We start from the raw sequence: 72089 nt of genomic DNA, 5'->3' as shown, positions 1-72089 counted from the left end.
ACATCTCCCATACACAATCATCCAAGAGAAATACTTCTGTAATTCTTCCATTCCACATAGAAAAATCTGGACATCATTAATCGATCAATCAGGCGAGAACCGCAATACCAATGAAGTATCTGTAAGTCAAAACATAGTGTGCCTTCTAAAATGCGAACGCTTCTCACGCAATACCAAGTAGTAATCGCATTCATATAATCGTCTGAAACCATTCATGTTGTCTAAGAATTCATTACCTTTCTTTCAAAACTGAACTGTGACCTTGCAAACCTCAATCCCACATAACATATTGCATCTATCATGCAATCATATGAAAACACGAGAATATCATAATCAACTCTAAGTCACCAGTAGAATACACACTCGATCAGTTAGAAACCTTTTATTTGATCCTATCTAGGAGAAAATCACAATACGCAACATGCTCTTCACGCCGGTAGAAAATATCCATCTCAAACCATGGTAGGAACTATCGAGAACTCTTCGAAACCCATTTGCACATAACCAAGCCATCAGAACTGAATCTCTATGGATCAACCAAGCCACGTAGGTCGCCAAACCCAACAGTATCGCCACAAAACACTTGTAGAGACTCACCACATCATAAGTACCCAAAGAACCGATCATATCCATCACTGTGCTGATCCAACCTACTCCTAAGCTATCTTATTTCTTTGAGTTCCTTTCGAATTACCCTCAATTTGACACTTCTCCTTGCCAGAACACCATGATCTTTACCCAAAGCCCGCCGCAAGAGATTCTAGCACAAAACCACACCGCTCTAAAGCCCATAAGCCAATGTATTCCTTCTTAAGCACCCAAAAAGTACCAAGACCAAGACACCCACTATGAAATGACATTTTGTGAACCTAAAGCCGTTAACTTCACCTTCTTAACATTGAAATGTATAATCCATAATGATGTATAAATACTGCGAGTCTCGATACCATCTAATGTAAATCTTAGATTCTAGCCATATACCAATCCTGAAAATTCCCAATTGCCACATATAAATATTGAATCCATTAGAACCCTTTCGAGAGTCATCTATTCTGCTCAAATATCAATTGCATCGCCCAAACAGGTCAGACGACCTATGCTTAATTAGAACAACAACACCCCCAAAGAAGTAATCATGCCTTAACGCAACCAAGCAAAATCCCTACTCCGTGTGCACTACATCTGTCACGAATAACAACTCAAATCATTCCATGATTTTCATGTACCCATAAAGTGTAATACAACCTGCATACATAAATTCTCTTACTTGAGTCATCCCCGAACTCAACCTCTGCAACTAATAACTGATTCACAAGTATACCTCATACAGAAACCAACACAACACATAACCGTGCAATCAACTCGTCGATAGCAGACTCCCCCACTTGGCTTAAAGCCATATATCCAAAACACTCGCTAACTCACAATGTTCATACTGTATTACAACCATAATACCGTAGTGATATTCAACTAAATCCTTCATAAACTCACGTAACACAAACCACATAATACCTCAAATCATCTTCTAAGCTCGCATTCGTTATCGTGACGGCCAAGCAACTAATACAACTGATCCAAACTCAAATCGCACAAATATAACCCACTGGTAGAAAAGAAACCCTCCACACAACATCATAAGGATCACATATCCGTAGATCACCCTGCAGGTGATAACCCACCTGCTTAGCCTCAAATTGACATCTCTCTATACCCTTTCGTAGCCACAACTACTATGTAATCACTTAATCTTCCTGAGTTTGAACTCATGAACAAGACATGAGAATCTAATTCATTCCATAATTAAGACACATGAAAGATCCTTCAATACACACATAACTCGAGTCTATATGTCAAATCAAGACAGAAATCATGCACCCAATAGTCCTTTTTACATCTCAAGCAAGCTCTTCTTGTCACATTCAAACCATCTGAACACTTCCCGCAGTCACTTCCTACTCATCATATAGCCATCCAACCACACATCGATCCACACATTCCACTCATAGGGACACTACCGGACTTATAAGTTCAAAAGCGTGTGCTCACACAACCAAAATCCATGTGCTCAAACTATAGTCAAAACCCAACCTCAAGTCCTCCAGACTGACCCATCATCAGCACACAGAAATCACATATCGCACCTCATCTATGGAATCACAGGTCGTCGATGCACAACTGATACCGAGCGCTCACATGAGCATATGAATGTGTGAAAGGAGTTCAAAGAGTTACGCTTCAAGTCGAATCAATATCGTTAAGGAAAGAAATATCGAAAGTATATCCTAAATGCCTTGTAGCCTCTCGAAGATAGGTATGGACGTCATCATACCGTTCTACAAGACTCTACTAGACATTTGCTCATGATGCGTATAACCTATGAACCTAGAGCTCTGATACCAAATTGTCACGACCCAAAATCCAACTAGACGTGATGGCACCTAATCCAACCCGCTAGGTAAGCCAATTAAAAATTATCCAATTTAATGAGATTGATTAAGAGAAGAAATGATAATACAATTTTTTTTATACAAGAATTTCCTAAGGACTGATAGTACAAATCATGAGCTTTCTGAGATTTAGATTTTTACAAGACTGAATTGAAATAACTACAACATCTATTTGAAATGTAAATGAACAGAATACGAATCTAATGCTACCAAGGATAAGTGATAGCCATAACTGGAACGCAGGTACATCTTCAGATCCAGCTTCTGTCGTACGCAGCAACATCAGCATCCAACATCTACACGCAAGGTGCATAAGTGTAGTATGAGTACAAATGACCCATGTACTTAATAAGTAACCAACCTAACCTAAGCTTGAAAGTAGTGATGAGTTGGGACAATGATCACCGTCTAACTCCAATAAATATCAACATTTTATAACAACATAATAAAAATGGTACAAGAAGTAATTCAGAGGTACAATGCTCAACTCATTCACAGTTACGACAAAATAGGCATGTTTTTCAAAGATGTCAGTGAAACTCGGTTCTTTTCTGTTACGCCCCGCAATATTACGCCGATATCACGTTCTGCAGCATTATATTATGATGATGTCGTGCCTTGCAGTATTACATTACGGTAATGTCACGCTCGCAGTATTAAGTTACGACGATGTTCCACCCTGAAGTATTGTACGTGGGATTTGTCGTAAGGTAATTGATATCAGTCCAAGTAAAAGATTATTTGGAGGTTATAAGAATTATGTTATTCCACAAGTGATTAGTAAATTTGTAAAGATGAGAGGGGAAGCAAGTCGAAGAAAATGAATTTCGTTGAAAGTGGCTAATTTGGAATAAAATACGGATCGAGCGATAACACCCGATAACTATGAACTAGTACCATGCATGGTACCGTATGACCACGATAGTATAATATATAAAGTAGGTATGAAGTATTTTAAAAATAAATAGAATTTTAAGTAATTTGTGGTAAAATTTAAATTATACGGCAATTGATTAATTACCGGATAACAAAACATTACCCGATTAACTAATAAGTGGATAAAACTTAACTAATTATACTCAAAAAAATATGTGAAAACACATGAAGTGACTAAGCATTAAAATAACCTAGGTGGCAACTTAGGAAATGATAATGCATGTACAAGTCTTAGAATTTATAATGATCACGTCTTTAGCTTCCATTCATATTTTGACTTAAAATTAAGTCTTAAGAACATCCAACCAAGAACAGAACATGGATCTTGCTTTCCAAAAATTCAATACGTTGGATATGAATGATATCTTTCCAATTCATTCCCATTTGAAGACTTTGCTTTTTGCATTTAAAATCTTAAGAGCAGAACATTGCTCATGCTATTTGAATTTCAAAATTCAAAATGTTGGTCCCTCTTTCTGTCATCAATCTATGAGATTTGGGTTTTCACTCCTTTGTAAAATAATCACAACATCAATCTATCTTTGGCTTAGAGCCGAAAACGTTGCGGTAGAAGCAAGTAATTTTGTTCAGGTGTCAAATAATTCAAGGAATAGGTATTCTAAGGCTATCCCTTCTTTCTTTTGGCATGATCCATACGATACGAACGAAATGTGCAAATGCACAAATTTCATGAATGACTCTATTCATAAAAGTATTAGATATATCTATGTTCTTGAATTTTCGTGTGTCATAATATTTTATCATCTGTTCATGGGTCTCAGAAAAAATACGAAAGTTGAAAAGAGTTTACTTTATGATATTACTCAAAGGCAAAATGGTCTTATAAAGCTCCGAAAGATTTTATTAACATACTTTTCATGCATTGCATTCATGTGCATTGACCCATGGCCAGATGGTTTTATATACACGTATATATGTATGTATATATATGTATATGGGATATGGGAAAGGTTATGGCATTATATACGCACCACCACTTAATCAGTTGGTATATGATGATGATGATGTTGCCCATAGTGGCTGAAATATGACTCATACAGCATTATATATGCATATATATGTATGTGTGTGTGTGTGTGTGTATATATATATATATATATATATATGTGTGTGTGTGTGTGTGTGTAAATGGGATATGGGAATGATTATGGTGTTATATACGCACCACCACCTGATCAACTGGTATACGATGATGATTTTACCCACAGTGGCTGGTTGATATGATGGGATGCCCTCAGAGGCTGATGATGTTATGAAACATATACCTATGCACGACATGACATTCATACGCATATGCATGACGCTAAAAGTAATTTATGATTTACAAAGTTATTCAGACTTACAGCTATGTCTTCCATGTCTCTTATGTATTTATTTATGTGCCTTACATACTCGGTACATTATTCGTACTGACACCCCTTTTGCCTGGGGACACTGCGTTTTATGCCTGCAGGTCCCGATAGACAGGTTGAGAGCCCTCTAAATAGGCTATTAGCTCAGCGGAAGATGTTGGTGTGCTCCATTTGCTTCGGAGTTACTCGTTTGGTTAGTATGATTTAGACGTGTATTGTTTGGTATGGGGGGACTCTGTCCCAACCTTTATGACATTTATGTATTCTTAGAGGCTTGTAGACATATGTCGTGTACATAAATGATTGTACAGCCTTGTCAGCCTATGTTTTGAGTTTATCTCTACTTATCGTCGCCTTACAGTGCCCGTGAGGGTTTTCACTAGTAAGACTCTCTCATTTTTCTTTTCTTTTTCTTTCTTTTTTGCTTTCTTGTGTGAGCAACTTGACAGTGATCTATGTCGCGTGACAACCGTTGCTCATTGCATGCTTCTCTTGGCATTCTTGAAGGCGCATCGGGAGGTCTTTATTTGGAAGCTTTTTGGATATGGTTGGAAAGAAGGGTCGGTATGCCGACTCAAAGTTGACTCAAAATGAGGGGTTGTAGACTTACAACTCTTGGAATCAACTCTTTCGAAAGTGAAATAAAACCTCTGCCCCGGCTTCAGTTATTGGGGATATTTGGAATTTTTTTTCTTTTTTTTTTCTTTTTCTTTTTCTTTGAATTCTTATTTGGTTGGATCGAACCGTGAGGCTGCCTATGTATCCTTTTTTTAAGGAATCAGGTCGAACGTAGTTCAAACATCTGACCTAACTAATTTTTCATTTTTCTTTCTGTTTTTTTTTTATTTTCTTTTTTTCTATCTTTTTTTCTTTTTGTTTTCAAAACAAGTTGTCCTAGCTTCTATTTTTTAGGGCATGGACCTTTGACAATTCTTTTCTTCTTCGTTTTTTCACTTGAACTTTCTAAGAATTGCCCCAGTTTGCACTCTTGGGACATATACTCTCTCTCTCTTTCTTTTTCTTTTTCTTTTCTTTTTTTTTGTATATATTTTTTTGACTCTTGACTCTAAACTTGATTCCAAAAGAGGGTAGTCAAAGAAAATAGCACAAGCTCAAAAGGGGTAGCGAAGGATATAAAGTGTTTGGATAGCAGAAAGAGGGCCTCTCAGCCTCGAGAACGCCAAACATAGTATCTTTCGCGATCACAGCATAGACGAACATGTTTGTCCTCTTGGTGTGTCGTGGTCATAAGACACTTTCCGTCCCGTAATGTCAAAATTTCTAACAAACTTCAATTGATTAAACATCCTCAAGCCCGATCTTCACAATGATTTGAAGGTGAATTTTACTCGACCTTAGTTCCAAAGTATTCCAACTCTTTATTCATCGTCAAAAGTATTTTTTTAGTTATTGAATTCCAGATTAAATCAGTTCCTAAGATCTGGCCAAAATTTCCGCATACATGTCATGTCATTAGAACTAACAAGAAATGAACTAGGAACAAAATGACACAAAAGGACAAACTGTATTTTATTGAGTAAAGGATGAAAGGGTTTTACAACTAAACAAGCAACCTAAAATACGAGTTACAACCCTAAAATAATTCGAATAATGAAAATAGCAACAGAACAGACAGACAAGACTCACACAAACAGAATGGAGGGATAGAAGGGTTTGACTCAATAAAATAAATAAAATCTGGATCACAACCCTGACTCAATAAAACAAATAAAATCTGGATCACAACCCTGAAATAACTCAAATAATAGAAAAAACATCAAAACAAGGTACCAAGATTCCTTCCTAGTAAGGAGGGAATGACTTTCCAATTGCTAGGCTTGGCATTTAGCCACAAATGTGCTCATCAGAATCAGCAGAGCCTTCTCCAATTTCAAAATCATTAACTTTTGTTAGCAAATTCCCGAGAGGATTCTCATACTCCCTGTCACCACGCATCATCCCCACAAAGTGTGCATCATCATGTGCAGGTAAAGGATTCTGCGCGATATTTTGGATGTCACTGCCTTGGATCACAATCAGGTTTTCCTGGATCATCCTTTCTATTTCTCTTTTCAAATCCTGACAGCTTTCAACATTGTGCCCCTGGGCATTGGAATGGTGTTCACACCTTTTATAAGGGTCAAATCTTCTCGCACGTAGGTCCACATGATTTGGAGAAATATGTGCAATCATGTCATAATGCTTTAACATATCAAATAAGCTTGCATAGGACTCTCCTATTGGTGTAAAATTATCTTTCAACCTTTGTTCCCCTTTATACCTCTGGCTTGGATGTGGGTTATAGGGCACCTAAAAATTTTGTGGAGGCTGTTGGAGATTTCGTGATGCTCGTGCTCACCTTCTGGGGTGTTTTGGTGGCTGGACAACATACTGAGGTGGAGCGACAGAGTATTGAGGGTTCTGAGGTAGATAATACTGCTCAGGGGAGTCATGGAAAACTTGAGGAGGCTGCTCATACCTTCGAGATGTTCTTCTGGGACCTCTTCTCGACCCTAATATCATCATGATTTCTTCAACCTTCTCATTTGTGTTGCTAAAATTATCAGACTCAACCCGAACAGCCTGAGTTGCGGCTTTAAAAACTGCTTGACTTATAATTTTGCCTGTCTTAAGACCATTCTCTACCATTTCTCCCATTTGGATTGCTTCCGAGAAGGATTTGCCAACTGCGGACATCATGTTTTGAAAGTAATCTGGTTCTTGCACTTGAAGGAAGACAGTGATTAACTCGTGGTCATCCATGGGTGGCTTAACTCGAGCTGCTTGCTATCTCCATTTAATGGCATATTCCCTGAAACTTTCACTTAGTTTCTTCTTCAGGTTTGAAAGGGAAATGCGGTCTGGGGCAATGTCGATGTTGTATTGGAACTGATTGACAAAGGCCTGTGCCATGTCATTCCAGACGTACCAGCGAGATGTGTCTTGATCCAAAAACCATTCGGAGGCTATTCCCGTAAGGCTTTCCCCAAAATAAGCCATCAACAATTCTTCATTTCTTCCCACACCTCTCAGTTGATTGCAATACCTTTTCAGGTGGGCTATGGGATCTCCATGCCCATCATACTTTTCAAATTTGGGAGTCTTGAAACCAGGCGGCAAGTGGACATCGGGGAACATACATAGATCTTTGAAGGCAACACTCTTTTGACCGGCCAACCCTTGTATGTTTTTAAACCGTTGTTCTAAGCTTTTCACTCTTTGGGTCATTTCTTCCTGTACCATCTTTCGGGCAGGCTTCTCAATGTTTGCAGGAAGATCAAATGAGTACGAGTGGTACTCAGGAGAGTGGTACTACTCTTGCTGTGTAGCAAATTGTGACTCATGACGAGGTTGTCCTTGACCACTGGCCCATGCTTGACACATTTTGGTCATTTGCTGTTTCAGTATTCTATTTTTCTCAAACACCGTAGACTCTTGTTGAACCCTCTGGCCCTGAGTCTCTTGAGCACTTGTAACAGCTTCGATGTCAGTTATCATTTTTCCTTGGATCTTGTGTTTATAGCTTACCACAAACCGACCACTTCAACTTTCTTCACAATTCAAAACAAAACAGGTTAGAATGGACTCAGTCGGTCCTTACTATTATCAGTATTTTTTTATTTCTTCATTTTTCAATTCTTTTTAATGGTGATCGAACCTGATGGGGGTTGCCTACGTATCATGTGGGAACATGAATCAGATCTTGCGTAATTCGGGAAGATCATGAATAAAGTAAATAAACTAACTCTTTTTTTTATTTTGAAATTCGTTTTTCTTTTTCGAAAGAAATACTTACAAAGAAGAAAGAAAATATTTTTGGATTTCAAAATTTCTTTTTTTAAGGATTTTTGAAAAGAAAGACTTCTAAAGAAAAAGAAAAAAAAATATTTTCTTGAATTTTAACTTCTTTTCTTTTCTTTTTTTCTGAAAATTTCGAAAGAAAAACTTCTAAAGAAGAAAGGAAATATTTTTTGGAATTTTATTTTGAATTTATGAAAGAAATACTACAAAAGAAAAGAGAACTTTTTTTTTGAATTTGCAAACAAATATTTTTGGATTTTGAGAGAGATTAGAAGAAAATATTTTTGTATTTATTTTTTTTAAAAAAAAAAAATTGGGGTCTAAAAGAAAGACTTTCTAAAGAAAGAAGTAAATAAAAATATTTTTTGGATTTTTTTTTAAAAAATGGTGTCTTAAAAAAAAGACTTTTCTAGAGAGGAAGTAAAGGAAAATATTTTTGAATATTTTGAAAATTATGGGCCGGAACCGATGAGGTTTGCCTACGTATCTCACATCCGGTGAGAATCAGACTCGCGTAGTTCGCCCAGTTTTGACAGAACAGGAAAACATGACACTTGAAAATTTTGGCTCATTTTGAAATGACTTTTTTTTTCAGAATTTTGGCAGATTTTCAGAATTTTCTAAATATCTACCTCTCACTTTTTGTTTCTTTGTTCTTCTTTCTCCTTTTTTTTTTTGATTTTCTTTTTTCTCTTTTTTTTCATTTTCTTTCCCTATTCTAGAAGCCAATCAACATGCAAGCTGAAACAGATAGATACGTAAGTAGCACGTAAGATGCATCAAGATGGTCTTTTATTTTTGGGTACACCTGTCCTAGACGGACCCAACCCCTGTGTTGAGTCCCCAAAGTCAGATGCACATGATGCAAACAAATGTTCCTACTAGGGATCCGGCATGAGGCTATTTTATTCTAGGTTTAAAAACCTGGGTGTATTGTTCTAGACCTGGCTTACCCGAGCGGACAGCTCGAGCTAGGGGGGCAGCGTACTGGGAATACAGAAGCTTCACCGGCTTTGCAACTTGTCTGAACCTCGTTCTAAAATTGGGATATGACTCTAATAGAACAGAAGTCACACGAAGTGCACACTTCCCAGATGATTTAGAAGACTGAGAGAGAAGAGGGTTTCATAACAATTTATATACAGTTCAAACAATATTAAAGCAGTAAAAGCGGCATTTAGCACATTAGGCTCAAACATATAAAAAATCAGATAATAAATAAAAGCCAAGTATAACAGTTATTCTAAGCTCGAATTCTTGAACCCTGAACCAGAGATTCTGGGTTCGTTCCCCAGCAGAGTCGCCAGAGCTGTCACACCTCCTTACACCTCCTTTTTACACCCGAGAGGGGATATAAGGGAGTTTTTCCAATTAAAGTGACAATAACCGAAACAGGATTATTTATTCAAATTCAGAGTCGCCACTTGGGATAATTTATGGTGTCCCAAGTCATCGGTTTAAAATCCCGAATCGAGGAACTTGAATTTATTTATGGTCCGCGAACACAAAAATCCGGGAAAAGAATTTTGTTAACCCGGGAGAAGGTGTTAGGCCTTCCCGGGTTCCGTAGTTCTAGCACGGTCGTTTAACTCTTAATATTTGCTTGTTATCTGATTTATTACACATTTAAAACCTATTGCGCATTTTTAACTCTTTTAGCCGCTTTTAATATTTCGGGAAAATTCAAGGTTATTTAAAACACGCCCTGAACCACACCACATGAAATGCACTCGCGGTCCACGACACATTTTATTTAACGTTGTTGAGATTTAGATTTGGGTCACATGAAATGCACACCCGAGAATTTTAGAAATTAAGTGTCACAACCACGTAACGGGAACCGTACCCGTAGCTATGACAATTTAATTACACGCCCAAAGCAAACTAGGATGTTCATTTAGAAATTCCATTCTTTTCACCATGAATAAAAAGCTGCTGAATGAAGTCAATTTGGATCAGCAAAAGCAATTATCACTACTAAGTTTTGTTGCCTATTCCCACGGATTTGTATCAACATAATCCGGAAGATCTTAGCCTACACATACATAAATATGTATATAGAATTATAGATATGCTCGCGTGCATTTGTATGCATAAAACTCGACCTCTTCTATACAAAGAAATTTCATTCTTCACAAAGCATATATATATATATATATACACGCACATATATATAACCAATCCAACGAAAGTTAAACCAAAAATATAAATATATTTAATTCTCCTATTGTCAGATTACTAACACTAAAGTCTTGAAACCTATATCTCTTAAAAACCGCATCGCAAATGAAGTCTCAATTTAGCTATTTAAAATTTATCCAACAGAAACATAACTAAATAACACAAGCAATGGTCAAGAAGCAAAATCACCTCAATTAAAAGACAAGGGAAAAGAGATGAGGTATGAACTAGGCCTTTTATTGATGAATTCAAAACTGCAGCTCGAAAAAAAAAAACGGAAAATGACTAATCGGAACAGTATACCGGGACTCGAACGAACCAAAATCTTCGCTGGCGAGAGCCTCGACGGACCTCTCGAACCGCAAACAGACTATTCGAACTTCAAGCAAATTTACTTCAATATATTGACAAACAAAGACCTCCAAGCAAACTAAATAATATAGCAGCGAATGTCGAGCCTCCACGACGAACCAGATCTGCAAACAAAAAACCTTGAATCGTACACCTCATTTAAACTCGAATGGGACTGGTTTGAGATCGGGTTTGACGTTGGTTTTGGGTTGGGATTTTAGGTGTTTTGATGGTTGAAGCAGTGAAGGTTAGGTTGGTTGCTGGTTGTTGTATCTTGGTTGAGGAAGATGATGAAGCTTGGCAGCTATGGAGGATGGTTGGCGAAGGGGTGTTTGACGTTGTGGTGCTAGGGTTTTGGGGTCTCTAATGGCTGAAGGAGGAAGATGATATCTGATGGGGGGGTCGTGAGTAGCGACTGGTTTTTTGAAGAGATCCGGGGTCCCTGATGGCTTTCTTTCAACGAAGAAGAAAGAGCTCATGGAGTGTAACAGCGCAGCTTTTCTTCTTTTTGTCTTTTTTTTTTCTTTTTTTTTTTATTAGGCTTACCCCTATTATATAGGTCTAGGTCTAAAGGTGTATTTTTGTATATTTTGCAAATTAGCCCCTAGGTCTTTTGTGTATTAGGTCCCTAGGTTTTTTAAGAAAGGGGTTGAGGGTATTGGGCTCAGGGAATGAGCTTGGGAATTATGGGCTAGGTCCGAAAAATTATGCCTAAAAATGGGTCGTTTGAGCCCGAATTTTATTCTTTCCTCACGAACGAGACTAAATACGATCTTATTTATTAATTAATCCTACGTAAGCAAAGTACCTATTAAAATAAGACTGACCGTAAAAAAAATTATTTTTGGTATTTTCAAGATTTAAAATGACTACAAAACATTAATGAACTTATTTTTTTTGTGATTTTTGTTTTCTTGTAATAAAATAAAGTAAAAGAGTAAAAATGAGTTGAAATAGCTATATAGGCCTAAATTAAATATTTACGTGCTAAATATAAAAAATCTTGGGGAGGGTCAAAAATCACATGTCTACACAAGCCAAATACAATACCGAGCAAGCCAAACGATACTCCAAAAATGCCATCCCGCATATACCGGCCTCCAAACGGCTCGAAACTAGCCAAAAGCAACTCAAATACATTAAATAAACCTAAGGAAGCAATTCCAAATGATAAAGGTCGAATCTTTAATCAAAAGCCCAAAGTCAACCAAAAGGTCAAACTCGGGCTCGCGTCTAGGAACCCAATGAAACTCACAAAATTAGATAACCCATTTAATTACGAGTCCAACCATACTAGTTTCACTCAAATCCAACTTCAAATTAATATTCAATGCTCAAAAATCCACTCTATGAAACTTTAGACAAAAACCTCCAATTTCTCTCTTGAAACCCTCAATCAAATGCCAAAAACGAAGATAGATTCATGATGTAAAACCAAAAATGAGTAGAGAACACTTACCCCAATCCACATGGTGAAAATCACTTCAAAAATCATTTCAATCCGAGCTCCATAGCTCCAAATATGCAAAAATGGTCGAACCTCCAAAATAGAGTACTTTATAATCACTGGGCGAATTAGTGGATCGCCATCGCGGTCTCGAAGAAGAAAGATGAACTGTCCCAGAAATTCCTCTATGTGATCGCCACAAAAGCCACGCGAACACGGTACACAAGGCTCACAAACTACGCGATCGCTGAAACAAGACCGCGAACGCGAAGAGGAACCAGCCTATACCCAGCTTAGCCCAAATCACTATGCGAACACGTGTACACGTGCGCGAACGCATTGCTCAAACTGCAGTAACCTTCGCGAACGCGTCTGAGGACTCGCGAACGCGATGAACAACTTTTCCCTAGTGATCAGCAACTCTATGTGATCATGATTAACTCTACGCTATCGCGAACAAGGAAACCAGATGCTTAGCAGAACCAACAATGCCAAAATTAAGGAAAACGATCCGAATTCGATCCAAAACACACCCGAGCCCCTCGGGACCACGTCCGAACATCCCAAAAAGTCCCATATCATAATGCACATTTACTCGATGCCTCAAATCACACATATCAATATCAAAACGAAGAATCGCACCTCGAATCAAACGTAATGAACTTTAAATCTTTCAACTTTCAAAACTTGTGCCGAAACATATCAAATCAACCCGGATTGAGCCCAAATTTTGCACACAAGTCTCTAATGACATAATGAAGCTATTCCAATTCCCGGAACCATAATCCGAATCCGATATCCTCAAATTCAACTTTCGGTCAAACTTATGAACTTTCCAAACTTTCAAAGTTCCAACTTTCGCCAATTTGTGCCTAAACCTTTAGAAACATCCAAATGCAAACCCGGATATACGCCCGAGTCCAAAATCACCATCCGGACTTAACGGGATCATCAAAACTCCAATCCGAGGCCAAATACTAAAAAGTCAAACTTGGTCAACTCTTCTAACTTTAAGCTTCAATCATGAAATTCATTCTTCCAAATCGATTCCGAATAACCTGAAAAACCAAAACCAACAATACACACAAGTCGTAATACATCATACGGAGCTACTCATGCCCTCAAACCACGAGCGAAGTTCAAATGCTCGAAACGATCGATCGGATCGTTACAAAATGTCTCAAGTTGTATGACAATTCTCTATAGAAGTTTGTTATTTCTTTTAGAATTTAACTTAGACATGATAAAATATAAAATTCTCAACACTATGGGTGTATTTGGTATGAAGGAAAATATTTTTCGGAAAATATTTTCAATTTTCTTAGGTTTGGTTGGCTTAAATATTTTGAAAAATATTTTTCTTGTGAACTCATTTTCCTCCAATTGGATGAAAATATTTTTCGTATCAAGAGAAGGGAAAACATTTTCCAAAACTCCTTCTCAACTTTCCCTACCCTCACCAACCCACTCCATCCCCTCTCTCCAAAAAAGGTTCTTTTTTTTTCCAAATTTCAGTTTTTGCATTATCACCCACCCTACTACCCCTCCACCCCACCCCCTCTCCCGCAAAAAAAATATTTTTTTAATTGCAATTTTAAATTTCTATTTTTTTCATTTTTACGCCCTTCCCCCTCCCCCCGCACACAAAAAAAATTACTTTTTCCTTTTTGTAATTTCAAATTCTGGTTTTTTTTTTCATTTTTCTTTCCCCGCCACCCCGGAAAAAATATTTGTAATATATTTTTCAGTTTTAGTTTTTTTTATTTATCGGTTTAAAGGTTCAAAATTTTACAAGTTCCAAAGTTATGAGTTCGGAGGTTTATATGTTTGGAAGTTTACGGGTTAGAAATTACGCGGTTTCGAAAGTTTAGCGGTTCGGAAGTTTATGAAATATGTGGGTTTGGAAGGTTGTTGGTTTGAAAGTTTATAGCTTCATATTTATTATATCTAAATTATTTATGAATATTCTTGAGAAGTCATTTTCCTTAATTTGCGTACCAAACACCGAAAAATAAATAAGATTACTACTTATTTTTCAAAAAAATATTTTCTTGGAAAACATTTTCCGTTATACCAAACACACCCTATATGTCAAAATATTCTCCATCGGGTCGCAAATTAGTGACTAGTCAGCTTCAATATACGATAACGTGCTACTTCATTTATTATTTTTATCAAGTATCAATTGGTTTGATCACAAATATCTATTTATAATTATCATATAATATGAAGTTATTGGTATATATTTAGAGCTTAAAAACTGGCGTTAGAAAGGTGGGTTGTCAAATAAGATAGGATCCACTTCTAGCATTCCTATTCTAGCATTTGGCTTATTAGATTGTACCCAAAAAAAAAAAAAAAAAAAAATTGAGCTTCTTAGATGATTCAAATCGTGATAAAACAAACGTACAAAAACTAAAAGGAAGAGGACTAACAGTGTGTTTGGTGCGAAAAAATATTTTCTATGATAAAATTTTCCTAGAAAATATCACTTATTTTCTCTTGTTTAATTGGTGAACAAAAAAAAAATCGAAAAATATTTTTTAGTAATTGGTTAAAGAGTAAAAAATATTTTGTAGGAAAATAATTTTTATGATACTCTCCTCATCTCACTTCCCCCAAATTCCCATGTTTACTGTGCCCTCTCCCACCACACACACATACCCCAAATACCCAAGATTTTCAGGACTCTATTTTCTTCAAAAATTTAATTATTCTATTTAAAATTCATCTAAACCCAAATAAATTAATGTGCTTCTTTGCTTCTTCACGCAAGATAACGTAACGTTGAAATTTGTGCTCCATGCATAACTAAAAAGAAAATACTCTTTTTTGGTTGAAAATGAAAGTATTCTTTCTACAACATGAAAAGAAAGTACTTATTTTGTTGAAATGAAAGAAAATACTTTTTCTACATCATGAAAGAAAATACTCATTTTGTTAAAAAGAAAGAAAATACTTTTTCTACATCATTTTATTGAAATAAAAAATATTTTTTACATCATGAAAAGAAAATATTTTTTGTTAAAATGAAAGAAAATAACTTTTTTACATCATGAAAAGAAAATATTTATTTTGTTGAAATGAAAAAGAAAGTACTCTATCTACAACATGAAAAGAAAGTACTCTTAATGATATTTCTATTTAGGGTGGGGCTGGAGAGTGAGGGGTAGTGGGTGGGATGGTGGATGTAGGGGTGGGTGGGGTATAAAGGTGAGGTTGGTAGGGATGGGAATAAGGTTGGCAAGGTTGAAAAAAAAGTTTTAGAAATATTTTCATTTTCTCTGGATAAGGAAAATATTTTTTTTTTCAGTCGGAAGAAAATGAGTTCATAAAAAAAATCCAAAATATTTAATGCAACCAAGCGTGAAAAAATTAAAAAATATTTTTCGAAAAATATTTTTCTCGCACCAAACACACCCTGGATGTTGAATTTGTTAGGAATAAATTGAATTACATATGAATATCTATTTAGTTTTATAACTTATCGAAGAAATTGTAGCTTATAAATAATGTACAAAGAGTTTTGTTTGCAAGCAGCTGACGAGTAGCTTTGCAAGTAACTTTGCAAGCAGCGTCAACTTGACTTGGCAGTAGCTTACAAACAACTATGTTCTTCGATAAATACAACATTAAACATTCTATACATTAACTTAAAGTGAAATAGTATATTGTTTTCTCTGCTTCAGTTGTTTTGTTATTTATTTTATAAGGAATTTATTTGTTTCTTTTATCGAGATTAAACCTAAAGAAAAAAGAAAAGAAAAGAAAAGGTGAAGACAGAATCCTGGTGCAGGAGGATGTCGATCGGGTACATTACCGAAGTGGAGTGGAATATTACAGTTATCGCACTTTTTACTTTTTCTCACTAAAGATCAGAAAGTGACACGTAGTATTCCAAAAACTCCCATGCAACATAACACGTATTCATCTTTTATCCAGCAACATCCCCTAACGTGGGCATTCAAATTCAACTTCCTCAAAACTCTGTCCTCCTCAACCCCGCAATTCCCTCTTAATTTCCACCGCACTATATATATCTTTACTCTCATCCATTAGCATAGGGAACGAAAATGATGAATATTTTCGCTATTTTTCTTGTATTAACCACACTTCTAACAGCAGGGGTCTTTTCCCCAATCCTAGAAAAGAAAGAAGAAGTTATAGTCAAAGAAGGTCATAGAGTTGTAGTTGTTGAATATGAGCCAAACGATGGAAATACCAAGGTCTCGATTTCCCCACAAGAAACGGACCAAAAAGCAACAGTAGGGGTTGTTTCAGGTCTCAAAGATAGAATATCAGATACAGCAGGGACAGTTAAAGACAAAATCAAAGAAGCTGCATCCTTTGTAGAAGGAGGAGGAAAAGAAAATGGTGGGATTCATAAACCAACTGCTAGAGAACTTGTTTGTGATGCTTTTGGAAAGTGCAAACATAGGATAGCAAGTGCACTTGGTGGGACCAAAGACACTCTTTCTGGAAAGATGCATGAAATTGAAGAAGATGCTAAAGAGACTGTTGAAAGTGCTTACGAGAAAGTGAAAGATACGGTTGTTGGAAAAGCGCATGAGGCTTCAGAAAAGGCAAGTGAAGTGAAAGAAAAAGCCAAAGATTCTGTTAAGGAGATAGTGGAAGAAGTAAAAGAAGGTGCTAAAGAGACTGCTGAGAAAGTGAGAGGAAAAGCTAAAGACGTGGCCGATATAACAGAGACACTAAAGGGTGATGTGAAGAGAAATGCTTCAGAAGATCTTTATTACATAGAAGAAAAAGCGAAAGCAGCAAAAGATGCAGTGAAAGAAGATGCAAAGAGGCTTAAAGTGGAAGGCAAAAGGGATTATCAAGTAATTCGGAGGTTCTTTCTTGATGCGTCGGCATACATCTTCTCAACCAAGAATTTTAGATCTTTAATGGGAATGATTCATTTCCTTGGCTTTGCATTATCTTATGGGGTGTGTATTTGGGTGACATTTATCTCGAGTAATATTTTGGCAGGAGCAATGCCAAAGCAGCAATTTGCAATGGTACAGAGCAAGATTTACCCTCTTTACTTCAAGACTATGGCTTATGGCGTCGCCACAGCGTTTTTCGGCCATTTCATGAGCCAGAGGCATCGATATTATTATGCGAACAGGGCTGAAACAATCCAGGGTTTCCTTTTTTTTGCAACAATATGCATGACTTTGATCAACTTGTTCGTCTTGGAGCCTCGAGCCTCTAAGGTATGCGGTTATTTTCTCTGTTTTTTTTGCCTATGTGAATTGAACTCACCTAGCCTAATTAGCTTCCTCAATCCAGACAAAGAATAGTAAGTTCTATGCACCTAAAGTATGAAAGATACTCCAACGCTAAAAATCAAAAGGTCACTTGTTATGGCCCGCAACAAGGGAAAAAGTTAATTTAAATTTAAAAATTTATACTTTGATAATCCACTTGATCTCGTGAAGAATGACACATTTCTATAATTAAAATATTTTAACTTTAAATTTTTCATATAATGACAAAGTTTTTACCCCTTACGCACGAAAACGGAGAGTGTACTAGATAGGTTTAGGTTCTTTTGTGATGCGGTATTACAATTTTGCAGGTGATGAGGGAGAGAATAAAGCTGGAAAAAGAGGAAGGAAAAGGAGAGGATATATTTAGCGTAGAACCAAGCACGTCAGGTGTGGACGCTCTGATAGATCCAACAGGAATAAAAACAGGCAAACAAGCAACCAGTAGTGAAGGACCGGCAGAAACACGCCGAGAGTTGTCTGAGGAAGCAGTAAAAATGAAACCTCAAGTTGAGAGATTGAGTCAGAAACTAAAGAAGCTGAATTTCGTCTCATCTTTTTTCAATGTACTCACACTAATGGCTCTTAGTTATCACCTTGTTTACCTAAGCCAATTAGTGCATGCCAACAGTTATTAAACACAGCAAACCTCGGACAGAAGCTCTCAGCAACTAGCCAAACTACTAGTGTCCTTTTTAATATGGTGAATTTCTGATTTTTTAATTGCATGTATTAAAAGGATAGTTCTTGTGATATGATTTTTTTTTCCGTCCTTTTTTATGAGTTATTCTTGTACTTCATTAATGTAGAATCTGAATTCGGACCGTCTGTTATGAACATATTATATTATGGATATTTATTTAGTGTTTTGTTGTAAATAAGCTTCCTGAAAGAAGTTTAGGCATACGAGACTCCGCCGTAAATATGTTTATTTATTTAGTACTCTATTGGAAATAAGCCTGCTGAATTATTTTCGGTAGAAGATTATCTATATCGGGTATAATAAGCTTGTCCTTTCGATATTCGGTTATGGATAAACATTATTCCGGTAGAAAATTATTCATATCGGGTACAATGAGTTTATTCTTTTAGTATTTCGTTATGGATAAGCATTACTCTTAGTAGAAGATTATGTAGTTTACACAGCATGCAAACAGCTTATACAATAGCTTCCTTTCTTCTATAAATAGAGGAAATTTCAGTTCAGTATGAACATAAGTTTGAATTCGACTCTTACTGCTGCTTTATCTCAAGAAGATAAAGAAGTCTTAGCTTATCTCATTTCTTGTTCTCCCGGCTTCGGCAATTTTTCCGGCGCGACTTTTCCACCAATCGGCGAAACACCCACAAATTAAAAACACCCAACTCAAATATTGAAACATCTTTCGGTGGTGGTGCAAAAGTTGCCGCCGTGAGAGGTGGTGTTGGCGGCGGTGCTGACCATCCAGCTTCTTTTAACTGCGACTGTTTTAGCTGTTACATGAGTTATTGGGTGAAATGAGATTTTTCACCTAACCGTCAACTTATTCATGAGATTCTTGATGCTTATGAAAAAGGTTCTGTTATAAAGTTTGTGAGTTTTATTGGAGAAAAGATTTGGAGTGTTTGGACCTGAAAAAATATTTTTATGAAAAAGTGTTCGACGTTCTTCCAACGTGGTTAGATCTTATTCATTCCGAGCATCAAAAGACAGAGGGTGGCAAAATTTATGTAAAGTAATTTGAGCATTTTGCTTATACTTAGTTTAATACCTTTATCATCGCTTGCTTAGTTATATGCTACGTATATAGTACCTATTTTGGTATTTATTTTTATTCGTATTATCTTAATAAAGAGTTACAAAGTGGATAACATTGTTAGATCCACTTAAACTCCAGTAGAGTTTGCAAGAAATATACAACCACCAGAAGTGTGTATATTTTGTATATCTTAGTGTAACTAAATTTTGCTAACCACCAGAAGTGGTATATGCATATGACCACCAGACGTGATAATTTAGGCTTTCTATGGTTGTAATTGAAAACAGGCCAGAGAAATATTCTCTATATTATATGCATGCCTCGATTTGCTCCTGAAGTAGTAAATATTTAAAAAGAGATTGAAGCTAGGGGCGAATATGCAGCTTTAATTAAGTGGCATGTGAACCCAGGGTCCGTCCGTCAAACTAGATTTTTTATGTATGTATTTTCTAGAATTAGTCTAATATTATGTATTGGCACCCATGCTCTATAAAGATTGAATGGCACACTTGGTTATTAATTTACCCCAAAAAAAGGATCAATTCTCACTTAATATTTTTTTAGTAGTGCACTCATGCTCTAAAATTTCTAGATTCGCCTCTGGTTGAAGCATCACAATTTGATGTGATTGATGCGCGTTCAGATAATTAAGTTCCCTTCCCTGAAGGATGAGAATTTTTGATAAATATTAATCCATTCCCTGAAGTAAATGTGATAATATTAATAAAATATGAACACGCTCTTGATGTAAATATATTACAATTCACCTCCAGAAGAGGTAATATGATTGAGAGAATATATATACTCAATATTTTGTATTTTAAATTTGTTGCTGAAGTAGTAAAACAATTGAAATTTTCTCCTGAAGTAGGAAAATATTATGAAATTGTGTTTTTCTGTGCTTAAATAAAATAATAAACTGTTCAAAGTTATTTTTGAAGCACATTTTTGTTTCCTGGAGTGAATTAAGAAATGTCACAACTCAGCTCCTGCAGAGATAGAATAACAGAGGGTACAAATATTATTTTTGTGGCATAAAGATCATTACCGTACGTACTTGTTGTGCGTAAAACATCTTGGATAATTTTATTAAGTATCATTCTAAGGCAAAAGCATTCTTGTAGAATGCTTTCTACTACAACCACATTAATATGTTATGGTTAGTTATCGAGTTCCACGAAGGAAATAACAACTCATGTATCTTTCCCCGAAGGATGTAATGACTATGTGGTTGCAGATTTGATATAAATATTCGGATGTTAATGGTGTTTCTCCCTGAGAAAGATATTTGTCACAAAGTTGGTGGTAGAAATACTGAAATTCTTAATCTTTTACATTTATAAATTTAGCATTGTCTTTCTATTATTTATTTTTTTATAATTATCTCTCATGATACCAGAAGTGTCTGAGCAATATTTGGTAGTACAAAATTTATCAAAAGCTCCTGAAGAGCTAACTGTTTGTCTAGAAGACACATGATACCGGTAGTGTCCGATAAATATTAGATTGTGGATAATAAATGAAGGCTCTCGAAGAGCTTATATACAAATATGTCATTTATATTATATGATTGTCGTCAAAACATATGTTGTAGTAAACCTGAAGTTTACTAATAAAAATGGCTATCATATTGAGACTACAAATGATTGGAAGATTGATAATTTCATGTTTCCACAATCATAAGGGGTAAAATAATATGTATGTGAGAAGTTACCCGTCTTATTCTTTAATTTGTACTATATCATGTATCAAAGTAAACCAGAAGTTTACTAAAGCAAAAGTTTATATCATAGTAAACCAGAAGTTTACTAAGAGATAACACATGTCATGATAAACTTGAAGTTTTCATTTGTCATTTTTAAATGAGCTATTTGAGAATTCAGATAAGCATATAGTGAAGAACTAGAAGATTCTTCAGAAATTCTCATGTGTTGCTTGTTCTCATAATGAATTGATTATATCAGCTAAAGTTGGGACTAAGACCCCTATTCTGAAATATATAAAAGGTGAATATGGGCTCGTTCACCTATCATGTGAACCACTTATAGATACATATATGAGATGGTTACATGTGTAATTATTGTCAACCTGCAGTTTGGCATTTGGAATTGCTTTTATCGATTAAGAGCATAATTTTCAGATTATGAAATCAAGACAGTTCATCTTGATAATACTGGTTTATATCCAAGCTGGTTTAGCATTGAATACCTTCTATTAATGGCTAAACCATTGCTTATGAGAACAAAGCTTCATGTGTTGTTCTAAGATTTTCTAAATTGCATATAGCAGCACTTGTATGCTTCAGACCAACAATATATGATAAGTCATTCCCTCATAATTGGTTTAGGATCAGAAACCAAATATTTTTACTATCTAATAACTTTGTGTGGTATACGATTAATTTCTTTACCACAATGCACAAAGATAGGTTTCCCAAAGAAGATTTCGAGATATATGTTAGTTTTTCTAACATTTGGGGAATGGAATAAACAGCTGAAAAATATGCTATATGAATCGAATTATCATTAATATGATCCTCACTTAAAAGATAAGTCAAGTCAAATGCCAGAAGCATTTGCTGATCCAAAATTAAATATCATATTTCAGCTACAAATGCTCCTATTAAAATTAAAATCACTGAACGATAAAGTTACTACACGCATGAAGCGTAGTAAATCAATCGGTTCGAAAGAAAACAATCCTTGAAAAATAATAGGAGAAAATGATCAAAATGATCATAATGAGGAGGAAATGAGCTCTAGAAGAGCCCACGACATAACTGTCGCACCTCCTTTTTCCGCTCCCGTGAGGGGCGTAGCGAGTTTTCTCCAATTAAAGGACAGTCGAAACGGGATTTGTTTATTTGTTTCAGAGTCGCCACTTGGGAATTTTAAGGCGTCCCAAGTCACCAATTTTAATCCCGAATCGAGGAAAAGAATGAGTCTGTATTATAGTCTGCGAACCAGAAATCCGGATAAGGAATTCTGTTAACCCGGGAGAAGGTGTTAGGCATTCCCGAATTCCGTGGTTCTAGCACGGTCGCTCAACTGTTGTGTTTGGCTTGATTATTTTGATTTGTTAAATACATTTTTATTGCATGATTTTATTGTTACCGCTTCTATTTAGATTTAAAGACCCTTCTTTGAATCGAATCACGCGTACGTATATTCGTGTTATAAATTATATTTTTTAAAACATGCGGAGTTGTGTCACGCGCACGTGTACACAATGATATTGATAATATAATTATTATTATTTTCGATTTTTTTTTTATTATTATAAAAATAGACTTAAGTTCGAAATTGTGCTTAAATAAAATTAAGAACGTCTGTCGCTCTTGTATGATTAAATAGTGAACTGCACATCTCGGGTTATATGAAATTAATATTGATGATCTCCGAAGAACCCTTTTTTATTAAAAATTTGCTCGAAGTTGCGCGAACGCATAATCCGAATCGCCTTTAGAAGTATAATCAAGTCACGCGAACGCATCCTTAATTATGCAAATATTCTTGACAGTAATATAAATTCTCTACAAATGTTTATTGCATCCATCTATTTTTAAATGTAAGAGTCATGAGAAATCACTATTTGAGATGCCTCTAAATTCCTTGAAAAGAATTCACAATTCATTAAGTGTTGACCGCAAATTATATTTTTACGTGTGAATTATATTCCTCAAAAATCATGAGTTTAAAGAGTAAAATAAAAATAAAATAAAAATAAACAACGTGTGATTAATACTACCATTTTTATGGTAAATACAATATTTATCTACCCAAAAAGCGAATTGCGTATAAAACTTAGGAAAACAATTGATTTAATAAATGAAGTAATATTTTTTGAAGAATTTTCATTGTTATATTTGGAGCAAACGCTATTTACACATTTTTTGACTTAAAATGTTACAATCTATAAATCTCATCCTTCTTTTACACCACTTGTTTTTAGTCCGAGGTTATAATTGTTTGGTTAATTTTGCTTACGAAGATTGGGTTTGAGATAAATAAACCAATTCTTATATTCTGCCTATGCGAATATTTGCAAACACTAACTCTATATTTTGTAAAAAATCATTGACATTATTTCATATATTAAAAGAAATGAGTTGATCGCGTTCCTAAAATAACTAAGCCATTTGTTATTAAGAAAGAGAACTAATCTACCAATTGATTTAATACTATATTAACCAACTAAAACAAAACTGAAACTTAAACTAATAAAATTTAAATGAGTAGAAGACATCCTTATAATTCCAAACTTCATTTACTTGCCATGTTGAAGCTCTTCACAACATGAGTTTTAAAGATATGTACCTGATATTTGGAAGCAAAAGAAAATGAAGATGAAAATCAGCAACAGTAATAACAGTGTAACAGCAACAACTGCCCAGCAACAGTAACAACCCAGTAACAGACCGGTGGAGTAGTAATCCCAAAAAACAAAAGCTTTAAGCTTTGAATGAAACAACAACCATTGATACTAATTTCAAACAAAGAAAAAAAAACAGAAGATTTTTTAGTTTTTATTTTTATTTTGAAAGCTTAAATATTTTTCGGAATTTTTCTTTCTCTTAAATGTTCAGCCTTTTTTTTCTCTCTATCTGTATCTGTGTATTTTTCTCTATCTCTATTCTCTCTTTATTGTCTATGTCTTGTGTTCAAGACTTCTTCTTATAACACATCCCATAAACCTTTCAATTAATTAAAATCCATACTTTTTCTCTACCCAACCCATTATCTTTTCACTCATCCCCATTACATTAAATAAACATATCACACCACCCCATTATATTTTGTCCCCCATGCTTCATTTAAAATAATGCAAGATTCCCCCTTTAAATTAAATCTTGTCCCCCCTTTATATTAAACAACTATATCACAACCCACCCCATTTCATTTTGTCCCCCATGCTTCAAATAAACAATTACAAAATGTACAATTCCTAAACTACCCCCTCCGACCTTACTGAAATTACCAAACTACCCCTGAACGTACTACAAATTTACCAAACTACCCATCAGCTATAACACATCAATTAATCAAACTTAACCAAAATATAGACAATATGATCAATTTCTAACAATGTTCAAACAACAATATGAACACGGATGAACATCATAACAACAATATCACATGAACACAATTTTAACAACATTTCAACAACAAATCACATGAACACAAATTGAACAACAAAGAACAACTAAAATTTGATTGAACAATATTTTAGCAACAAACAATCCTATTTTCGGATTCAACAACTACAACAAACAAGTATATTTAGATTTCTAACTTCAATCATATTGAACTTAAAATCAATTCTAACAACATTACAACCAACAATTCCTATATTAAACTTTATGAGACAAATTCAAGAAATAATCACAAATGGTAAACAAGAAATCAAACTATACAAAATTCGGATTCAAGATCATCCAAACAAAGTATGAACATGAATGAATCTATTTTAACACAACAAACATGACGGATTAAACGATTAAATCAATATATTCCTTTAACACAACTAAATTCTTTTTAGACAAATAACAAGATCGACGAATAAACAATTATGAACTTAAGCTTGAACTTAACAATATTAACAATTTCTAACAATACATAAACACATGAAACAAATTGAAGAAATAGTTAATTAAATTTCAATTTGAATCTAACAAACATCAAACTAACAAATATTCACTTAAACAATAATACAAACATGACATGAATATGAAAACAACTAATTAAACTTCTATTTTGAAATCTGAAAATTAATTTAACAAACAACACATGAACATGAACTAAAAATTAATTCAAACGATAAACAAAACAAATATTTGCCGATTTTAGATTCGAAAATATCAAAACAAAATACGGACAAAATAAATCTCAAAAATCTACTAACCGGACTGACATGAAATATGTATGGACTAACTCGACGAACCTCGACCAAGGCTCGAACAAACGGCGACGAACACGTCGAAACAGTAGCAGAAGTGAGGCGATGCAACGGCAGCCCTTTTATTTTCCGTTTGGACGTAGCAGCAGCCGCATACCTGAGCTGGAAACAAGTGGTCGCAGGAAGGAGTGGTTGTTCGAATGGGGGAGATGAAGCAAAAGGCAGAAACGAGCAGCAGCTGCGGAAGAAAGTTGGAGCAGTAGTGGCGTCAACCACGGCAGCGGCACGACGGAGGATGACGAAGTAGCTGCGGCACAGTAGCAGCTGAAGACGTGAGCAGTAGCAGTAGTGTCGACGCGGCTGAAGCGAGCTTCTCGTTGGGTTGTTCATGGTTTTTTTTTTCGTTCATGGGAGGGCAGCTTGGAGGTGTTGGTGCGTGTGTGTGTGAGTGTGACGTTGGGCAGCCATGGTTGAGCTTTGAGGGGGAAGCCATGGATGACCTTGGAGAAGCTTGAGGAAGAAGAAAAAGATAGGAGGGGGGCGGATGACTTCCTAGTCTTTTTAGGGTTTTTTTCTCCTTTTTTCTTTTGTTTTGTGTTGTTTGTAAGATAGTAGGGGTGTTGGGTTATGGACTGGGTCGACCCAGTTCAAAATGGACTGGGTCGTAGGGAAGATTGAGCCATTTTTTGGGCCTATAGCTTGAAATTGAAGAAGAGGCCCAATTCCGACTTTCTTTATATTTTCGTTCTCTTTTCTTCTTTTATTTCTCTAAAACTAAATTATAAAAATACTTAAACTATTATTAAGAACTAAATTAAGTTATAAAAGCACAAATTAACTCTCAATAACAATTAACGCACAATTAAGTATTAATTAAGCATAAAATTGTATATTTGGACATTAAATGCTAAAAATGCAAACGATGCCTATTTTTGTAAGTTTTTAATTTTTGTAAAACAAATTCAATTACTAACAATTGTAGAATTAAATCTTACATGCAAAATGCGACATTATTTTTGTATTTTTTATTAATTTAGCAAATAAACATGCACAGACAAATGCAAATAATTATTCAAAATATCACAAAATTGCACACCAAAGAAAAATCATTTTATTTTTGAATTTTTTGGGAGTAATTCTCATATAGGGCAAAAATCACGTGCTTACAGCTGCCCCTCTTTGCCCGAAGACACGAAGGGTTTTCGTGCAAAGATAAAGCGAGCGATTTTTGCCCATCCGAGTACTCCGTTGAAGCATTTTTTGAAAAAGATTTGACCGAACCTTTGCTTCAAAGGTTTCCTACATATCCTGGGCTAAACAGGAATCAGGTCAATGTAGTTCGGGAATTTTTGGTAGCTGGGACTACCGTGGGACTGCATTGTTACTGTTCTTGCATGCTATTACTACTGCTTACCGATTTCCTTGTTACACCGTGCTTAAAAAGAACAAGAAGCTAGGCTAGAGTACAATTTGTTTTTGTTGCCTTGCTTCCTTGTCTGCTTGCATTTCTTTCGGTGCTTTACTTCTTTTGACACATGTACTTGAGTTTGTACTGTGACCTCTTGTTGCAACCTTCTGTTTCCCGGTGCCGGGGAATTTTATTGTTTCCTGCTGGGGATTCCTATTGTAACCCTCTGTTTTATTGTCCTCTGACTTGATCTTGAAATGTATGCCTCTGTTATCTGGGCGGGCTCCCAACTTCAATACTTGAAAATTAAAGACTTGAAATGTATGCCTCTGTTATCTGGGCGGGCTCCCAACTTCAATGCTTGAAATGTAAAGACTGAAATGTATGCCTCTGTTGTCTGGGCGGGCTCCCAACTTCGACGCTTGAAATATAAAGACTGAAATGTATGCCTCTGTTATCTGGGCGGGCTCCCAACTTCAATGCTTGAAATGTAAAGACTGAATGTATGCCTCTGTTCTATGGGCGGGCTCCCAACTTCAACAACTGAAATGTAAAGACTGAAATGTATGCCTTTCTTTAGGTTGGCAAGATTTCAACAACTTTTAAAAACGCCTTTCCTCTCTTCAGGCGGGCTCCTGACTTCAACAACAACTTTGAAAATAATCGCCATTCCTCTCTTCAGGCGGGCTCCTGACTTCAACCAATACATCGCCATTCCTTTCTTTAGGTTGGCAAGATTTCAACAACTTTTAAAAACGCCTTTCCTCTCTTCAGGCGGGCTCCTGACTTCAACAACAACTTTGAAAATAATCGCCATTCCTCTCTTCAGGCGGGCTCCTGACTTCAACCAATACATCGCCATTCCTTTCTTTAGGTTGGCAAGATTTCAACAACTTTTAAAAATGCCTTTCCTCTCTTCAGGCGGTTCATCCGACTAAGATTTTATCTTGGGAGAAAAATTTCATCAGACCAAGATTTTGACTCTAGGAGATAAATCGTCAGACTAGGTCCATTTGTTGTGATCTTAGGAGAAAGATTCATCCGACTAAGATTTTATCTTGGGAGAAAAATTTCATCAGACCAAGATTTTGACTCTAGGAGATAAATCGTCAGACTAGGTCCATTTGTTGTGATCTTAGGAGAAAGATTCATCCGACTAAGATTTTATCTTGGGAGAACAATTTCATCAGACCAAGATTTTGACTCTAGGAGATAAATCGTCAGACTAGGTCCATTTGTTGTGATCTTAGGAGAAAGATTCATCCGACTAAGATTTTATCTTGGGAGAACAATTTCATCAGACCAAGATTTTGACTCTAGGAGATAAATCGTCAGACTAGGTCCATTTTGTTGTGATCTTAGGAGAAAGATTCATCCGACTAAGATTTTATCTTGGGAGAAAAATTTCATCAGACCAAGATTTTGACTCTAGGAGATAAATCGTCAGACTAGGTCCATTTGTTGTGATCTTAGGAGAAAGATTCATCCGACTAAGATTTTATCTTGGGAGAACAATTTCATCAGACCAAGATTTTGACTCTAGGAGATAAATCGTCAGACTAGGTCCATTTTGTTGTGATCTTAGGAGAAAGATTCATCCGACTAAGATTTTATCTTGGGAGAACAATTTCATCAGACCAAGATTTTGACTCTAGGAGATAAATCGTCAGACTAGGTCCATTTTGTTGTGATCTTAGGAGAAAGATTCATCCGACTAAGATTTTATCTTGGGAGAAAAATTTCATCAGACCAAGATTTTGACTCTAGGAGATAAATCGTCAGACTAGGTCCATTTGTTGTGATCTTAGGAGAAAGATTCATCCGACTAAGATTTTATCTTGGGAGAACAATTTCATCAGACCAAGATTTTGACTCTAGGAGATAAATCGTCAGACTAGGTCCATTTGTTGTGATCTTAGGAGAAAGATTCATCCGACTAAGATTTTATCTTGGGAGAAAAATTTCATCAGACCAAGATTTTGACTCTAGGAGATAAATCGTCAGACTAGGTCCATTTTGTTGTGATCTTAGGAGAAAGATTCATCCGACTAAGATTTTATCTTGGGAGAAAAATTTCATCAGACCAAGATTTTGACTCTAGGAGATAAATCGTCAGACTAGGTCCATTTTGTTGTGATCTTAGGAGAAAGATTCATCCGACTAAGATTTGATATCTTATCTTGGGAGAAAAATTTCATCGGACCAAGATTGTATCGGGAGGTAAATTCATCAGACTAGGACTTTTTATCCTAGGAGAAAAATGTAAAGATCAATGATTTGAGAAACTTACCTTCGTAATTTCTTCTTTTCTTTTCTCCTTCCTTCGCGCTGCTTTGTTCTTGCTTGCTGGGGATAATACCACTGTGGGAGTCTCCTTTCTTCCCCTCCTTCAAATTTGTTTTTTTTTTCAACACTGCTGGGGATAAAAGTGTTATCTTCTTGGGATAACGTTGTTGAGGATAACGCTGCTGGGGAATTTTATCCCTTCAAATCGATGCTTCATTCTTTTGGAAGCTGCTGGGGATGATAATGGCTCTTTGCTTTTCTGAGCACAAGTGTCATCCCTTTATTCTGTCTGCTGGGGATAACTTCCTCCATTGGAAACTTATTATGTTGGGGGCAACCCTGGTTCAAAGACCACTTCCTTGGTGCTATTTTTATTCTTCCCCAAATGGGTACCTGATTTTCCAGAAAATTTTCTAACTGAAAAGAAAATTTTCTGCCCCAGTTTGACAATCTTTCTTGTGGCATGCATTTCCGACATCAATGTCATTTCCTTTACCTGTTTTAACTCAAACAAAATTTGTTAGCTTAAAGCGTGGTAGTTGGTTGTGATACTCCACTGGGATGGCTTTTCCCTTTCTCCTTCCTTGCTCTGTATTCCACAAGGGACGATATTATTTGCTGGGGATAATCCTTTTCTGCTGGGGATATCCCTCTTCTTTCGTGGCATGGCCCGGAGACTTGCATTTTCCCGACCTTTTAGTCTCGCATGAATTTTCCAAGTCATGCTTATTGCTCTCCTTGTTTGTCCATGGGCCTTGGCCTTGAGGTTTTAATAACCTTTGATTTCGGCAAGGATATTCCTCTTGACACTCGTCGATCCTTTTGTTAATTCCCTTTTGCTGGGGATATCTTTTTTGACATTGGCCTCGCGCTTGTTCCTTCCTGACTATATCACTTGGATGTATTAGTCAGATCTTATCTTGGAAAGCTGATGGCCTATTTTGAAGTCATTTCCCACTGGTTCTGACCAAACAGACTCTACTGGGGAAATTTCTATGAAAGGAAAAGATAAAAGGGAACAGAATAAAAGACAACGGGAAAAGATGACTCTTTGACAAAAGAAACTATAAATAAAAACCTATCAAACGCAAATACCGACTCTAATGGTCATGACATGCACATGTGGCCTATCCTCTGTCGTCAATCGTCTTTCAAGATCTTCCCTTGACTATCCTCCATCTGATTCCCAATCTTATTCGACTTGTAGTGCCCAAAATGTTTTCACCATCAAGTCTCTCTCATTTTGGTTTTTTTCTCTCAGCTTTCATCGCCTTATGGTGTCCGTGAAGATTTTCACCGATAAGACTCTCTCATTTATATCACTTTCCAGCTGGGGATTTGGATTGTTGCCGGTATGACTCTCTCTGCTCGAGATTAGAGTTCTTTCTGCTGTGGAACAGAATGTTATGTTCGCCGGTAAGACTCTCATTTGTCTGACTTGGCATCTTTTGCAGAATGGTCAGAAGGTCTTTCTTTGGACCGTAATGTGGGTTTTTGGACAGGCTAGAAAGAAAGGGTATTAAAGGCTCAAACAACAAATCAATTTGGGGTTCAAAATTACAACCTTCGGAACCAATTTTGCTTACCACAAGCGCAACCCTTGCCCCAGTTTCTTGCTTGGGGATATTTTAATTGATTTTTTATTTTATTTTTCAAAACTATGACCGAGCCGTGAAGCGCCTACGTATCCTCTTTGAGGAATCAGGTCAAACGTAGTTCCCAATTCCTCTTTTTTCATTTGACTTTCTTTTGTTTTTTTTTTCATTTTTCTTTTTCGTTTTTTTTTTGATTTTTTCTTTACCTTCCAGGCTCGTATTTCCTAGTCATTGCTATTGATTCCGAACGAGGGGTATGAAAGAAAATAAATAAGGCTCAAAAGGGGTAACGAAGGATAAAGTGTTTAGGTAGCAGAACAAAATGCCTTCGTCATTCCAGTCTTCAAAACATGCCAAGTGCAAACAACACAATTGAACATAGATTTATAGTCTCTTCCGATGGTGCTGGACTTGACAATTATGTTAAACACTTGCTTTTTCATTTGTCATTTCTAAAGCACTGCTGGGCGACACTCTCACTCTCATGAACGACCCTCATGCCAATTTGGCGAATCTTGCATTTAACGGTTTTCTTTATGTTTTACTTGCCCCAGTTCCACATGACTCGGGCTTCAAATAATCTCAAACCGTTCTTATTTCCTTTAAATGCTTTGATCACCTTCCCAGGGTTTTATGATTAACTTTATAGACTAGGCCCAAACTGTGTGCGCATGTCATGTCCCTAGAATCGGCATTGAACGAAAATGACAAAAGGACTAAATAAAAAGATGACTGGAAATAATAAAAGACCGGCTTTTGTATTAAACTTCCGGCGAAATGGTTAGAAAAACAAACAAAACAACCAGAATAAAATCTTAACACAACATCAACGAGACTTAAACAAACTGATACGACAAAAATGGAAAGATAAGAAGGTTTGACACAAGACAATATTCGGATTACAACCCTAAGAATAATCCGGATAACAGAAATGACAACAAAATAAACCACCAACAGCTTCTCTCTTGCTAACCAAGGAACGGAGCGTCCTCCCATTTTATCAAAATTGGCATCTTAGCCACTAAGCTTTGCATTAGTATTGCCAAGACCATTATCAGCTTCCATATCATCAACCTCCGTCAACAAGTTCTCGATAGGGTTCGAGTGCTCCATGTTACTGTTATCGATCACAATCCGCCCTTCTTGGATCATTTTCTCTACTTCCCTTTTCAAATTACGACAACTCTCAATGTTGTGCCCTATGACATTGGAGTGGTACGCGCATTGCGCTGCCGGATCAAAGTTTCTTGCATGTGGATCTGGAGTATATGCGGGGAGCGGCTCAATCAAGCCAGCATGCTTTAGCCTTTCAAACAGACTTGCATAAGATACTCCGATAGGGGTGAGAGCCTTTCCTCGTTTGAGCAACCTTTCGTTCCTAAATGCTTGATTGGGCCGGAAACCTGATCCAGGGGGCTTCCGGTAGGCTTGTGAGGGTGGATAGGCCTTCTGTGGAGCTGGGTATTTGGAAAGTGAAGCCCATCTTTGGGAATCTCATGGAGAGAAGTGGCATTGGGGAGGGGAGTAGCGTGGACGAGTGATGGAACTACTCGGGTAGCTAGGAAAGTTGTCATAAGTGGGTTGGGATGGAGAGTATGGGGGGTGGGTAATGCCAGAGTTTGAAAAGCTTGGCGGTGGTGGGGTTGGTGCTTTCCCAGTTATCCATGCCTAATACATGTCTGCCACATGTTGTCTAAGCATTTTCACTTCTTCTACCAACCCGTTGTTCTGTTCGACCAATTGTTGTCGGTCATCAGTACCGACCCATCCTGTTCTGAGGTTCTGTGTCATTTGCTTTGCAGGGAGGAGTTACCACAACCAACCACTTTTCTATATATGAACACAGCAAAGGGAAGCCATCACGTTAGTGTCAGGGCATTTGACAGATAATCATATATTAGAGATGCAATGCACCTAAGCAGTTAAACCGTTCTATCAGAGATGCGATGCACTTGCGCTTTCCTTTATTTTTCTTTCTTCCTTTTTTTTTCTTTTTCAGTGGTGGTCGAATCTTATGGAGATTGCCTACGTATCATGACCCCGCATGAATCAGACCTTGCGTAGTTCGGACCAATAAAAGATAAGCAATACTAATCATTTTTTTTTCAATTTTCATATTGGGTTTCAAAGGTTTAAAAATGACCTACAAACTTGAAAATCAAACGACCCACATATTATAATCAAAAGTTTTACAAACTCCAAAACAAACGGCCAGCTTCCTTTCTCCGTTTGACAAATGCAACCAAACGGTTATTTTTGCAAATGTGGCCCCGTCCAAATTTTGAGGCCGGAGAGGATTATTTTATGACACTTTACACACTTGTCCGTTCTTTTACGAAAATAGCCTTTCGACAACTGAAAGATACTCTGAGGCTATTTCGGCAAGAACGGTTTAAGACGCGGCCGAAGCTGGCTCGGCTTATTATGACAAAATTCAAACGGTATTCACCTGACCGCCGACTATTTTTTTTTATTTTTTTTTCAAATTACAATAAAAACCTGGTGTTGCAAACACGGCCCTTCAGCGCCTCGGGGACGAAGATTTTTAAGGCTGTGTGGGTCAACTAGACCAAAATCCTAAACATGACCCAAAAGGTGGTTGTTTATGCAAAGTCGGCCTTCTGGCGTCCCATTCGGGAACATTCGGCTATGTCTTGATAAAACAACGTCACCCGACTTCTTTATGACTCTTAAAATTTGACATATTTTTTTTGGCTATTTTGTTTTAGCAAAAAGTGGAGGCTGGACACTGCCCGACTTATTTATGAAAAAAAAATTAAAATTTTGACATGTTTTTTATTTATTTATTGGTTTTTGGCTATTTTAGCAAAAATGGGAGTTGGACCCGATGAGGGTTGCCTACGTATCTCACATCCGGTGAGAATCAAACCCGCGTAGTTCGGGCGGGTCATGAATAAAGTAAGTAAACTAATTTTAAATTATTATTATTTTTGAATTTGTAAAAGAACTGTTTTAAAAGAAGAAAGGAAGTATATATATATATATATTTTTTGGATTTTTGATTGATTTTCTTTTTGAAAGAAAGACTTCTAAGAATTCCTTTTCTTTTGATTCGAACTTTAAGAATTTCAAAAGTAAAATGAAGATATTTTTTTTTGTTTGAATTTTCATTTGTTTTCTCTTATTCTAAAGAAGAAAGAAAATATATATATATTTTTTTTTGGAATTTTACCTTTAATAAAAGAAATGCTTTCTAAAAAAATATTTCTTGAATTTTGAATTTTCTTTTCAATTTTTAAAGAAGAAGGAAAATATTTTCGAATTTGTTTTATTTTATAATATATATATTTTTTTAATAATTAAAAAGACTTTCTAAAGAAGTCAATAATGGAAAATATTTTTGGATTTTTTTTGTTTTGAAAATTGGGAGTCTAAAAAAAACTTTTTCAGACTTTTTGGGCAGGACAAATATTTTTGCAACAAATAAAGATATATATACATTTTTTGGAAATAAAGAAAAACTTTTTGGATTTATATATATATATATATATTTGCAACAAATAATAAAACCACTTTCAACGCGACTCTTTTTATTTTATTATTTTGAATTTTTCAGAAACGAATAAAAAAAACTATTTTAAAAGTAAGACTCTTTTTCATTGTCATTTTCAGGGGAAGACAAACTATTTTCCTTTATATATATATATATATATTTATTTATTTTTTTATTTTTTTGAAAAATAAGACAGAACAACGATTTTTTTTTCTTTCTATTTTTTCTTTGGTTTTAATAAAACAAACTAATAAAATATTTTTTTTTATTTTCTCAAAATTTCGGCAGAGTTTTGACAGTATTTGGGCATTGGTTTTTTTTTTTTCAAAAATAAACAGTCAATTCCCTAACCGCTATTTCTTTTTTTCAATTTTAAAATATTATTCATGATATTCAAAAGTCAGTCAACACACAAATCCGGATCAAATAAATGCGCAAGTAGCAGCAAGTAAGATGCATCAGGATGGTCATTTTTTTGGTACACCTGTCCTAGACAGACCCAACCCCTGTGTTGAGTCTCCAAAGTCAAATGCACGTGATGCAAACAATCGCTCCTACTAGGGATCCGGCATGAAGCTGAGTTATTCTAAGTGAAAAAACCTGAGGCATATTGATCTAGCCCTGGCTTACCCAAACGGACAGTTTGAGCCGAAGCGGGGGCAACGTACCGGGAGCACGAAAGTCTACCCGGCCTAGTTACTTGTCCCAACTTCGTCTTATTTGGTATGACTTTAACAGAAAGGTGGGCCACGCGCACGTGTGCACCATAAATTTAGAAGACTCAGAAAGAAGGGGGTTTCGTAGCAGTTGTATATATTCATAATTCAAATAATATTAAAGCGGTAAAAGTGTCATTTAGCACATTGGGCATATATCATGTAAAAAAAATCAGATAATAAATAAAGCCAACTATAACAATTATTTTAAGCTCGAATTCTTGAACCCTGAACCAGTGGTTCTGGGTTTTGTTCCCCAGCAGAGTCGCCAGAGCTGTCGCACCTCCTTTTTCCGCCCCCGTGAGGGGCGTAGGGAGTTTTCTCCAATTAAAGGACAGTCGAAACGGGATTTGTTTATTTGTTTCAGAGTCGCCACTTGGGAATTTTAAGGCGTCCCAAGTCACCAATTTTAATCCCGAATCGAGGAAAAGAATGACTCTGTATTATAGTCTGCGAACCAGAAATCCGGATAAGGAATTCTGTTAACCCGGGAGAAGGTGTTAGGCATTCCCGAATTCCGTGGTTCTAGCACGGTCGCTCAACTATTGTGTTTGGCTTGATTATTTTGATTTGTTAAATACATTTTTATTGCATGATTTTATTGTTACCGCTTCTATTTAGATTTAAAGACCTTTCTTTGAATCGAATCATGCGTACGTATATTCGTGTTATAAATTATATTTTTTTAAAACATGCGGAGTTGTGTCACGCGCACGTGTACACAATGATATTGATAATATAATTATTATTTTTTTTCGATTTTTTTTTATTATTATAAAAATAGACTTAAGTTCGAAATTGTGCTTAAATAAAATTAAGAACGTCTGTCGCTCTTGTATGATTAAATAGTGAACTGCACATCTCGGGTTATATGAAATTAATATTGATGATCTCCGAAGAACCCCTTTTTATTAAAAATTTGCTCGAAGTTGCGCGAACGCATAATCCGAATCGCCTTTAGAAGTATAATCAAGTCACGCGAACGCATCCTTAATTATGCAAATATTCTTGACAGTAATATAAATTCTCTACAAATGTTTATTGCATCCATCTATTTTTAAATGTAAGAGTCATGAGAAATCACTATTTGAGATGCCTCTAAATTCCTTGAAAAGAATTCACAATTCATTAAGTGTTGACCGCAAATTATATTTTTACGTGTGAATTATATTCCTCAAAAACCATGAGTTTAAAGAGTAAAATAAAAATAAAATAAAAATAAACAACGTGTGATAAATACTACCATTTTTATGGTAAATACAATATTTATCTACCCCAAAAGCGAATTGCGTATAAAACATAGGAAAACAATTGATTTAATAAATGAAGTAATATTTTTTTGAAGAATTTTCATTGTTATATTTGGAGCAAACGCTATTTACACATTTTTTGACTTAAAATGTTACAATCTATAAATCCCATCCTTCTTTTACACCACTTGTTTTTAGTCCGAGGTTATAATTGTTTGGTTAATTTTGCTTACGAAGATTGGGTTTGAGATAAATAAACCAATTCTTATATTCTGCCTATGCGAATATTTGCAAACACTAACTCTATATTTTGTAAAAAATCATTGACATTATTTCATATATTAAAAGAAATGAGTTGATCGCGTTCCTAAAATAACTAAGCCATTTGTTATTAAGAAAGAGAACTAATCTACCAATTGATTTAATACTATATTAACCAACTAAAACAAAACTGAAACTTAAACTAATAAAATTTAAATGAGTAGAAGACATCCTTATAATTCCAAACTTCATTTACTTGCCATGTTGAAGCTCTTCACAACATGAGTTTTAAAGATATGTACCTGATATTTGGAAGCAAAAGAAAATGAAGATGAAAATCAGCAACAGTAATAACAGTGTAACAGCAACAACTGCCCAGCAACAGTAACAACCCAGTAACAGACCGGTGGAGTAGTAATCCCAAAAAACAAAAGCTTTAAGCTTTGAATGAAACAACAACCATTGATACTAATTTCAAACAAAGAAAAAAAAACAGAAGATTTTTTAGTTTTTATTTTTATTTTGAAAGCTTAAATATTTTTCGGAATTTTTCTTTCTCTTAAATGTTCAGCCTTTTTTTTTCTCTCTATCTGTATCTGTGTATTTTTCTCTATCTCTATTCTCTCTTTATTGTCTATGTCTTGTGTTCAAGACTTCTTCTTATAACTCATCCCATAAACCTTTCAATTAATTAAAATCCATACTTTTTCTCTACCCAACCCATTATCTTTCCACTCATCCCCATTACATTAAATAAACATATCACACCACCCCATTATATTTTGTCCCCCATGCTTCATTTAAAATAATGCAAGATTCCCCCTTTAAATTAAATCTTGTCCCCCCTTTATATTAAACAACTATATCACAACCCACCCCATTTCATTTTGTCCCCCATGCTTCAAATAAACAATTTCAAAATGTACAATTCCTAAACTACCCCCTCCGACCTTACTGAAATTACCAAACTACCCCTGAACGTACTACAAATTTACCAAACTACCCATCAGCTATAACACATCAATTAATCAAACTTAACCAAAATATAGACAATATGATCAATTTCTAACAATGTTCAAACAACAATATGAACACGGATGAACATCATAACAACAATATCACATGAACACAATTTTAACAACATTTCAACAACAAATCACATGAACACAAATTGAACAACAAAGAACAACTAAAATTTGATTGAACAATATTTTAGCAACAAACAATCCTATTTTCGGATTCAACAACTACAACAAACAAGTATATTTAGATTTCTAACTTCAATCATATTGAACTTAAAATCAATTCTAACAACATTACAACCAACAATTCCTATATTAAACTTTATGAGACAAATTCAAGAAATAATCACAAATGGTAAACAAGAAATCAAACTATACAAAATTCGGATTCAAGATCATCCAAACAAAGTATGAACATGAATGAATCTATTTTAACACAACAAACATGACGGATTAAACGATTAAATCAATATATTCCTTTAACACAACTAAATTCTTTTTAGACAAATAACAAGATCGATGAATAAACAATTATGAACTTAAGCTTGAACTTAACAATATTAACAATTTCTAACAATACATAAACACATGAAACAAATTGAAGAAATAGTTAATTAAATTTCAATTTGAATCTAACAAACATCAAACTAACAAATATTCACTTAAACAATAATACAAACATGACATGAATATGAAAACAACTAATTAAACTTCTATTTTGAAATCTGAAAATTAATTTAACAAACAACACATGAACATGAACTAAAAATTAATTCAAACGATAAACAAAACAAATATTTGCCGATTTTAGATTCGAAAATATCAAAACAAAATACGGACAAAATAAAACTCAAAAATCTACTAACCGGACTGACATGAAATATGTATGGACTAACTCGACGAACCTCGACCAAGGCTCGAACAAACGGCGACGAACACGTCGAAACAGTAGCAGAAGTGAGGCGATGCAACGGCAGCCCTTTTATTTTCCGTTTGGACGTAGCAGCAGCCGCATACCTGAGCTGGAAACAAGTGGTCGCAGGAAGGAGTGGTTGTTCGAATGGGGGAGATGAAGCAAAAGGCAGAAACGGGCAGCAGCTGCGGAAGAAAGTTGGAGCGGTAGTGGCGTCAACCACGGCAGCGGCACGACGGAGGATGACGAAGTAGCTGCGGCACAGTAGCAGCTGAAGACGTGAGCAGCAACAGTAGTGTCGACGCGGCTGAAGCGAGCTTCTCGTTGGGTTGTTCATGTTTTTTTTTTTCGTTCATGGGAGGGCAGCTTGGAGGTGTTGGTGCGTGTGTGTGTGAGTGTGACGTTGGGAAGCCATGGTTGAGCTTTGAGGGGGAAGCCATGGATGACCTTGGAAAAGCTTGAGGAAGAAGAAGAAGATAGGAGGGGGGGGGGCGGATGACTTCCTAGTCTTTTTAGGGTTTTTTCTCCTTTTTTCTTTTGTTTTGTGTTGTTTGTAAGATAGTAGGGGTGTTGGGTTATGGACTGGGTCGACCCAGTTCAAAATGGACTGGTTCGTAGGGAAGATTGGACCATTTTTTGGGCCTATAGCTTGAAATTGAAGAAGAGGCCCAATTCCGACTTTCTTTATATTTTCGTTCTCTTTTCTTCTTTTATTTCTCTAAAACTAAATTATAAAAATACTTAAACTATTATTAAGAACTAAATTAAGTTATAAAAGCACAAATTAACTCCCAATAACAATTAACGCACAATTAAGTATTAATTAAGCATAAAATTGTATATTTGGACATTAAATGCTAAAAATGCAAACGATGCCTATTTTTGTAAGTTTTTAATTTTTGTAAAACAAATTCAATTACTAACAATTGTAGAATTAAATCTTACATGCAAAATACGACATATTTTTGTATTTTTTATTAATTTAGCAAATAAACATGCACAGACAAATGCAAATAATTATTCAAAATATCACAAAATTGCACACCAAAGAAAAATCATTTTATTTTTGAATTTTTTGGGAGTAATTCTCATATAGGACAAAAATCACGTGCTTACAATAACATTTCATGAAACTCCAGAAAAAGTTCAGGTACCTAAAAATAAAGGAAGTTATGAGATCTTAACAAGTTATGCTGCTTAGGAACCGATACAAAATAATCGTCGACGATATATTTGGTACAATATAGTGCACAATATTGTAAAAGATTATGAGGATCAGACTTGTATTCCATGTGTCATGCCATTTAAATGCAAGGCATATCCTATATGACTCATTTGATTAAGTCTATATGAAGATCCGTGAAGGATTTAAAATGCCTGAATCATATAATTCAAAGTCTTGAAAAGTGTACTCGATCAAATTAAAAAGATCTTTGTATGGTTTAAAGCAATCTGGGCGTATATGCTATAATCACCTCGATGAAAATTTGCTGAAAGAAGGTTAGATAAATGATATTATTTGTATATATATTTTTTATAAAGAAAATATCATCAGAATTTGTTATACTTATTATTTATGTTGATGGCATAAATCTTATTGGAACTCCAAAAAATCTCCAAAGGGGCTTAAAATGCTTTTACATGGACAAAGTACCCATTAAGTACACCAATAGATATTCAATCACTTGAAGCTAATAAGGATCTGTTTCGACCTCCAGAAAAGAATGAAGAACTTCTTGGTCCTGAAATACTCTATCTCAGTACAGTTGGTGCACTTATTTATCTTGCTAATGCTAACAAAGGTGGTGTAGATCGTTATGGAGATGTAGGTTATTTATCTGATTCCCATAAAGCTCGATCTCGAACCGGCAAGTAGGGAGTGCATATGATTGAGATCGGTGATTTATTCGAGAAACATGTGGGTTGGAATGTGATAAAAGACCCACAATATTATACGGAGACAATGTTGCATGCATAGCCCAATTAAAGGGAGGATTTATAAAAGGAGATAGAATGAAGAATATTTCACTAGAATCATTCTACACACATGATCTTCAAAAAAACTATGACATTGATGTGCATCAAATTGGTTCAAGTGACAATCCAGCAGATTGTCTTTACCAACTTCAACTTTTGAGAATATGGTATACAAGATTGGAATGCAGAGACTCAAATATTTGAAATAAGGTTTTCTTCAGGGGAGTAAAATGCGCGCTGTACTCTTTTTCCCTTACTAAGATTTTTCCCACAGGGTTTTCCTTATAAGGTTTTTAATGAGGCAGCCAGCAATGCGTATTACTAAATATGTGTACTCTTTTTCCTTCACTGAATTTTTTTCCACAGGGTTTTTTCTCTAGTAAGGTTTTAATGAGGCACATTATCTTTTAATGAACATCCAAGGGGGAGTGTTATGAATATATTATATTATGGATGTTCATTTAGTACTTCATTGTAAATAAGCTTCCTGAAGAAGCTTATCCATATAGAACTCCGCCGTAAATATGTTTATCTATTTAGTACTCTATTGGAAATAAAGCCTCCTGAAAAAGCTTATCACTTCGGTACCTGATTATAGATAAATATTACCCTCGGTAGAAGATTATCCATACTGGGTATAATAAGTTTATCCTTTCGATACTCAGTGATGGATAAACATTACCCCCGATAGAAGATTATCCATACTGGATACAATGAACTTATCCTTTCAGTACTCCGTTATGAATAAACATTACTCTTAGTAGAAGATTATCCATATCTGGTATAATAGCAGCTTACACAGCAACTTGCAGTAGCAGGTTACACAGCAGTTTCCTTTCTTCTATAAATAGAGGAGATTTCAGTTCATTATGGACATCAGTTTGAATTCGAATAATATATCAGTTTCTCTCTGTACTTGTCTTTACTTTATAGTCTTTATTTTATAACACTATCAGTATTGTTGTGAATTTGTAATTTGAAATATTATTTTCATTAGTTTTTTACACTACAAGAATTTTGACTTTTAACGAGGTTAAAGAACAATTTACTCTATTGACGTAATATTCATTCATAGTGGCCAGTTTTTTTTTTCGGTCGTTAAAGTTAATTTTTAGTTTAATATTAACAAAGAGATAATATTAGGTCCTTAAAAGTCATAAATCCGGTCGTTAATAATAAATAAATAAATAATAACGCTCATTTCCTATCTTTTTGCCCAACTCACAATCAGCCCACTCACGTCACTTTTCCCTCTTTTTTTTGCCCCACCCATAATTATCCCAACCCACTTTTCTTTCTATTTTATCATAGATCAATTACAATTGAACTCTGTAAAGCATCAGGGCTTGTGTTCCTCTCTACAATCTAGGTTTTCATTCTTCTTCTTCTCAAGTAAGCTCTAATCTTGCAGTACTATTGTGAAATTGAACACTTTTTTATATTCCAATTATCTCTTTGTTTTTCAGGTATTGATATTTTTTTTGTACTTACATGTACTACAATTTTATAGAAACCAATCTCTCGTTATTCCTTATATTCATAGTAATGAGATTTTCTATCAATTCATATTTCCCGAGAAGCCTGGAGCTTTAAGGAAGTTCTTAGATGCTTTCTGCCCTCGTTGGAATATAAGTTTGTTCCATTATCATGAACAGGTAATTACTAGTCATAACATTCATTTTTTAGTTTTAGCATTGATGGAATATATACCACAGCGGAAGCAATAACAGAATCTTATTCACGTGTAATCTAAACAACTAGCATGTATGGAGATTTTAGGATTACCTCTTGAAGCGTAAACACAACAAATCTAGGTCGTTCTCCAGTTCCTCAGTTGAAAACACACTAGCAGATTTCCACAGTCTTCTACTGTGTTACCCAAACAATAACCAAAAAAAAGAATTTTGGGTGGGCAAAATTCTAGTAGAAACCGCAGTCAGAATCATGTCAAAAACGTCCAGCCCTTATATCCATATATATAGCTGTGTTTTTTAGGTCAAAACCGTTTTCAAAACCTGTTAGGTTTCCTTCTCCCACTAAGGGACGATTTCCACATTTTCTTTCCCACTAAGTAACAGTTTCCACTATTTTCTATTATTTAGGCACAGTAGGGACCACAGAATTTAATTAACAAGGCTTCCTATTATGATATTAATTTCGAAATTCTGAAACTAATTTCCATCATAATAAATTACGAATTATTCCACTAAAAATTCGTAATTGCACTCCTTAGTTCAATTTCGAAATTCTTCCATAAAACCTTATTTAACTCCCCATGTTAAGATTCAGATACTAATCAATCAAATTAAATTACTGACTATTTAATTTATTGATTACTTCCTTTAGACTTACACTTAACTTATTTCATGTGTCGGATACAAAATCCACCGGCCGGGTTTACACATGAAAACTTATAAGCTTTCATAAAGGAGTATCATCAATCTCAAAATTGAGACATGGATTCCATCAACTAATTATTACTTCGCCAATGTATATCATTGTCATCCAATTTACCAGGCTTATTGACTCGCGAAAGAATCTCGCCTTTTAATAAATCAAAACAACAAGTGACATACACAGCTAATAATAATTATATCAGGATTAAGAGTATAAGTACATTAAATGGACTAGAGAAATTATTTTATAAAGTCAGTATAAAATACTCATCTCTACTTGATCCGTTCAATACATACAAAATGTACTAGCACAAGAAGTTGGAATTAAACCATTCCCATAATCAAGATAAATTATACTTAATCTTGTGCTACAATCATTCCGATGATTTGTCCAATTCCATCATTAGATTGTGAACATTAACTTTTATGTCTTACAAGAACCGATGATTTAATCTTCCGTGTATAAGCTAAACTCTATACACTAAATCATCTACTATGTAAGCAATGGACGCACAAACCAACACATGATCTATTTAAAATGAAACTTTATTGAATTTAAACAAGTAAATAAATAATTGTTCATAAAGAATACTATAACAATACGCATGGCTTATAGTATATTCTAACAATCTCCCACTTAGACTAATAACCATGCGTCTACAATTTTGACACCCATTCCTTCTACATGCTTATCAAAAGTCTTCTGTGGTAAGCTCTTAGTAAACGGATCTGCCAAGTTGTTCTCTGACGCAATCTTGGTGACCACTACATCCCCTCTCTGCACTATATCACGAATTAAATGATATTTACGCTCAATGTGCTTTGCCCTCTTATGGCTTCGTGGCTCCTTTGAATTTGCAACCGCACCACTATTATCACAGTAAAGCGTAATTGGTGCTTGAATCGAAGGAACCACACCCAACTCTCTCAGGAAGTTACCGAGCCAAACTGCCTCTTTGGCTGCCTCAGAGGCTGCCACATATTCGGCTTCCATGGTGGAATCAGCAACACAAGTTTGCTTGATACTCCTCCAACTTATGGCTCCACCTCCAAGAGTAAACACATTACCTGAGGTAGACTTTCTAGAATCTCTGTCTGATTGGAAATCCGAATCAGTATACCCAATAGGTACCAGGTCATCCGATTGGTAGATCAACATGTAATCCCTAGTCCTTTTCAGGTACTTGATTATATGTTTAACCGCCGTCCAATGCTCTTTCCCAGGATTAGACTGAAATCTGCTAACAACGCCAACGGCAAAGCAGATATCAGGCCTAGTGCATAACATAGCATACATGAGGCTCCCCACAGCTGATGCATAAGGGACCGCCTTCATCTTTTCTATCTCTTCATCAGTCTTAGGAGACTGATCTTTAGATAGAGAAATTCCATGTCTGAAAGGAAGGAATCCTTTCTTGGAATCATGCATGCTAAACCTGGAGAGTATTGTATCAATATAAAGACCTTGGGACAAGCCTAATATCCTTTTCTTGCGATCTCGCAAGAGTTTGATCCCAAGGATATGAGCCGCTTCTCCCAAATCTTTCATATCAAAATGTGTGGACAACCACTGCTTAACTGAATTCAACATGCCCACATTATTTCCTATGAGCAGTATGTCATCTACATATAAGATCAAAAATGCCACTTTGTCCCCATCCCACTTTTTGTATACACAAGATTCGTTAAGACACTGATCAAAACCAAAAGTTTTAATCGCCTTATCAAAACAAGTGTTCCATGCCCTAGATGCCTGTTTTAGTCCATAAATGGACCTTTTAAGCTTACACAACATGTGCTCTTTGCCACTTTCCATAAAACCGTCTGGTTGCATCATATAGATGCACTCATCAAGACTTCCATTAAGGAAAGCTGTCTTGACATCCATTTGCCAAATCTCATAATCATAATGAGCAGCAATGGATAAGAGAATCCTTATAGACTTAAGCATGGCTACCGGCGAGAAGGTTTCCTCATAGTCAATCCCTTCTTTCTGAGTAAACCCTTTCGCTACAAGCCTTGCTTTAAAAGTTTGTACTTTTCCGTCTACACCTCTCTTTTTCTTATAGATCCATTTGCATCCAATGGGTTTAACCCCATCAGTTGGTTCTACAAGATCCCAAACCTGATTAGAGTACATAGACTCCATCTCTGATTTCATAGCAGCAACCCACTTATCGGCATCCTTATCATGTAGTGCTTGGTCGTAATTGACAGGTTCGGAGGTAGGCTCCTCAGGGATCCTATCATATGATTCTCCCAAGAGCGTGTAACGAACTGGCTGTCTTATTTCTCTCCCACTACGACTACGCACTACATCAGTTGCAACTACATCACGTTGATTTTGTGGTTGAACCACAACATCATCAGGAACCTGAGTCTCCATGCTATCCACAGGGATATCAACGACTTCTTCCTGTTGTGCAGTCTGCTCAACATGACTCCCACTACTTTGTGGTAGTATGACTGCGGGCACTTGTTCTTGTGGTACATTAAGTCTATTGACATTTCTCCCACTACTAAAGTGCAATGGTATGTCAAAATCGACTTCCGGGGTTTGGATATGGTCGTTTTGATTTTCAGATGACTGAGTTTCCATTCCTTTGTTGAGTTCCTGTAAAACGAGTTTACTTCTAGGAACATGGTTCATCAAATAGTCCTCTTCTAGAAACTTGGCATTTGTGCTAACAATTACCTTTTTCTCTTTAGGACAATAGAATAAACCACCTTTCGTCCCTTTTGGATAACCTATAAACACGCATACATCCGTTCTTGCCTCCAATTTATCCGTTTTCCCCTTTAGCACATGTGCCGGACAACCCCAAACTCGAATATGCCGCAGACTAGGCTTGCGCCCAGTCCACAATTCTGTAGGGGTCAAGGGTACTGACTTTGAAGGAACTAAGTTCAGAACATAATTCGCCGTTTCTAAGGCATGTCCCCAAAAAGACGAAGGCAAATCGGAATAACTCATCATCTAACCATTTCCATAAGAGTCCTATTTCTTCTTTCAGCTACACCATTTTGTTGTGGAGTTCCAGGTGCAGATAATTGAGATGTAATTCCACATTTTGATAAATAACCAATAAAGTCTGTAGAGAGGTACTCCCCACCACGATCAGATCGTAGTGTCTTGATATGTTTATTATGTCGCTTTTCAGTCTCAGTCTTGAATTCTTTGAACTTTTCAAAACATTCAGACTTTCAACGCAACAAATAAATATATCCATATTTTGAGTAATCATCTGTGAAAGTCACAAAATACTCAAAACCACCTCTTGCTTGGACATTCATTGGACCACACAAATCAGAATGAATTAATTCTAATTTATCACTTGCCCGATTTCCTTTTGAGGGGAAATTTCGTTTTGTCATTTTCCCTTCTAAACAAGATTCACAAGTTGGTAGTGCCTCCACTTTCAATGAACTTAAAGGTCCATCCTTGACCAACCTGGAAATTCTGTTCAGATTTATATGACCCAAACGCAAGTGCCATAAATATGTTTCACTCAATTCAGAAGAACGTTTTCTCTTGCTTGGTAAATCAACATTATTCAGTTCTTTAGGTGGTAACGGTTTAGGAATAGAGTCAACAACAAAAAGACCATTAATCAATGTAGCCGAAGAGAGATAACGCTTATTATGAGTAATAACACATTTATCAACGTCATGACAATTAAAATCATAACCATCTCTCATAGCGCTAGAAACCGAAATTAAATTCCTTCTAACGGAAGGTACATATAATGTGTCTTTTAAAGCTAAAACTCTACCACTACCAAACGAAATACTAATATTTCCTAATGCTAAAGCTGGGGCTGCTGAACCGTCTGCTTGATAAACATTGATTTCTCCTTTACTTAGCCGCCGCGTTACCTGAAACCCCTGCAAATAAGTGCAGATATGATTAGTGGCTCCCGAATCTACACACCATGACATGGTAGAAACAGCCGCTAAAAATGTTTCAACGACAAGTAGATGTAAATCACCTGGTTTATTTTTCAGCTTGGCCAGATAAGTTGGACACTGCTTCTTATGATGCCCGGGCTGCTTGCAGTGATAACACTTGCCCTTAGCCTTTTTCACACCAGCAGTCGCGCCACCAACAGAGGGTTTTTGAGCATTTTTCTTTTTCTGCCCGCCTCTCGGCTTAGAAGAAGAACCTGCCTCAAAATTCAATGCCACGGGAGGAGCTTGGGACTTGATAATAGTCTCTGCCGACTGCAGCTCATTCAACAATTTCGCAAGGGACAAATCCATTTTGTTCATGTTATAATTCAGGCGAAATTGCTGAAAACTGTCAGGCAAAGTCTGCAGGATCATTTCAACCTGCGTGTCCTTATCAATGTTAGCTCCAAGGACCTCCAGTTCATTCAGAAGACTCATCATCTTCAGAACATGGTCCCTGACCGATGAACCTTCAACCATTTTGGTATTCAGAAGGGCTTTCATGGCAGTCTTGCTTAGCCGCACGATTCTGATCTCCGAACATTTCTTTGAGATTTTCCAGAATGTCATAAGCAGACTCCATCGACTGATGCTGATGTTGCAGAACATTCGACATGGATGCCAAAATGTAACATCGCGCCATCTCATCAGCCTTAATCCATTTCTGGTAAGCCTTCTGTTCATCATCTGTGGCATCATCTCCAGGTTTTTCTGGACACACCTCATCGAGCACAAATTTGTACTCTTCAGCAATTAGAACAATATCCAAATTTCGTTTCCAATCAACATAATTTGGACCCTCAAGTTTGTTTTGGGTAAGAATGGCAGTAAGGGGATTAAAAGCAGTCATTGTTAATCTGGGAGACATTAAATATTTAAATAGATCAAATCAGTTTGTATTATGAACATTAAAATTCAAAACACATTATATATATACAATCTATGCACCTTGAACAACAAATTTCGATGGGAAAGAAGCTATTCTTGCAATATACATATATAATGACAGATTTTCACTCCATAAACTTAAACATGTCATACTCAGATGGAGAGTAAACTGTTAATTTAAGCCAAGTGAATATCAACATTCAACATATATTAGTCCCATTGAACCAACATGCATACTCAGATGGAGAGTAAATACAAATAATCAATGACTAGTATAACATAGTGATTATTCATAATATTTTTATCCGATATGGAAGAAGACCTATGTCAACGTGTAAAAACATTATATCACTGATTTTTTAAGCCCGGGGACCAAGGGAATTGATCCCCACAATTTCTGGAATTAAAAACAACTAAAAAAATTTCAAAATTTTAGAAAAACAGCAAAAACACCATCTAAACGACCCCGAACGCCCAAAAAACGACTTCAATCATGAATCAATGAGTATTGCTCACTGGGCCGTTTCTCATGGACCTGCCAAGTTTCAGGTCAATCGGAGTCCGTCAACTTTTTGACCTCCGATTTTCTGCCCTAATTCAGCAGAACGTGTTTTTCCGTTTTACATGATAAAATTCAATTTTCAGATTATTGTAACTCAACATCACCAATATTAAAAAGATACATCAAGTTTCCAGAATAATCAACACAACCCATAACAGATAATCACACCAGAAAAAAAAACAGTGCAGGTTTTCAGAAAAACAAACTTTGCATGTAATTCAAAACTTGCATATAGAACATGAAATTAATCCTTATGGTTTATCCTAATTATTTAATTAGACGTGAGTAAGCTCTGATACCAATTGATGGAATATATACCACAGCGGAAGCAATAACAGAATCTTATTCACGTGTAATCTAAACAACTAGCATGTATGGAGATTTTAGGATTACCTCTTGAAGCGTAAACACAACAAATCTAGGTCGTTCTCCAGTTCCTCAGTTGAAAACACACTAGCAGATTTCCACAGTCTTCTACTGTGTTACCCAAACAATAACCAAAAAAAAGAATTTTGGGTGGGCAAAATTCTAGTAGAAACCGCAGTCAGAATCATGTCAAAAACGTCCAGCCCTTATATCCATATATATAGCTGCGTTTTTTAGGTCAAAACCGTTTTCAAAACCTGTTAGGTTTCCTTCTCCCACTAAGGGACGGTTTCCACGTTTTCTTTCCCACTAAGTAACAGTTTCCACTATTTTCTATTATTTAGGCACAGTAGGGACCACAAAATTTAATTAACAAGGCTTCCTATTATGATATTAATTTCGAAATTCTGAAACTAATTTCCATCATAATAAATTACGAATTATTCCACTAAAAATTCGTAATTGCACTCCTTAGTTCAATTTCGAAATTCTTCCATAAAACCTTATTTAACTCCCCATGTTAAGATTCAGATACTAATCAATCAAATTAAATTACTGACTATTTAATTTATTGATTACTTCCTTTAGACTTACACTTAACTTATTTCATGTGTCGGATACAAAATCCACCGGCCGGGTTTACACATGAAAACTTATAAGCTTTCATAAAGGAGTATCATCAATCTCAAAATTGAGACATGGATTCCATCAACTAATTATTACTTCGCCAATGTATATCATTGTCATCCAATTTACCAGGCTTATTGACTCGCGAAAGAATCTCGCCTTTTAATAAATCAAAACAACAAGTGACATACACAGCTAATAATAATTATATCAGGATTAAGAGTATAAGTACATTAAATGGACTAGAGAAATTATTTTATAAAGTCAGTATAAAATACTCATCTCTACTTGATCCGTTCAATACATACAAAATGTACTAGCACAAGAAGTTGGAATTAAACCATTCCCATAATCAAGATAAATTATACTTAATCTTGTGCTACAATCATTCCGATGATTTGTCCAATTCCATCATTAGATTGTGAACATTAACTTTTATGTCTTACAAGAACCGATGATTTAATCTTCCGTGTATAAGCTAAACTCTATACACTAAATCATCTACTATGTAAGCAATGGACGCACAAACCAACACATGATCTATTTAAAATGAAACTTTATTGAATTTAAACAAGTAAATAAATAATTGTTCATAAAGAATACTATAACAATACGCATGGCTTATAGTATATTCTAACAATCTCCCACTTAGACTAATAACCATGCGTCTACAATTTTGACACCCATTCCTTCTACATGCTTATCAAAAGTCTTCTGTGGTAAGCTCTTAGTAAACGGATCTGCCAAGTTGTTCTCTGACGCAATCTTGGTGACCACTACATCCCCTCTCTGCACTATATCACGAATTAAATGATATTTACGCTCAATGTGCTTTTGAAATATTTAGAATTTACATGTCAATAAGAGTTGTTTGTGCATATTGGTTGAATAATGGTAATGTCTGTCTCTCTACTTTTATGAGTAATAAACACTGTTGGCTTTTGTAGTCTGTGTGTGAAATTCTGGAGGTTGTCAACTTTGTAGTAAGTAGTAATCATTTTTCCATTTGACATTATCTATAATACAAAAAAATGATTTTACTCTATGCATACATTTTGCTGACTCTTGTTAGTTCTGTTTTTAATTGTTTTGAAAAGCAGGGGCTAATACACCCTTTACTTGTTTCAATTCTACATCCAAAGTCGTAGTAAGGTTTCATGAAGAATAGCCATTTCCTCTAGCAATTCATCAATTCATGTGGTAGGTAGTAGTCTAAACATATATAATGTGTCCTACAACAGTGGAAGAGAAAGGGAACATGGCTAAAGTTCCTTATTCTTCAGCAGTCGGAAGCTTGATGTATGCAATGGTATGTACTAGACCTGATATTGCTCACGCAGTTGGTGTTGTCAGCAGGTTTCTTGAAAATCCTGGAAAGGAACATTGGGAAGCAGTCAAGTGGATACTCAGGTACCTGAGAGGTACCACGGGAGATTGTTTGTGCTTTGGAGGATCTGATCCAATCTTGAAGGGCTATACAGATGCTGATATGGCAGGTGACATTGACAACAGAAAATCTACTACTGGATATTTATTTACATTTTCAGGGGGAGCTATATCATGGCAGTCTAAGTTGCAGAAGTGCGTTGCACTTTCAACAACTGAAGCAGAGTACATTGCCGCTACAGAAACTGGCAAGGAGATGATATGGCTCAAGCGATTCCTTCAAGAGCTTGGATTGCATCAGAAGGAGTATGTCGTCTATTGTGACAGTCAAAGTGCAATAGACCTTAGCAAGAACTCTATGTACCATGCAAGGACCAAACACATTGATGTGAGATATCATTGGATTCGAGAAATGGTAGATGATGAATCTCTAAAAGTCTTGAAGATTTCTACAAGTGAGAATCCCGCAGATATGCTGACCAAGGTGGTACCAAGGAACAAGTTCGAGCTATGCAAAGAACTTGTCGGCATGCACTCAAACTAGAAGACAGTGCTACCTCCTCTAGATGAATGAGACTGGAGGGGGAGATTGATGATGTCCATCTCATTGAAGAAGTATTAGGCATGTGCCTAATAAGAGTTTTCTTTGGTTTGGTAGCCAACCTTGTTGACTTGGTTTGGTTGGTAGCCAACCTTGTTGAATTTCTTTGGTTTGGTAGCCAACTTTGTTGAATTGTGAAAAGTGTGTGTAAATTGTCAAATATGGTAGGCTTTAGAGAGTGAAACTTTGGCTATAAAAGGAGAGCTTCAACTCTCATTTCTTCACACCAACAAAGAGAGAAAGAAAGAGTGAGGTTTCACAGACAAGGTATAAGAAAATAGTCTGTGAAGAAAATAGAGAGTGAGCGATATTGTAGTGAGGTGGGAATATCAAAAGAGGGTTATTTCTTTTGAGTGTTGTAGTGGTCTTTGGAGTATTTACCTCCGACCTACAAAGTGTAAAATTCCTTACTATAGTGATATCAGTTGCTCCTCTCGGGGTCGTGGTTTTTTTCCCTTATTCAGAAGGGTTTTCCACGTAAAAATTTTGGTGTCATTGTTACTCTTTTATTCTTGTTAATTACCGTATCTCGGTGCTACATTATTATTCCGCTTTATTACCGTGAATATTATTTTGGTAAGGGGTTTATTCCCAACAACTGGTATCAGAGCACAGGTTCTGCTCATTCACTGAAATACTATTCACTGTCGGTAGTACTATACTTGGTGAAAAATAAAAATGTCCGGAGTAAAGTACGAGGTAGCAAAATTCAACGGAGATAACGGTTTCTCAACATGGCAAAGAAGGATGAGAGATCTGCTCATCCAACAAGGATTACACAAGGTTCTAGATGTTGATTCCAAAAAGCCTGATACCATGAAAGCTGAGGATTGGGCTGACTTGGATGAAAGAGCTGCTAGTGCAATCAGGTTGCACTTATCAGATGATGTGGTAAATAACATCATTGATGAAGACACTGCACGTGGAATTTGGACAAGGTTGGAAAGCCTATACATGTCCAAAACGCTGACAAATAAATTGTACCTGAAGAAGCAGTTATACGCCCTACACATGAGTGAAGGTACGAATTTTTTGTCACATTTAAATGTGTTTAACGGACTAATCACACAGCTTGCCAACCTCGGAGTGAAAATCGAGGAAGAAGATAAAGCCATCTTGCTATTGAACTCGTTGCCATCTTCGTACGATAATTTGGCAACAACCATCCTGCACGGTAAGACTACTATTGAGTTGAAAGATGTCACATCGGCTCTTCTACTCAATGAGAAGATGAGAAAGAAGCCTGAAAATCAAGGACAGGCTCTCATCACAGAAGGTAGAGGCAGGAGTTATCAAAGGAGTTCGAACAACTATGGTAGATCCGGAGCTCGTGGGAAGTCAAAGAACCGATCCAAATCAAGAGTCAGAAATTGCTACAACTGTAATCAACCAGGTCACTTCAAAAGAGATTGCCCAAATCCAAGGAAGGGCAAAGGTGAAACCAGTGGCCAGAAGAATGACGACAACACAGCCGCCATGGTGCAAAATAATGATAATGTTGTCCTCTTTATAAATGAGGAAGAGGAATGCATGCACCTGTCAGGTCCAGAGTCGGAATGGGTGGTTGACACAGCGGCATCTCACCATGCCACACCGGTAAGAGATCTTTTTTGCAGATATGTAGCAGGTGATTTCGGCACAGTGAAAATGGGTAACACAAGTTACTCAAAGATTGCGGGGATTGGTGACATTTGTATCAAGACAAATGTCGGATGCACATTGGTTCTAAAGGATGTGCGGCATGTACCTGATTTGCGGATGAACTTGATCTCGGGAATTGCTTTAGACCGAGATGGATACGAGAGTTATTTTGCAAATCAAAAGTGGAGACTCACTAAGGGATCATTGGTGATTGCAAAGGGAGTTGCTCGTGGCACGTTGTACAGGACAAATGCAGAAATATGCCAAGGTGAATTGAACGCGGCACAAGATGAGATTTCTGTAGATTTATGGCACAAAAGAATGGGTCATATGAGCGAGAAGGGATTGAAGATTCTTGCCAAGAAATCACTCATTTCTTATGCCAAAGGTACAACTGTAAAACCTTGTGACTACTGTTTATTTGGTAAGCAGCATAGAGTCTCATTTCAGACATCGTCTGAAAGAAAATTGAATATACTTGATTTAGTATATTCTGATGTTTGCGGCCCAATGGAAATTGAATCAATGGGCGGTAACAAATATTTTGTTACTTTTATTGATGATGCTTCACGAAAATTATGGGTTTATATTTTGAAAACCAAAGATCAGGTGTTTCAAGTTTTCCAGAAATTTCATGCTCTAGTAGAAAGGGAGACGGGTCGAAAGCTAAAGCGCCTCCGAAGTGACAATGGAGGTGAGTACACTTCAAGGGAATTTGAAGAGTATTGTTCAAGTCATGGGATCAGACATGAAAAGACAGTTCCTGGAACCCCACAACACAATGGTGTAGCCGAGAGGATGAACCGCACCATTGTGGAGAAGGTGAGAAGCATGCTCAGAATGGCTAAACTGCCTAAGTCATTCTGGGGTGAAGCAGTTCAGACAGCCTGTTACCTGATCAATAGGAGTCCATCAGTTCCGTTGGCGTTTGAAATCCCAGAGAGAGTTTGGACCAACAAGGAGGTGTCCTACTCGCATCTGAAGGTGTTCGGTTGCAGAGCTTTTGCACATGTACCAAAAGAGCAGAGAACAAAGCTGGATGATAAATCTGTTCCCTGCATATTTATCGGATATGGAGATGAAGAGTTCGGGTACAGACTGTGGGATCCTGTAAAGAAGAAGGTCAACAGAAGCAGAGATGTAGTCTTCCGAGAAAGTGAAGTTGGAACTGCTGCTGATATGTTAGAAAAGGCGAAAAATGGTATAATTCCTAACTTTGTTACTATTCCTTCTACTTCTAACAATCCCACAAGTGCAGAAAGTACAACCGACGAGGTTGCCGAGCAGGTGGAGCAACCTGGTGAGGTTATTGAGCAGGGGGAGCAACTTGATGAAGGTGTCGAGGAAGTGGAGCACCCCACTCAGGGAGAAGAACAACCTCAACCTCTGAGGAGATCAGAGAGGCCAAGGGTAGAGTCACGCAGGTACCCTTCCACAGAGTATGTCCTCATCAGTGATGAGGGGGAGCCAGAAAGTCTTAAGGAGGTGTTGTCCCATCCAGAAAAGAACCAGTGGATGAAAGCTATGCAAGAAGAGATGGAATCTCTCCAGAAAAATGGCACATACAAGTTGGTTGAACTTCCAAAGGGTAAAAGACCACTCAAATGCAAATGGGTCTTTAAACTCAAGAAAGATGGAAATGGCAAGCTGGTCAGATACAAAGCTCGATTGGTGGTTAAAGGCTTCGAACAAAAGAAAGGTATTGATTTTGACGAAATTTTCTCACCTGTTGTCAAAATGACTTCTATTCGAACAATTTTGAGCTTAGCAGCTAGCCTAGATCTTGAAGTGGAGCAGTTAGATGTGAAAACTGCATTTCTTCATGGAGATTTGGAAGAGGAGATTTATATGGAGCAGCCAGAAGGATTTGAAGTAGCTGGAAAGAAACACATGGTGTGCAAATTGAATAAGAGTCTTTATGGATTGAAGCAGGCACCAAGGCAGTGGTACATGAAGTTTGACTCATTCATGAAAAGTCAAACATACCTAAAGACCTATTCTGATCCATGTGTATACTTCAAAAGATTTTCTGAGAATAACTTTATTATATTGTTGTTGTATGTGGATGACATGTTAATTGTAGGAAAAGACAAGGGGTTGATAGCAAAGTTGAAAGGAGATCTGTCCAAGTCATTTGATATGAAGGACTTGGGCCCAGCACAACAAATTCTAGGGATGAAGATAGTTCGAGAGAGAACAAGTAGAAAGTTGTGGCTATCTCAGGAGAAGTACATTGAACGTGTACTAGAACGCTTCAACATGAAGAATGCTAAGCCAGTCAGCACACCTCTTGCTGGTCATCTAAAGTTGAGTAAGAAGATGTGTCCTACAACAGTGGAGGAGAAAGGAAACATGGCTAAAGTTCCTTATTCTTCAGCAGTCGGAAGCTTAATGTATGCAATGGTATGTACTAGACCTGATATTGCTCACGCAGTTGGTGTTGTCAGTAGGTTTCTTGAAAATCCTGGAAAGGAACATTGGGAAGCAGTCAAGTGGATACTCAGGTACCTGAGAGGTACCACGGGAGATTGTTTGTGCTTTGGAGGATCTGATCCAATCTTGAAGGGCTATACAGATGCTGATATGGCGGGTGACATTGACAACAGAAAATCCACTACTGGATATTTGTTTACATTTTCAGGGGGAGCTATATCATGGCAGTCTAAGTTGCAGAAGTGCGTTGCACTTTCAACAACTGAAGCAGAGTACATTGCCGCTACAGAAACTGGCAAGGAGATGGTATGGCTCAAACGATTCCTTCAAGAGCTTGGATTGCATCAGAAGGAGTATGTCGTCTATTGTGACAGTCAAAGTGCAATAGACCTTAGCAAGAACTCTATGTACCATGCAAGGACCAAACACATTGATGTGAGATATCATTGGATTCGAGAAATGGTAGATGATGAATCTCTAAAAGTCTTGAAGATTTCTACAAATGAGAATCCCGCAGATATGCTGACCAAGGTGGTACCAAGGAACAAGTTCGAGCTATGCAAAGAACTTGTCGGCATGCATTCAAACTAGAAGACAGTGCTACCTCCTCTGGATGAATGAGACTGGAGGGGGAGATTGATGATGTCCATCTCATTGAAGAAGTATTAGGCATGTGCCTAATAAGAGTTTTCTTTGGTTTGGTAGCCAACCTTGTTGACTTGGTTTGGTTGGTAGCCAACCTTGTTGAATTTCTTTGGTTTGGTAGCCAACTTTGTTGAATTGTGAAAAGTGTGTGTAAATTGTCAAATATGGTAGGCTTTAGAGAGTGAAACTTTGGCTATAAAAGGAGAGCTTCAACTCTCATTTCTTCACACCAACAAAGAGAGAAAGAAAGAGTGAGGTTTCACAGACAAGGTATAAGAAAATAGTCTGTGAAGAAAATAGAGAGTGAGCGATATTGTAGTGAGGTGGGAATATCAAAAGAGGGTTATTTCTTTTGAGTGTTGTAGTGGTCTTTGGAGTATTTACCTCCGACCTACAAAGTGTAAAATTCCTTACTATAGTGATATCAGTTGCTCCTCTCGGGGTCGTGGTTTTTTTCCCTTATTCAGAAGGGTTTTCCACGTAAAAATTTTGGTGTCATTGTTACTCTTTTATTCTTGTTAATTACCGTATCTCGGTGCTACATTATTATTCCGCTTTATTACCGTGAATATTATTTTGGTAAGGGGTTTATTCCCAACAACTGGTATCAGAGCACAGGTTCTGCTCGTTCACTGAAATACTATTCACTGTCGGTAGTACTATACTTGGTGAAAAATAAAAATGTCCGGAGTAAAGTACGAGGTAGCAAAATTCAACGGAGATAACGGTTTCTCAACATGGCAAAGAAGGATGAGAGATCTGCTCATCCAACAAGGATTACACAAGGTTCTAGATGTTGATTCCAAAAAGCCTGATACCATGAAAGCTGAGGATTGGGCTGACTTGGATGAAAGAGCTGCTAGTGCAATTAGGTTGCACTTATCAGATGATGTGGTAAATAACATCATTGATGAAGACACTGCACGAGGAATTTGGACAAGGTTGGATTGTCTCATTTAATATAGTGGCGCTATCTGTTCTGGTTATTACTCACTTCCATGGAAAACGATATTTTTATTTGATACACAGTTAAATTTTTATTTTCTAGTTTATAAGATAAATTTCATATTTAATGATACTTGTGAAATATTGTAGGACATCAACGTGATCATGTCTTGAAACATAGTTGAAAGTTATGGAACAATTGGAGAGGATCGATGCACAAGAATATTAAGTCTAAGCCATTTCGTTATGCTCTAAAAGATGTGCCAAATGGGGTAGACAAGAGAGATTTGGAATGTCTGGTCAAGGAGCATTTTTTTACTGAAAATTTAAGGTATGATTTCATAGCTATTTATTAACACTGTTGCTTGGTAAATTCTGCAACAATAGCATCTAGAGGGCCCAAATACTTTGAACCTACATAAAATATCATCAGTAGGTAATATGTAAGCTAACATTCTTACATAAAAAAGCAAACTTTTAAAGGGAGTTTAGGATGCCAACTTTTCATAGTTGTGAGAGTAACTGATTTGAACTTCCTTAAAGTTCTCCTAGCAGATTTACAAGAGAATTTTTCACTTTGATATGGAGTCCAAACCAGAAAGACCTCTTGTCCTTCATAAATTTGTATGCTGGTTATGTAGTATTTTATTAATGAAATTCAGCATACACTACAGATTGAATAGAACATGCTCTTATAAAATATCTGAAACATGATGATACAACCAACACTTATACAACATTGTGCTGGCAAGCTTACAGTTTATGGTTTAAGTTCTCATAAATGGACTAATGGAGTTATACTTTCATCTTCTTTCCTATAAAACATATCCTGCACAATGTCATAGGAATTTTCAATCCTTTGAGCAAGAGAGCACCAACAACAAAAAGTCAAAGTGTACAATTAGTCGCGACAAGTATTAAACAGAGGCAAATTATATCATTTTCTTTTCTCAATTGAATCTTCCATTTTGTGAGTTTATATAATGCGTTGATTTACCAGATGTTGTCTTATTGTTACCTTGCTTTCATTTTACTGTATGAATTTGGTGTGATTGCTATATGAAAACGGACAACAATTTGTTGTTGCTGCTCGTTAAATGCACTTGCTGCTGCATTATTTATGGAAATTTGTCATGCAAATCTGTTATGTAAATTGATAAACTGAAACCGTGCCGAACCAAATAAGACATACTGAACGTACTGAGCTACTTTGTTACGGTATTTGGTATACACAAATATTAAATCGAACACCGAAATACCGAACATAAGTTCTTAAATACCAAAATGAAGTACCGAACTCCCACCCTTAATGGGATTTGCTTCCCAAAAGTCGCACTCATTGTGCAGATTGGGTGATGTAGAACTATCATTTAGTCGTCTTATGATCATCATCTACAGATATAGAAAATTTAATGTGTTGTATTCTTGCTACTATACTATCTACCGTTATGTCATATGATCTTTGTATTTTTTCACTTTCTCATTTATAGCCATCAGTGTAGCCTTTAATGGATCTGATTTTTCTTCTTTAGTTTTTCTTTATTACTAAACTGACATAAATTTGTTATTTTAACAGATCAAAAATTTGAAGTCCGAAGAACCTATCCTTGAAGAAAGTGTAGAGCAAGTTGAAGTACAAGAGGTTTTTGGTTCGTCCGTGATTTTTTAAAGACACTGTCGTATGTACATATATATGCTGCAATTTTACTTTTTCTCTTTTTTAGGAATTGTTAAACATGATGTTTAACTCATCTCACTTTATGCTTCCGGTTGTCTCTTGGCTGGGTTTGCATTATTTTTATTTTTCATTGTTTTAGTAAGATGGTTTTCATACAATTTGGATTGGTTCTGGTAAATATAATACTTTAGTCTTTTGTATTAACAAGATATCAAGTATTTTGTTTATTTTCCAATGTTGTTGAGCATGCATGAAAGCATATAAATAATCATTACTATTCATGTAATTTGAATTTCTTAATTATATTTATTACATTTTTATATTAGTGAAGAAAAATGTGGTCATTAAAACTCTTTCACAGGTTTCTCAAACAGATCAATGACTATTAACGAAGAGAATTTTGGTTTCTTAAACAGATAAATGACTATTAACGAAGAGAATTTTGGTTGTTAAAAGTAATTATATAATTAACGAAGGAAATATCGGTCGCTAAAAGCATTTGACTTGACATAATACATTGTTGTCATTAAAGACTTTTAATGACCGAATAACAAATTAGGAGGGGAAAATCCTGTCGTGAAAAAGTATGAATAATGACCGGAATTATGTCGTCGCTAAAGAAATCCGGTCTTGAATTAATTGAGTAAGATACATGGCACAAATCAGTAAGTGTTTGGAATTTGAGCAGATACGATGCTCAATAAACTTACGGAATTTGTGCCAACTTATAACGACTGGAATTTTTGAATTGTTTGGGTTTTGTATTATTTTTTGTTGTAACATTTATTCAACTTTAGAATTACCTCTAATCCGTCTATTTAACCGTTGTAACATCATCTGGTTTCTCACATTACGCAACTACACAAATATTTTTTACAATTATTTTTAACAATAGAAGAACTTTATATAATAATATGTTAAAAGAAAAATATGAAGAGATTCTTTTTATCATGTTTCTACCTATTGTATTTGAGTGAAAGAAATAGTGTAACAGACGGATGCCGTTAGTACTAGGTTCTTTTGCAATTTTTTTTTGTTTGAAAGTGCATTACCATTTTTAATTATTTTATTAACTTATTGAATCTCAACATTAAATTAATTGAGTAGATACACGGCACAAATCCGTAAGTGTATTGAGCAATAATGAACTTTACTGGAGGGGATCTCCACCCAAAGTGATGACTACATTAAAAGAAAGTCAAATGAGAATTAGGGAGAAGGACATCCTTGATTTTAAATAAAGTAACTTGCTTATTAATGTCACACCTCCTTTTTGCGCGCCTACCCCGAAGGGTAAATGCGTGAGGGAGTTTTTCCAATTTAAGTGACAATATTCGAAATGGGATTATTTATTTAATTCAGAGTCGCCACTTGGGAAAGGTTTGGCTTTTGATATCTCAAGTCATCGGTTTATCTTGAATCCCAAATCGAGGAAAATATTCGACTTTCCAAATGAAGTCTGCGAACCAGAAATTCTAAGTAAGGAATTCTGTTGACCCGAGGGAAGGTGTTAGGCACCCTCGAATCCCGTGGTTCTAGCACGGTCGCTTAAATTGTTATAATGGCTAAATATCTGATTTAATACATGTTATTACTTATGTGCTTTTATTAAGTTTAAGCCGCTTTTATTATTATTATTTCAATAGAATTGCAACGTTGTGAAAATGCATCTCGAACCACGTCACAATCAATGCACCCGTGGTTGTTAATACATTCCGACTCCGTTGAGATTTGAATTTGGGTCACATAAATGCGCACCCGAATTTAAGAATGTAATTTAATTAAGTCGCGCCTAAAGAGTATAACGCGTTGGGGAGAGTAGTGAAATTCACTAAACAGTCCATCCCAAATTCTAAGTATTTTATTATGACCAGTTATTGAGGGCTCCGCAATTTGTATTTTTATTTGGCGAGACTCGTCTCATTTTTTGAAAGGATAAACCTACAACGACTACATTTTCTATTATGTTTGTCTCTAAAATGAAAGAAAGAAAAATATTCGCTAATTAAATTACGAGCTTGGCAAGTTTGAGCCTTTTATCAATTATTGGGTTACAAAAAATGCTAAACGCAAAATCGCAATCGAATTTACTCAAAAGGAAATTGTTTCATGCCTTATTCTATAATTGAACATTACTAAAAGAAAATGAAATTATAAATAAGATATAGAATTGACAAACGCTATCGCCAAAACAAACCAATTATTCTTTAACGAGTTTAAACCTCACATTATTAGACAAATTGAACCATTGGAACTAATTTTTATTATTTGAAAACGGACCAAACTTGACTACCAACACATTCAAAAGTTGTTAAACTTAATCGACACTTTGAAAATCTATTACCTTTGAAAGAAACTCTGACAAACCATGTTCGAAAACAACCCATGCCTATTAAGTTCATAACCTTAGCCTTGCTGCATCGAATAAAACTTCAAATACGGCAGACTTAACGATTCTGCGAAATTACTCGCTTAATGTCCTACTAGTTTTGCGTCAAAATTTAACATGTTTATTTTTCAAATCAACAACTACGGGATATGACCTTTATAAACTATCTACATAATTTACATTTCTGTCACAGAAATCTACACACCTAACAGTTTCAATTAAACAGTCATGTTTCCAATATTCATACAAAATATAAAACAGAACTAATATTAGATGAATCTACTTCATTTGACATCTATGAAATTGAAGACGATAAATAGCATCCAAATGTACAGATTCGCTGTGTAATCCCGTTTCAACTTTAATTCAAGTTACATCAAGGTGATTCGGAGTATGGACCTGGATGTTGAAACACAAGAAGAAGAAGAAGAAAGTAGAAAATCAGCAGCAGCAAAAATGGCAGCAGCAACAGCAAACCAACAGCAACGCGACCAAAGCCCAGGAAATCGAAATATGGCCCCGAAACACTTGGAATTAATCGAAACCAAATATGCTCAACAATGAATCCAGCAATTACAGTTGAACCCAAACGAAACAGAAAAACGAATCGAATATCTCGCTACTAATGTTCAAATGAATCCAATAGCTTCAAACTACAAGTAATGGACAGGATAGCCTATTCCAAACTATGCTTTTGTTCTTTTGAGAGATGTTGGAATTGAAATTCAGTTTAGAAATTGGAAACAAACTCAGAAGAAGAGGCAATGAAATGGTGCTTTTCTCTTTAGCTCTCAAAACCTTAAACTTTTCTGTTTTTGAACCCCTCCAGACTGATTCCAAAACTGATCTACAATGCTCTCCCCCTTCTAGTTTCTCTCCCCTTTTATTTATGTTCTCTTCTTCTCTTTACTCTTGATGTCTGACCCCCTTTTTTATCCCCCTATAGAAAGGAAGAACCTGCCTTTAAAGACAGGCTGCCCAGGGCTTAAAATAAGCCTTAAAGGCTGTCATCTCCACTTAGGATTGTCTAGGCATGGGGTTTTCTTCTACTTTAAACTGCTGAAATTCAGAAATGCAGTGGATATCCTACTGTACAGCAGGTTCCACTACTATTCTCATGTGCATTTTCAGCTTTTTATCATCAAGCCCATGTTGTTACTGATTTCCAGCTGCTAAAGGTGCTTAACATACCATCAATCCCACTATTGGTCAATTAACTTCATTAGTTTAATTAATATTTTAGTAACTTACTGTCAGCTCACTTGCCTTTAAGCAATTCAGAATCTTTAAAACCCCAGAATACCCTTGAAACTCCTGTGATTTATTGTATTACCCTTAAGCTTAGAGGTTTGAGGTTATAGTCTATATAGACTTAACTCCTAAGATTGGTTTCAGGTTAGCTTACAGTTCTACAGCTACAACCAATTCCTTCATTTATTGATTCACACTCAGTCAAACAGGGAAGTTACTCTAATGGTATGAGTAGGTCATATTGGGAAGTTACTCCTGACCAAATCAAAGCCCAAGGATCAGACAGGCAGCTGAGAAGGTAAACAAGGATTACAAATATACTGAAACCAAATTCATTGATACGAATCCTTAACACAAAGAATAGGAGTCATGCTAGAAATCCTGCTGGAAAGGGCAGCCTCATGTTTTTTCTAGTTTTTCAAGTGAGTTTAGTTGACGACACTTGCTTAATTGACCATATGAGCTACAACAAATAGCTAACAACCAATAAAATATATCAAACAGGTCATCGGATGGCTTTCAGTGACTTCAGATGCAACATGGGATTTCAAACACGACCTTAACTATCCTATGATTCAAAACAGCTTGGACATATAATTCACTGTAAGTTCAAGTAACAAGTATTCAGAAGAAAAATGACTACATAAAGGGTCTTTATGAAGACGGACAGAATCAAAAAAAGATAACATAGAAAAAAATCAAACAAACTAACTAATCGTACAAGCAAATACAAATAACAAACAAAAGCAGAAGGAAAGAAACTTATCTCGGAAGATCAAGAATAAAATGAACCAGGCCTGAACTGGACTCGACCTCTTTTGAGGTCGAATGGACCTTAATTGGACAAAACCCCAGGTTTTGGATTTCTAGGGTTCTCGGGGCTCAAATTTGGGGTGTGAGCTTTTCTGGTTAGATTCGAACCAAACCAAGCTTGGTTTGGTCACGAGGGAAGTCAGGGGAGTAACTGGTGTGGATTTGGGGTGGTTTTACATAGGTTGAGGTTTAGCTCGAATCTTCAAATGAAGATTCGAGACGATGGGGGAAGGTTTGAGACCAACGGTTTGCAGATCCGTGTCCAGGGGGTCGAGGTGCACTAGGGGTGTTAATCTGGTGGTCACCGGCATCGTTGCCGCCGAGTTTATGGTGGGGGAATGGGGGGGCGGTGCTAGGGTTCTAAGGGTTTGGGTTCAGTGAGGGAGACGACTCGAGGGGGGGGGGTTCTGGCTTAGGGCACGGGGTGAGAGGGGCAGGCTTATATACGGGGTGAGTGAATGAATCCAAGCCGTTAGATCTAATGAGATCAACAGTTTGGATCACTTTAACTATATGAAACGGGGTCGTTTTGGTCTCTGTGGGGATTGGGTCGTGGATGGTGCTGGGTCGGGTTGGCTGAGATGGGTTAGGGTTTGTGATCTTGGCCGTTGATCATTCTGAGATCAACGACCCAGATCAAGCATAATCAAGACGACGTCATTTGGGTCCCTAAGGCCAACTGATCTGGACCGGGCAAAACAAATGTTTTGGGCCCAATTTTGGGTCCAATTTGAAATGGCCCAATCCCAATTTTATCCAATTCAACTTATTTCTTTTCCTTTCCCATAAAAATCCGAATTTACAAAATTCTAAAAAAAATATTATAAGAAATATAAAAAATCAAAATTATATCGCAAGACACCAATTGATTTTTAGTGATAATTAACACACAATATCATATATTAATTAAACAAGAATCAGCCTTTAAACGATATAACGAAAAAATTAACAAGACAATTTTTTGTGATTTTTTATTCATTCAAAACCAAATATGACTTTAATTAATTCCTAATAGTAGCACAAGATCCCAACTTTATGCGCGACATACATTTTTGTATTTTCAATTGATAAAACTAAATTATCACAGATAAAAACTACAAAAAATGCCAAGCAAATTCACAAAAATTTGTACAATAAAACCATTTGTTTTATTTTTTGATTTTCTTTTGGAGTAATTGTCGCGTAAACAAAAATCACGTGCTCACAGCTGCCCTTCTTTGCCCGAAAACATGCGACGTTTTCGTGCAAAGATAAAGTGAGCGGATATGAGCGATTTTTGCCCGTTGGACTACTCTGTGTGAAGCGCATTTTTTGGAAAATTTGGCCGAATCTTTGCTTCAAAGATTTCCTACATATCCTGGGCTAAACAGGAATCAGGTCAATGTAGTTCGGGAAACTTTGGTAGCTGGGACTACCATGGGATTGCAATGCTTGCTGTTACTGCTGTTGCTATTGCCATTACTGCTTTACTGACCTCCTTATTACAACCAAAGGAAATTGAAACTGAACTAACTACTTATGCCTGTCAACCGCTAGTTACAAGATTCCTATCTATAATTCTTTTGCAACTTGATCTTGGGTCTTAGCTGATTCTGCTTGTAGACTTCGATCCGAATCTTGATGCTCGCAAGTTGTAGGCGCTTGTTTATTTCTGCAGTATTGAGTGAAACAGGATTGGCGGAGCTCGGGGATTTGATCAACTTTTGAGCGACCTGCCCCTTGTTTGTTCCAATATTTGGGAACATCTGCTTTTTGTTCTTTTCTTCTTTTCTTTATTCTAGATTGAGACTCATCCCGTAGGTCGTCTCGATCCCTGCGCCTCGAGGTCAGACCTGCTGAGACAACAATACAAACGAACGAAATTTTCTGCCCCAGTTTCACTAGGAAAATTTCGTGAGTTAATTGTCATGAAAATTTACAGAACTGATGAGGGAATTGGAGAACTCTAGTCTAAAAGGCGCAACTCAGGGATTGGAGCCCTAATGTTTGCTAAAAAAACTGGTCAACTCAGGGATTGGAGCCCTAATGCTGGCTAAAGAAAAAATCCCTCAACTCGGGGATTGGAGCCCTAATGCTGGCTAACAGGAAAATGCTCAACTCAGGGATTGGAGCCCTAATGTCGGCTAAAAAAAAGTTGCTCAACTCAGGGATTGGAGCCCTAATGTCGGCTAAAGGAAAATTCGCTCAACTCAGGGATTGGAGCCCTAATGTCGGCTAAAAGCAAATTGCTCAACATAGGGATTGGGGCCCTAATGCTGGCTAAAGGAAAAATGCTCAACTCATGGATTGGAGCCCTAATGCTGGCTAAAAGGAAAAATGCTCAACTCAGGGATTGGAGCCCTAATGTCGGCTAAAGAAAAAATGCTCAACTCTGGGATTGGAGCCCTAATGCTGGCTAAAAGAAGAACGCTCAACTCAGGGATTGGAGCCCTAATGCTGGCTAAAGGAAAAACTGCTCAACTTAGGGATTGAAGCCCTAATGCTAGCTAAATGGAAATTCGCTCAACTCAGGGATTGGAGTCCTAATGTTGGCTAAAAGAAAATCGCTCAACTCAGGGATTGGAGCCCTAATGCTGGCTAAAGGAAAAATGCTCAACTCAGGGATTGGAGCCCTAATGCTGGTTAAAGAAAAATCGCTCAACTCAGGGATTGGAGCCCTAACGTTGGCTAAAGGAAAATTCACTCAACTCAGGGATTGGAGCCCTAATGTCGGCTAAAAGAAAAAAACTCAACTCAGGAATTAGAGCCCTAATGCTGGCTAAAGGAAAAATGCTCAACTCAGGGATTGGAGCCCTAATGTTGGCTAAAGAAAAGTTGCTCAACTCAGGGATTGAAGCCCTAATGCTGGCTTACAGAAAATTGCTCAACTCAGGGATTGGAGCCCTAATGCTGGCTTAAGGGAAATTCGCTCAACTCAGGGATTGGAGCCCTAATGTTGGCTAAAAGAAAATAGCTCAACCAGGGATTGGAGCCCTAATGCCGGCTTAAAGGAAAAACGCTCAACTCAGGGATTGGAGCACTAATGTTTGGCTAATAGGAAAAACGCTCAACTCAGGGATTGGAGCCCTAATGCTGGCTAAAAGGAAAAACGCTCAACTCAGGGATTGGAGCCCTAATGTTGGCTAAATGGAAAACTGCTCAACTCAAGGATTGGAGACCTAATGCTGGCTAAATGGAAAAACTGCTCAACTCAGGGATTGGAGCCCTAATGTCGGCTAAATGGAAAACTGCTCAACTCAGGGATTGGAGCCCTAATGTCGGCTAAAGAAAACTGCTCAACTCAGGGATTGAAGCCCTAATGTTGGCTAAAGGAAAAACACTCAACTCAGGGATTGGAGCCCTAATGTTGGCTAAAGAAAAAAAACGCTCAACTCAGGATTGGAGCCCTAATGTCGGTTAAAGGAAAAATGCTCAACTCAGGGATTGGAGCCCTAATGTCGGCTAAAAGCAAATGTTGGGGAAAGATCAACCCTCTTTTTTGAGTTTTCTTCTTACTTCCTTTTTATTTTATTTTATTTTATTATTTTTTCATTTTTGTTTAGTAAAATGCAGGAGAGAATTTTGGGGAAATTTCCCTTTTGGGTTGATTCCTTATTGCAAAGCTGTTTCTTGCATTCACGTATTTCTTTTCCTTTTGGGCGGCACCTGCTTCTTGCACGGTTGCTTTGGATCGCACCTGTTTCAATTTTCTAAACAAAAAACAATTGTCAGTTTGAAAACGGTGGTTGGTTCGGTGGCCTTGATTGTTCCAATTGCTCGGTCCCGTCCTTATTCATGTTGAGAAATTCTGCCGTTGATTGGTTTCACAAGCGATCGCCTTTAAAACTGATCAGACTCGCATTCCCAGATTTTGCGATGATTTGCCCGTGTAAGGCTTTGGTTCTTCCATCCCATTCTGCTTGGGGATTTTTATCGAGGAAGACTCAGTGGAGATTTTTATTGGGGAGACTCTGTGGGGATTTGTACAAGGCAGACTCGTTGGGGATTTGGTGGGGCAGACTCTTTGGGGGTTTTTTACAAGGGGAGACTCTGTGGGGATTTTTACAAAGGGATACCCTGTGGGGATTTGTACAAAGGGAGACCTTGTGGGGATTTGCCGGTTTTTTTTAAAAAATAAAAAATAAAAAAATAAATTAATTTTCCAATAGAGGAGACGAAAAAAGAGGACAGAGAGAAAAAGATACAGAGAAAAGATAGAGAAAAAAAGAGGGAGCTGGATATTGAAGAGAGAGAACAATTCCGAAAATATCAAGGAGGGAGAGAGAGAACAAAACTAAAAAAAAAAATCTTCTACTTTCCTTCATTGTTTGAAATCAACATTAATTTCTATTGTTTCATCGAAGCTTGAAGCTTCTTTCTGGGGTTATTATTCTACCGGTTTGCAAACTCTGTTCCTGGGCTATTACTATTGCTGGGCTGTTGTTGTTGTGCTGTATTGTTACTACTGAATTTCTGCTGATCTCCCTTTTTTTTGCTTCCAATATCAGGTACACGACTGTAATACTAGCTATTGCAAGCTAATAATGTGGAAGCATGAATACATATGAAGAATGGAATTTTGAAGTGTTAATTTTGCTTTTTCTTCGTTCCTTTTATTGATTGTATTTAGGTTATTTCATGTATTACTGAATAATAATTGGAATAAGAAAAAATAACATAAATCAGTCTTTAATGAATCGGTTTGGCAAAACGGGTTAATTCACTAGTTATGAAGGTTTTAAGATTATCAACAGTAGGTTAATCGTGAACAAGTAGCTAAATTTAGCTAAGGCATGAATTTAAACTAAATTTCGTGAATTAGGCATTAAGGCATGATTTGAGTTCAAACAAGATTAGAAGAACGTTTAAGTTTAATAAACTTTTTAATAAGCTTTAGTAATTATGGTTAAATCTAGTTTCAAAAAGTTGTGAATAATTAATCTCAATAGTTTTTTTTATAACAATGCGAGTTTTAATCTAACTATATTTGATTCTTTTGAATATTAGTTGTCGAATTTTTATTTTTAATTATAATTTCGAAATTTTTAAGTGAAATTCCTTTTCATCAATATTTGTATTAATCTAGCAATTAGTATGTCATGCTTTCTTAAAAAAAAAACCTCGCAATTAATTAGGATTTCTTTCTTTATTTTAGAGACTAATTTTAATAGAAAAATGTAGTCGCTTTAAGATTTGTCCAAAATAAATGAGATGAGCATCGCCTAGTAAAATGTATAGATTGCGGGGCCCTCACAAATGTATACATTAATATTTTGAACATCGGAGTTGGTCGTCTAATGAAATTTTACGGTCTTTCCCAAAACAACAATACGCTAGTCGCTCTAGGCCCGTCTTTAACAAATTATTTTCTTAAATATGGGTGTGCATTTATGTAACCCAAATCCAAATCTCAACGGAGTCGAAATGTTTCGATAACCACGGGTGCATTGATTGCGACGTGGTTTGAAATACGTTTTCACAATGTTGCAATTCTCCGTAAAATAATAACAATAAATAAAAATAATAAAAGCGGCTAAAGGATAAAATTTGCACATAAGTTTATAATATGTATTATATCAGATAATCAAGCCGAATATAATAATTGAGCGACCGTGCTAGAACCACGGAACTCGGGAATGCCTAACACCTTCTCCCGGGTTAACAGAATTCCTTATCCGGATTTCTGGTTCGCGGACTGTAATACAGAGTCATTCTTTTCCTTGATTGGGGATTAAAATTGGTGACTTGGGACACCCTAAATCTCCCAAGTGGCGACTCTGAAATAAATAAATAAATCCACAAAAAACTAAACTATGTTGTGATTTTTTATTCATTCAAAACCAAATATGACTTTAATTAATTCCTAATAGTAGCACAAGATCCCAACTTTATGCGCGACATACATTTTTGTATTTTCAATTGATAAAACTAAATTATCACAGATAAAAACTACAAAAAATGCCAAGCAAATTCTTAAAAATTTGTACAACAAAACCATTAGTTTTATTTTTCGATTTTCTTTTGGAATAATTGTCGCGTAAACAAAAATTACGTGCTCAAAATTAATAGAAAAGGGAAATACAAAAAAATAACATAGAAATTCCATTTCAAAGGAAAGAATTTTAGAGCTTCTTTAAGTGTGATGACGCAAAGGGTCATCTTCTGTTTTAGAACTCGAATCCGTATTCGAGGCCTTAAAAATCTCATTTTATTTTTTCTTGGTTTGCGTATGCAGTAAGGGCGTGTATCCGGAAAGCCCTTATGTGAAAAATTTAAGAAATGATGATTTTGGCTTTAAAAGTTGATTTTTGTTGATTTCGGTCAACGTTTGGGTAAACGGACCCGTACTCGTGTTCTGATGGTCCTGGAAGGTTCGTAGTAAAATATGGGATATAGGTGTATGCCCGGAATCGAATTCCGAGGTCCCTAGCCCGAGAAATGAATTTTTGAAGGAAATTGATAAGACTGAAAATGTAATAATTTAAAGGATTTGATCTTGTTGGTATCGGGCCCGTATTTCGGTTTCGGAGCCGGTACAGGTCCGTTATGATATTTAAACCTTATATGTGAAATTTGGTGAAAAACGGAATTGATTTGACGTGATTCGGACCTTTGGTTGAGAAAATAGAAGTTTTGAAACTATCTTGAAAATTTCATGCAATTTCATTTCTAGGTGTTGTTTTTGCGATTTGATCGCATGAGAAAGTTCGTATGATGTTTTAAGACTTGTGTGCATGTTTGGTTTGGAGCCCCAAGGGATCGGGTGAGTTTTGGATAGGCTACAGAGTAATTTGGAACTTACAAAAATAGCTGGTGTGATTCAGCTGTGTTGCAGGTCTCAGACCTCGCAAATGCGAGGTCAGGGTTCGCATTTGCGATCACTGTGGAGGTTGCATTTGTGAGGCCTTCATCGCAAATGCGAAGGAAGGCTGGGCCAAGCAGTCTTCGCAATTGTGAAGAATTCTTTGCATTTACGAAGTAAAACTGGGAAGGGCAGGGATCGCAATTGCAATCATTTCATCGCATTTGCGGAGGATCATGTTCGCATTTGCGAACTTACCTTCGCAATTGCGAAGGCAGCAGAAATGTGGAGGACTTCGCAATTGCGATGGTTCCTTGCATTTGCGAGCTTCGTAAATTGCGAAGCTCAGGTCGCAAATGCGACATCCGCAGCTGATAACTTTGGACTTAGACGGGATTTTCCATTCATTCTCTCATTTTTCAAAACCTAGACTTCAAGAGGCGATTTTCCAAAGGCTAGTTCTTCCCCAAATCATAGGTAAATGATTCTTAACTCATTTCTTTCAATTTCTTTTACTTCTTTTCACAAGATTTCATCCTAGAATCTAGGGTTTTTCATGGTGAAATTGGGGATTTTTAGGTAGAACTTAAGAATTTTGAAATTTGTAGATTAGGACCTCAAATTGAGGTCGGATTCCAAAACCAATTGTATATCCAGGCTCGGGGGTGAATGGGTAATTGGGTTTTGGTCCAAATTTCGGGTTTTGACCAAACGGGTCCGAGGTCGGTTTTTGACTTTTTGGGAAAAATATTGGGGAACCTATAATTATGCATTGGAATTGTTTTTTAGTGATAATTGATGTTATCAAGTTAATTATGACTAGATACGAGAGGATTGGAGGTGGAATCGAGAGGTAAAATGGTAATTGAGCTTTGAATTGCCCGTTGGTGTCACGACCCTAAACCCAGACCCGGTCGTGATGGCGCCTATCGTGAAACAAGGCCAGCCCACACAACATCCAACTCATTTAACATATATAATGATTTAATTTAAGTCATTAGCATGATTAAATCCCAAAAGAACAGTGAAATTGTACAATTTGCGGAAACAAATACAGCCCGACATCGGGGTGTCACCGGTCATGAGCATCTAACATAAGTCTAAGAGTATATAAAAGAATAAATAGTCTACTACAATTCAGTACAGAAGAAGATAAAGATAGGAAGGTGAAACACTGGGATGCGAACACCGAGTAACTACCTAGTGATCTCTGCACGGTCTGCTGGTGTCGCACCTCCTTTTTGCCGCGCCCGCGGGGCGCGTGGGGAGTTTTCTCCAATTAAAGGACAGTCGAAACGGGATTTATTTAATTATTTAAGAGTCGCCACCTGGGAATTTTAAGGCGTCCCAAGTCACCAATTTCAATCCCTGAATCGAGGAGAATATGACTCTGTTTATTATTCTGCGAACCAGAAATCCTGAGTAAGGAATTCTGTTAATCCGGAAGAAGGTGTTAGGCATTTCCGAATTCCGTGGTTCTAGCACGGTCGCTTAACTGTTTTTATTATTGGCTTAATTATCTTGATTTTTATTAAATATATTGATGTTACATGATTTTTGCTACCGCTTATACTTACTGTGTTTGAGGATCCTTCTTTGAATCGAATTACGCGTACGTATATTCGTGTTTTAAAAAATGGCGGACTTGTGTCACGCGTACGTGTACACAATAACTTTTGATAATATATTTATTAAGCAATCATTTTCAAAATTGTGTCGAGTCAAGAATATTTGTTTTTCTTGAATAGTGAACCGTACATCTTGGTTTTTTTATGAAATTGATTTAACGCCTTTGGAAAAATCCTTTTATTAAATATTCGTTCGAAATTGCGCGTACGCATAATCCGAATTTTTACTTTTAAAAATATAATCAGGGTACGCGAACGTATCCCTAATTGCGCAAAATATTTGTAATGGTTTAGGGATTTTCCACAAATTGTTTATATTTATGTATTTCTTTTATGTGAAAATCATGAGAAACTCCTATTTAGAGGCCTATAAATTCTTTGAAAAGAATTCGCAATCTATTAAAGGTTGTTCGTCGATTATGATTTCCGAATATAAGTTATATTCATTCCAACTATTCAAATTCAAAGAACATAGTAAAAATATGATTTTTTTTAACAAATATGTCGTATATATATATGCCAAAGAATAAATTGCATATGAAACTGAAAATAAATGATTCATAAAGGAAGGAAATATTTTCCGAGAATTTTTATTATTTACTTAATGCAAATTCTATTTCTAATTATCATTGATGTAAAGTGTGGCAATTTATGCTTGTACATCTCTTCTCATTCTCATATACTCGCTTTTAATCTAATAGGCCTAATTATTTGGTCACTTTGTTT

General features: G+C 36.3%; 1 protein-coding gene and 1 long non-coding RNA gene across 2 annotated transcripts; both read left to right on the top strand.

Moving 5' to 3' along the window:
• Positions 1–16607: 16607 nt before the first annotated feature.
• LOC104230092 (uncharacterized) lies at positions 16608–18674 on the top strand. Its single transcript, XM_009782827.2, has 2 exons — positions 16608–17755; positions 18121–18674. The coding sequence occupies exons 1-2, from the start codon at positions 16610–16612 to the stop codon at positions 18445–18447; spliced, it is 1473 nt and encodes a 490-aa protein (XP_009781129.1). The 5' UTR covers positions 16608–16609; the 3' UTR covers positions 18448–18674.
• A 22946-nt stretch (positions 18675–41620) lies between these two features.
• Positions 41621–58669, top strand: LOC138872193 (uncharacterized). The gene is made up of 3 exons (XR_011400647.1): positions 41621–41777; positions 56974–57154; positions 58400–58669. It is a non-coding gene; the product is annotated as an uncharacterized lncRNA (long non-coding RNA).
• Positions 58670–72089: the final 13420 nt, after the last annotated feature.

Source organism: Nicotiana sylvestris, chromosome 6 (assembly GCF_000393655.2).
Source record: "Nicotiana sylvestris chromosome 6, ASM39365v2, whole genome shotgun sequence".
Taxonomy (NCBI): Eukaryota; Viridiplantae; Streptophyta; class Magnoliopsida; order Solanales; family Solanaceae; genus Nicotiana; species Nicotiana sylvestris.
This window is presented reverse-complemented; position numbering and strand designations above follow the sequence as displayed.

Coding starts and splice junctions, on each gene's coding strand:
- LOC104230092 (XM_009782827.2), top strand. CDS start 16,610: ATGATGAATATTTTCGCTATTTTTCTTGTATTAACCACACTTCTAACA. Junction 17,756..18,120: donor TGGAGCCTCGAGCCTCTAAG/GTATGCGGTTAT, acceptor ACAATTTTGCAG/GTGATGAGGGAGAGAATAAA.